Genomic DNA, 71,911 nt, shown 5'->3' on the forward strand with positions numbered 1-71,911 from the left:
TAATGCTCCTTGTATTTACAGAGGGATTTTATCTTTCACAGGTCATCCTAACATTTTATTTGATACTTTATATTGTATTATCAGAGCAGGATTTAAGTACTTTCAGTGTCCTTTGAGCTTATAAGAGACTCAAAGTTTCACTGCATCATAAACCATGAGAGCAGAGAATTCCCACCCCAGTTTGTGGAGGAGAGGCACTGGTGCAGGAATTTTTGTGGTTCGAGTGGATGATGTGCCAGGCTGGTTTTTTTTACTTCCCACACGCAGATTGTACTGCTACACACTGAATTATACACATTTATTTTCTTCCATCCAGAGCCTTGAAACAGGGTCACACTTTAACACACAAACTTCATTGGACATTGGATACAAACAAGTCCTAATGTAGATTTTGCCAAAGAATGTGAAAACCATTTAATGAAAATATTATACATCATGAAATAATTAAGGTTTATGCTCTCATAAGAATTATTTTTGGGCTGCATCCAACCTTAAATATTAATGTGTAGGTTATATAACGTGCAGAAATTAATAACACTTTACTGGATATACATTGTTACCATGGTTTCTGGACATTTGAATTTTTAAATTTAGTTTAAAAAACCCTGCACAACCCAAAACATTAATAACAGGGATTAAAACTTTTCCATCCATTTAATATACATTATACATGAGGACACTTCTATTTCCCAATATGCACTTTTTCAAACTCAGTAAATTACTGTGTTCACATTTTCATTAGCTGTAGTCATGGAGTTGCATGACTCTTAAAATCAGTTTTTGCTTCATTTTCCATTATTTTTTCAGGAAGCCTGTCTTCTTAGAGACTTCTTCCTCTTTAAACATTTATGTCATGGGACCTCAGGTTGTCAGGAACACTGATTGATTCATCAGTGTTGAGTATCCTGCATTGTTTCACACAGATTTCAAATCCCAGCTTCACACCACTGTTGCTCTCATCCTGTATCTTAGAGCACAATGCACTGATGCTGATAAATTACTTATTAGCTACAAAAAAAAAAAAGAAATCCTTTATTGCATACCTAATAAAATAATAAACAAATGCTCTCTCAGGTTGCTACGGTGTTTCCAAAGCTCTGAAATATTTAAATCTTCTCCCCTTTAACCCATTTGTTGGATCACAGTGCCTGACACCCCTCCATGCTTACCTAAAGCATGAACCAGTGTCTGAGCTCTAGAATTACTCACCACTAAAAAACCTCAGGGTTCTGCTAGTGGACATTCTGATTTATCTTCTTAGTAAAACCCCCAAATTTTGAAGTCCAAATCAATCAAATTGCCCCTGGATGCTGATGTCTGGGATTGGCACTCTCGTTCCCTCTTTGTGTTTGTGAGAGATCACACATCTTTCGGATCTCTGTCTTTTTTTCTGCAGTATTTCTGCAGGGATTTTGCCCTCAGTTACAGTAATCTATTTCAGGGAGGTGGGTAAATGTTCATCTGCAGGAATACTCAAAGAAAGGACCATAAAGAAATGTGAGGGCCAGGGCTCCTCAGTGATTGTGCTACAGCAGTCATGGACACCTGTGGCAAGGATCAAATTAGAAAGAAATGGCACAAAGTGGCACCATAGAAATGAAGTTTAATATGTGAATTAAATATTTCTACACTTCATCATCTTTTTGGGCCCTTAGAGAAATATGTAAGGGGAAGGAAAATATTTTCCAAAAAAAAAATCACAACAGACCACTTGAGAAATTTCTCCTTTGATGAAACTTGGTCAAAACGAAATAAGGCTGCAGGCAGCCATTTGAGTCTCTTCATAGTTCACCCCACAACCTTTGGGAATTTACATTTACATGTTCAGCAGGTTCAGTGGAACTGGATTAGACCATGCTCACTTGGAGGGAAGTTTCTGGATAATTTTAAACTTTTCAGTTGAAAGCATTTGGAAAGGGAGACAAGTGTTTGAGTCTTTGATTAAAGCCATCTGGTTTTGCAGAAAGCTGATAGAGTTCTAGAAGCTAAATATTCCATACTCTGAAATTCACATATTGGTTTTATTTTTGTGTTAAATTTAGCGGAACTCAGATGTCCCAGAAATAGAATCTCCTTCATCAATACTTTTTATTTAATCTTTTTCTGAAAACACAACATGAAATAAAAAGGTCTCTACTGGGATTATTAAGTTAGACTATGATTAAACGAATCTTGACTTTAGATACATCCACTTTGCAAAGAAAAAATAAAAAAAAAAACAAAGTGTGAGGCAAAACTGTGCAAGTCTCTTGCTCTGTGCAAAACCCCTAAAAAGAGAGAATAGCATCAGTTTTTAGTCAGCCCCCTTTCAACCAGGGACTCTTAACCAGCAGAAAACTCAAGGAGCTTTAAATGCAGGGAGTAGAAATGACACCACCAAGGCAAGAGCAGCACAATTTGTAATGTAAATAGAACCCTGTCCCATAGCATGTGTGGATTGGTTACACACCCCAATCTCAACCTGGAGTTTGTATAATGGAATGCACAGCACACAGAACGTGGTGGTTCACCACTGGACCCCAGGAGCTCCTGCAGCTCTAACTTAAGGCCATGGAAATCAAAGAGGTCCCAGAAGCTTTCACAGGAATATCCCTGCAATAATTGCTATGTAAAGGAGAAAACTAAAAGGGAGGCTGTACACGTCTCTACTTTGGTCCCACTTTCTCTTGTTCAAACTCACAGAAAAATCATTTGCAGTCATGAGCCAGAAGCTATGTAAAATCATAGTTCTCATTATTTATTTAATCAGTAATTTATTAAAATGTGTTTTTATGATCACCCAGAAATTTATTCTCTATATGTCTTAGTGAGGACTATTGAAGCTATCTGGAATGAAGTCTCTCCCACTGGGTATCACATCTTGGACATTTGATAGTCCCAGAGGTTTTGGTGCATTTAATGGCTTTACTGACTCTGCAGTTAAACACCTGTAAGCTTGGTATTTCTTTTTTCTATAGCAGCCAAAAGTGCATTATTGTATTTACAGAAGAGTGAGAGAACAAAGTGCCTTGATGTATTTTGCATCCTTGCTTGGCAATGGTTTAATTTAACAATAAGATGTGAAAGAGGACATGCAGTTAACCACCCCAAAAAAAGAAGTTTACATCTCTGAACATCTTTAGTTCACATCCCTTTGCTGTGCATCAGTCTCTGTGTTGGTGAGCAGCTGTGGATCAGAAGTGGAATCAGTTCATCCAGTGCACACTCTGCTTTCCCTCTGACATCTCACATTTCTATTCCTTTCAGCTCTTCCAATGATCCTTATCATTGTTCACAAACCTTTTCCTCATCTCCTCCCTGTCCCTCTGATGAATCTTCAGAATTCACCTGGCTCATGCACCGTGATTTTCACCTTATCTGACCCTGAAAATCACTCAGATTCTTAATTTTTTTCAGCCAATTTGGTGATACAGCCCTCATTTCCTCTTTTGCTTCCCTTTTTCTGGTATCTATCCTTATCTTCAACTACCTTAAAGCATCTATTTCCTTTCAGCACTTCATTTATAGCTTGGTTTTCTGATGTCAGGAAAATAGATGGAAAACTGTCAAGAATAATTTCTGTTTCTATTGTGCAATAAAAGTTCCAAAGGACCCTTCTCACAAAGCCCCAATCCAACAAAGCAAGAAAATAAGCCAAATCTTCCAAAAACCTGAGCAGCAGCACATTGTCCAAGGACACAGAGTGAAAACACACCATTAGCAAAAAATAACTAAAATTAATGAAGCTAGTGGCTGCTCAGGGTCTTACAAAATTGATCTCCAGAGGTGCAGATCACGTAGTCCTCAAATAATGACAAAGAAAAGGGAATAAAAAAGCTCTTCTCCAAACTGTTATTTTTCAGTTTTAGGAGTAGGAGAGATCTCTTGGGACAAGACAGTTTCAAGAAATAAGTTCCAATGTTATGGTGACCTGAAAGTGGCAGTGAGTGATGTACTGTGCTTGAAGAGCAGGTTTCTTCAGAAGAGAGTTGGAAAAGGCACAGCTGCAGGTTGTTTCTTGAGCTCCCACTTGGACAAATTCAATTGTGATTAGAATGAAAAGAGGGAAAAAGAGGATTAGCACTATTGCATTTTCTGTGACAAAGTGACACTGCGGCAGTGTAAGAGAGTGTGGCTGGCATTGCATTCTTGCCATCTCTGGCCATCTAGTGGCATCTTTTTCTCCACAAAACATAACAAATAAACAATTATTACTATTATTTCAAAGAGAAACAAACACCCCAACAGCCCATGTATGTTAAATAACGAGTCTGGAAGTATGGAATTCTTGTTATCTTATTAATGCTGTGGCACAGAAAACTGTTTTAGAAGCTTCACAGAATCACACAATCAGGTTGGAAAAGACCTTTGAGATTATCGAGTCCAACATCAATGCTTGGCAGCCTGGTGTGCTCCAGTGCAAATGTCCAGTGCTCCTGCACAGGGATGTGTCATCCCAGGTGGCTTTGCCTGGTGTGAGGGACAGCTTGGGGACAGATGGAGGACGGGTAGGTGCGTTGTGGTGTGAGATGTGCTGCTGCATCCCTGCTATTGAGGGTACCAAAGAGGTCTGTCACTGCCGTGTTTCACTGTTGAAGACGCATTTTGGAGGAGAAATTACTGTGGTGAAAAAAATGCTCTGGCTATAGCAGCAGGTCCTGCAGAATCCAAGCACCTGGAAATGGGACAGCGAGGTGTCCCAGGTTGCAGCCTGACAAGAAGCATAAGCATCCCTGGAGCTGGACTCTCACATCCCACGGGTCCTTTCCCCTTCCAGCCATGGATGTACAACCAACACGGCAGCACCGTGTCCCTGGCCATGGGTGGCAGCTCTGGGGGGTCCCTTCCGTGTCCCTTGTGTGTCCAGTCCCGGGCCCCTCAGTGCAAGCCACGGAGCTGCTGAGACGGTCCAGCAGGGCCACAAAGATGATGAGGGGTCCGGAGCATCTCTCTGATGAGGAGAGACTGGGGGAATGTTTGCAACAGAGAAGACTGAGAGTGGATCTCATCGATGCACACAAATTATCTCTAAGGTGTGTCAGAGGATGGTGCCAGACTCTTCAGTGGTGCCCAGCGACAAGACGAACAGCAACGGCCACAAACTAAAACACAAGTTCCACCTCAACATGAGGAGAACTTCCTCACACGGAGGGCGGCAGAGCTCTGGAACAGGTGCCCGGGGAGGGTGTGGAGTCTCCCTGTCTGGAGACATTCCAAACCCACCTGGACGCGTTCCTGTGCCACCTGCCCCGGGTGACCCTGCCTTGGATGATCTCCAGAGGTCCCTTCCAACTCGAACGATTCCGAGATCCGGAAGGGCCACGTCCGGCCGGGGCAGGGCCGGAGCAGGGCCGGGGCAGGGCCGGGGCAGGGCCGGGGCAGGGCCGGGGCAGGGCAGGGCAGGGCAGGGCGGCGGAACTGCCGTTCCCGGGCCGCGGGGCCCCGGCCGAGCTGCGAGCGGCGGCGGCGCTGAGGCGGCGCTTCCTGCGGGGCGGTGCCGGCAGGGCCGCGGCGCTCGGCAGCGGCTGCCGGGGCTGGGGCCGCCCCGCCGGGCTGCGCTCTGGGCTCCTTTGCCTACCGGCCTCGCTATGCAGCGTTTCACCGTCAACATCAAGCTGCCGGCGCGGACCCTGACGGGCGCCCTCAGCGCGCCCAACCGGGGCGCGGCGGATTGGTGAGGGCCGGGCCGCGGGCGGGCGCGGGGTCCCGGGTCCCCCCGATGCTCCTTGGCCGCAGCCGCGGGTCGGGCTTGGCTCTGCCCCGGCGTTGCCTCCGCCTGCGAGGCCACGCTGGTGCCGGGGCGTCCAGGGAGCCCCCGTGCAGCGTCGGGAATCGGGGGCTGGGATATCGATGGATCCATCGCCTGGAGCGGCCGGCACAGCGCAGGCACGGAGCCCGTGGAGCTGCTGCTGTCCAGCTCTGGGCAGGGACAAAGCCGTGCCCAGGGACGAGAGTGGCCCAGTCCCTCCCGGCAGTGACACTTGGGTTCACATTGAAGCAGATTAGGTCGAGATTAGGTATCAGGAAGAAATTCTTCCCTGTGAGGGTGCTGAGGCCCTGGCACAGGGTGCCCAGAGGAGCTGTGGCTGCCCCATCCCTGGCAGTGCCCAAGGCCGGGTTGGACGGGGCTTGGAGCAGCCTGGGACAGTGGGAGGTGTCCCTGCCCATGGGAGGGGGTGGCACTGGATGAGCTTTAAGGTCCCTCCCAACCCAAACCATTCTGTGATACTGTTGTCATCTTATCCTGAAGTCAGACAGGCCTCAGCAGATTTTCCCTGTTACTGTAATAATTGTTAACATGCTCCTTTTTTGTCCGTAAATAAGTAAATAAATAGTTTAAAAATACGCAATTAATTATATAATTGCAGATATATTTCTTACCTGTGTTCGTACGTGTAAAATTTGGAAATGCTCTTCATGAATTCCTATGTGATGTTTTAAACTTAGAGAGGAAGACTTTTAGAGATGGACACAAAGAGGTGCTTTGTGGTGGCTTAGGCTTTCAGCATACAGTGCAATATTATTTTATAATGCTTTTATGTTACTAAATAGTATTTATCGTCTGATAAACATCAATTATGGTTTCTAGTAGCATGCATTCATCTTACCAAAAAAACTCCTCATTCCTGATGCGAAGAGCTTTTGTTCCATTTTAGTTGTTGATGATGCTCTGTGCTCTTCCAGGGGCTGGCAAGGTTTGATTGCATATGGATGCCATTCCCTCGTGCTGGTAGTGGATGCCAATTCTGCTCAGACTTTGCAGGTTTTGGAAAGACACAAAGCCAGTGTTGTCAAGGTGAGATGTGTCTGCTTTAAGGTATATTGGTTCTGGTGCAGATGTTATCGTTCTAAATCACTGTAAATACTTGACATGATGTTCCATGTGATTTTCACATGAAATGTGATGTAAAATACCCATATTTTAGGTGATCTCTTTTGCAGCTAAGTCAAACCGTATGTGCTGAAATTCGAGCTGAGGTTAATGGTATGTCTTTCTAGAAAACGTAGATATAGAATATAAAATATAGACTATCTAGAAACATTTGTTAGTGTTACAGAACATAGATACATTTCTAGGAGAGCTGATAGCATGAGAGGATTTCAAATGAACATTACAAAATACCAAATGGAGCTCTTCACTGCTGCCCTTTCTCATCCTCCCTGTTGTGGGAAGTGCACCATTTGTCTAGAAAGCTACTTTTGAGCTTTTTAAAATTTTTTTACCTATGGAAAAGGAACAATAGCAGACAAAGCTGAACATTTATTTTAGTGATATAAAATGGTTAAAATTTTAGTTTAAGCGTAGGCTGCCTGTGCTTTCCTTTGAAGGTCCTTGACTTGAAATTGCAGAGCTTGACTTTGGGTGGAGTGTGGAACAGAATGTATTTCTTTGATTCATCATTTCTTTGATTGTGGACAATGACAGATTCACTTAAGGTTTAGAGGATTGTTTGCCTGGCAGATGTGTTTGATGGTCCCTGGCACAAGTGCTGTATTTATTAGAAGGCAGTCAGTAATTTATGAAGAATAATAGAGTCATAGGGGGATTTTGGTGGGATGTTTTTATAGCAGAAGAAAAAGGTTCATTGTGCATTCTGCTTTAACATTTTCACTTAGCTTAGATAACAAATTGTAGCAAAATTTGATATTATTCCATGCAGTGATAGCATTTTAATGAGTTTTGGTTACATTTGCTAGCTTTGAGAAGTTACATTATTTCAATAGGAAAAGAAGTGCTGAAGTCCAATAATTTATAAGATAATTTTTCAAAGTCACTACCTGAAGCTTTATGAACAGAAGTAGACTGTAAGACAATGGCTAATTTATGAGGTGAAAGAATGTAAAGAAATTCCCTTCTACTTTAAGAAATAGGCGTTATATAAGAAATGATTATGAGCCCATGATGATTGCAGATACCTTTACATCTCTAAGAAATTTTCTTCAATTCCTAAATTGGTTTTTTTAATGAGTTTATAAAAGCTAAGAGCATAAATAAGCTGGAGTGGCTGTGTAAGTCTGACTTAAACTCCTTGTAGTAGAGGCTCACCCCAGCAAACTCAGTCCATGGGGATCTTCTCCCAAAAAACCTGTGCTTCAGTTCTGAAAAATTCCAAAGTACTCTACATCTGTTATGAAGAAAACAAAGAAAAAAGCAATTGTTTCATGATTCTTTTGCAGTCCATTTTGCTATTTTCCTTTAAATACATTGTGTCTTTTGGCTGTCATAACTGTGTTTGGGATAGATAATAGCTTAACTGGAAATTGATCCATGTTAGTTGTCCATCTGTCCAAAAGGTGTTTGTGGGAGGATGATGACTTTGTATGACATGGATTGTATCCGATTTTACCTGTACAAAGAGTACTGAAAGCATGCTTTTACAGAAGAAAATCTAATTATGAGAGAAGTTTTTTCATCTATCACAAGAATGAGAGGATTGAAGTTATGTTTGTGTCCTTTTTGATGCATTAGTAAACAGTGATAATAAGGCCTTATAAATGAGGTGGTATGGATTGTGGAAATTAAAGAAAGTCACCTCTGGTTCCTGTTTCTGATGCTGCTGTATTTTGAAGTCAGGGTAGACAGTGACTAATACTGTTAGAAAATAATTTCTCTTATCAGAAGGTCAAGTCCTGTGTGGGGACCTTGTTGGAGCAGTGTGGCTGCAGAGAGGAAAGAGGTTCATGGTGTGGAAGCATCACATGGGCTCTTCTGGTCAGGGCTGGTCATGTAAAGGTCTCCTTTTTGTTCTGAACTTGGTGACAACTCCTCCTTTGAGAAAGGATGTTTTCCAGACTTGGAATTTGCTTTGAAGTAGTATATATTTAACTGAGAAATAAGTAGCTTTGTAGGTTTTTACAATTACAGTTATACATGCAGATATCCTCAGGGGTAGTTCTTTCTTGAACAGCGGGGAAGCAGGAATTGCAAAAATGAAATTTATAGGTAGAGGAGAGTCTCTCAAGAATTCTTTGTGACTCTGGTAGAAACATATTTTGAATTTATAGCTAGAGCTAGAGATTGTGTGCTATGCACGTGTCACATTTGTGTATTTGATTCAGCTGGTTTGTGAGATACATCCTGCTCACACCTCTGAGAGGGGCAGCACAAAGGTGCCTGCAGGGCTCTGAATGCTGCTGTAAATCTGTTTCATGGAGCAAAGTTAGTGGTGCCTAATGATAATCCTATCTCAGTTTTTAAATGTCATGTTTTCAGGATCTACAGAAAGTCTTGTGTTTGCCTCACCTTTTCTGTGTCAGGCAGTGACAGCACATGGGTAGCTGGCTAGGGTGGAATTTTTGTAGCAGGTGAATTCCCATTAGCTTAGCAATAATGTTTCTTTATTCTGTCAGTGTCTGCAGTCTCTTCTGGGGCAGAAGTTCGCCTTAAAAGCAGATAGCAAAACAGCTCCATGTGGGACTGATAAGGTAGAAGTCAATGTTATCCATCCCCTTGTTATCCGGGAGGAGTTGTAGACTGAGTGTTTCAGATTTCAAGACACTGATTTCTCGTAAGTGTTACCAATTTACAAGCCTGTGCAGTTTGAAATCCCAAAGTGGAAAGTGGTACCTGGAAATCAGTGGTGGCAACGTGCTGAAAATAACCAAAAAGTTATCAAATGTCAGCAATACCTTATTTTGTTATTTAGTTAGGAGCCAACACGTAGATGAAAGACTAACCTTCCTTCCTCACCAGTACCACAATATGTTGGCTAGATTCAGAAAATTACACGTTTTAGGATGTGTATAAAAATGGAATGATAATTTTTCAGCTTTCATTTGTTTGGAAGTCAGTGGGTTTAGGTTTGTGGGGGCCCACAGAATCTTAAACACTGCCATTTAGTTTCCTCTAAATATTTGAGTAAATTCTTTACATACATGGTGTGTATGTTTGGATTGTTGTAGTTACCTTCAGGAACGAGAACTGTTGATTTATGTAATTTGAGAATATCAGCCATGCAGTCATGCAGCACAGTGGTGACCTACCTTAAATTTACACAAGTGATGGTAGCTTAAAGGTATGTTACAGGTGCTGTTGGCTTTAACTATTACCATGCTTTTTTATTGAGTTCATTATTTATCTATCTGAAGAACATGAAGTGTGGTGTCTGTGTTATATATTTGTCTCCTTTAACCAATTCCCATCTGTATTTTCAGGTTAAATGGGCTAAGGAAAATTACCACCACAATATTGGCTCTCCATATTCCTTACGTTTGGCTTCTGCTGATGCCACAGGAAAAATAATTGTGTGGGATGTGGCAACAGGAACTGCTCGCTGTGAAATACAGGAACATTCAAAGCCCATTCAAGGTAATGATAGTGCCTGATGTTTATATAGGACTTATTTTATGGAGCATTGTGTACAAATCCATCACCTGCCTATTATAAACTGTGCTCAGTTCTGACAGGGAGTTTTCCTGTTGGGATTACCAGCCTTCTGTATGTTTGCTTGTTCATTTTATGAGTAAATGTAAGATTTACTGTCCCCCAGAGGAATGCTGTGAGATTTAATTCATTATGGTGATGTTTTCCAAGATCTTGTGCAAAAAGGTAGAATCTATTTTTATGAATGTTATTGACTGAAATAATAACATTTATTATGTCAAATACATCTTTGTGCCTTTCAGTTGGGGTTGGGGTTTTTTGAGCATTTCAGCTATTTTAAAAATTTATGATGATGCTTATGTCATACCTGGTGGGTTTTTTAACCTATTATATGAAAGTCCTCTTATGAAATTAGGGTGGGTTTTTTTGTTATTTTTCTGTTTTATAAATCCTGTGAAAGAAAATGCAATATTTTAAGTCTGATACTGGGCCACTGAAAATTTCTTTATTGGCCACACTTCCTTTTGTAAGCTTTTTTACTTTGTTCTTGCATTATAAATTGGGTTTTATTTGCTCCTGACACCAATTCACTGAACGTTTAAAGGAGTTCTGACCATGACAATTGAAGATTTCTACAGTTTCTCAGGCCAAATGAAGTCTTACATTTTCTGTGAAATTAGGGAAAGCTCTTACCAGCTCTGAATGAGCTGAATTGGTAAAACAGAATAACAGCTGAGGAAGGAAGAGGGGTTTTTTTTTTGACATCTTAATACCTATGAACTGTAGAAATCTGTGAGCTGGTGAGGTCATGTAGTGACTGGTAGGAGGTGCCCTGGGGAGCCTTCATCCACTGCCTGCCTGTCTCCAGCACTGCCCTGTCAGCATGTACAGAGCTCTGTACAGCTCCTTGCAAGGAGCTGAGGGGTCTCTCTGTTCTTACTGACAGAAAACTTAGTCTTCAATGTCCATTTATCCTGAATATTTAAATGATGCCCAGCTGGGATGATTGTACCCCTTTCAGTTGATCCTGTTCTTTAAGCACTGTACTTGCATTTTTGAGTGTCACACTCAGTTTCATTTTACTCTTGAGCTTAAGACTGATTAAAAGGATTTAGAATGGAGAAGACATTTATTTCCAGGTCCAATACTGATACCATCCCAAATAATAAATTTGTTCCCTGTTTCCTTTGACAGACATGCAGTGGCTATGGAATCAAGATGCTTCCAGAGATTTACTGCTTGCAGTTCACCCACCTAACTATATTGTACTGTGGAATGCAGACACAGGCACCAAACTTTGGAAGAAGAGTTATGCTGAAAATATCCTGTCTTTTTCATTTGACCCCTTTGATCCCTCACATTTAGCTTGTAAGTTAATATGTATAAAACAGTGGGGTCTAGATATGTGTGACCAGGAAAATCGTTAAACTAGAATGTAAATGTTGAAATTAAAAGTAATGGATTAGAGACAATAATGTCAGAAATGCCAATAAGAAGTCTGAAAGCAAAGACAGGGAACCTTTGGCCAGTGTGGAATCTTATTTCAGAGGATGCTGTTGTGTGGGAAGGGGAAAAGCAGGCGTGAGTGGAGAAGTTAGAGATCTGAAAAGAAATGTTTGAGACTTTACGAAAGGGAGTGTGAAGTGTGTAGAGAGGGAGCTGGAGAAAGCCAAGTATAGAGAGCCCTGTGAAATGTAAAAGGATGGGTGCTGAGGGAGAAGCCAGTGAGATAAGTAGACCAAGAATAAACGTTATTTTCAACAGAAAGGATTTTAGAGGACTCAGTGTGAGATCAGTACCAGAAGCAATTCGGATGTCAAGGGGGATGTAGTACAGATTTATTAATTTTAGCAGAAAGAAACTGAGAGAAATAAGAAAGTCACCATTTTATTCTTGAGTTTAGCGTCACCACTTCTGATCTGTAATGAGACTGTGCAGTTGCCAGCCTTTGTAGTCTGGGGATTTTTTTTTCTGCCATACCATTCAACCTTCTATAAACACTTTAGCTGAGCTTTATGCTGCAACATAAATAATGTGAATTAATGATTATTTGAGCCATGCTCTGCATAAGAACAAAATATGGTGATACAGTCTATGTGTATTCTGCCTTCTATTTGCATTGTGAATCTTAAAAACAGTTGATGAGAGAGAACAACTCTTTCTGGCAGTAACACAGTAGTTTTTAATATAAACTTAATTTTGAAAAGTTGAGTTTTGTGGCTATTAATTGATTGTAATGGACCATCTGCTGCTCTTTCAGTTGTAAAGTGCTGGTTGTCTAGAATTGCAAGTTTTCTATCTGATACAGTATTACCGAAGTTATTAGCATTTCTCCTCATCAAAATGCCATTAAAATGGAATGCCACAATCAAATTTCAGACTGAATTGTGCTATTTTTCTTTCTTGGTCCAGTGCTCACTAGTGAAGGAATTGTGTTCATCTCTGACTTCTCCCCTTCCAAAGCTCCTGCCAGCTCAGGGAAGAAAGTTTACATCTCTAGTCCCCATTCCAGTCCTTCTCACAACAAGCTGGCTGCTGCTACAGGGGCCAAAAAGGCCCTTGATAAAGTAAAAATCCTAATCAGTAATGAAAAACCAAGGTAGGTTGCAAATACTTCTTCTCAGATAATGCTTTGTATACCTGTATATTTTATCAATGTACTTAGGTTAAAGCCTGTAAGGTAATAAGCACAACAGTGTACAAATTGGAGTAAGCACTGTGTCTGAGGGTAATTTCCCATGAATGCCAGTAAATGTCAGGGCAGCCAGCACTGTTCCCAAGTGAATTGCTTTGGATTTGAGATGTGCAAGAATTACACTTGTTCCATTTGAATGAAGTGCAATTTTTAAAATTACTCTATAATCTTATTTAGACAAAAGTCAACAGAATGTGTTTTTGGAAGTCGGTGATGCTCTGACAGATAAATGGAAATCTGCAATTGCCTTGTTATCAAAATAGAGGTTACTTGAAAAAATGCAATTGCAGGAAAAACGAAACTGTTAATTTTATTTTGAACTTGCTCTGTTTGTTGACACCAGCTGATAAAAGTTCATGTCTGATTTTCCAGTGCTGAATCTGTAACACTCAACGACTGTCTTCAGTTGTCATATTTGCCTTCCAAAAGAAACTACATGCTCTTACTGTATCCCAGGGAAATTCTGATCCTTGACTTGGAAGTGAATCAGACAGTGGGTGTGATTGCAATTGAAAGGACAGGGGTGCCTTTCATACAGGTAAGGAAGATTTGATTGGGTTTTATCCTTGTAACAGCAAACAATTCAATCAAAACCTTTCAATTTTTCAATTTAATTGACTTCCTTAGTCACAAACCCTGTAGCTGAAGAAATTAATGGAAGTGTTGCCTTAATGGTAGCATTTTTAATGGTTTGCTTAAACATCAGGAGTTGTAGGTTCCCTTGCAAGTGTCCTTTGCAAAGGGTAGGATTTTGAGTATGCAATCTAACAGACATCTCTTTGCCCAGGTAATTCCTTGTTTTCAGAGGGATGGGTTATTTTGCCTACATGAAAATGGTTGTATCACATTAAGGGTTCGCAGATCCAACTGCAGCATCACTGCAACTCCAAATGAGGAGCCAGGTGAGTTTTGTGTCAAAAATGTCCAGAAATGAATTTTGATGCATTTTAATTAATAATTTAACACCAGTAATGACCATCATGCCCCACGCAGGATGATGAATTACAGCCATTCTAGCGTTTTGTCTCTTATATATTGAGTTTAAATTGAAATTTATGCTACATTTTCCCTAAACAGTTTTTGACTTCTCTGATATTATGTGCAAAATAGTTTCTATTAATATCCTGAAAATACTTCTATCACTACATAATACTTGAGTTATTAAGTAGCTTAACAGTACCATATACAAGAATGTTTTAAGTAAAATATGATTATGGCCTTCTTTTTATCTTTAAGAAAAAACATTTTTCAGACAAACACAAGATTTTGGAAGTCATTTGGTCAATTGGAAAAATTTATTTTAGAGCTAAGATATGGGCTTAAATTTAGATTAAATCTGAATTATTAAACTTTTGTCTCATGAAATGTTACTAAGAATGATCTTTTAAATCTAATGGTGGAGACTGGAAAAAAGGGAAAACAGTGATTTTTGTTTGTTTATTTTGGTTTGGGCAGTTTGCTAATTTCTAGTGAGCTACTGTACTGACTTCCAGGTTTACCAATGAACCTGGAGTTTCAGATTGTGGAGAGCAGGTGCATATTAATCCCAGCTATGAAACAGTTATTTTTTTAGGTTTTACAAGATTCATATGGAATAATATAGTACAAAGACAGAGTTACATTTTGGAGAGCTTTCCAGAGCCGTTTTGTGTACAGCAAGATCAAGAGTGTGTAGTTTTTGATTGCTTTTCCTAATGGTTGCACAGGAAGCACATGGATTTCAATCTAAGAGCTCAGTTGTTCTTCAAATTTACCTTTGTTGATTGATCTCATTACATATTTTTCACCCAAATTTTTTGTCCTCTGGGGGATGTTGATGTTACAGATCCAGACCCAGTTCAGGAGCTGGTTTATGATTTAAGAAGTCAGTGTGATGCCATCAGGGTGACCAAAACAGTTCGACCCTTCAGCATGGTGTGCTGCCCAGTGAATGAGAATTCTGCAGCGCTCATAGTCAGTGATGGCAGGGTGATGATCTGGGAATTAAAATCCAGCATTTCTGGCAGAAATGTGCGGAACAGGTAATGGGATTTCCTTTTCTTACCAAAGCTGCTTTTTTTTACAAGTGGTGTTCAGTATTTCATTGTATTTTAAAGTCAACAGTAATCCTTCTGTGTGTGGAAGTGTTTCAAGTACTGTACATGTGTGTGGGTGAAGGAAGAGGAGCAAACTATGTCACCCAGATAGATCAGTTCCCTTTCTTTGAGGAAGTGCAGGAACTATATTTACTCTTTTCACTTTAAAAGGCAGTTCCATCCTGACTGTCTGGACTAAGAAAACAAAAGATAGAATGACTGTTCACATTATTTTGGGGGAGCATTTTCCTCTCATTTGGCTTTCTTCAGACCATATAATTTTCCTTAGGAATGGATCCCTCACTTTCTGTCATATGTAAGGACCAAAATGAGTCTGTAAAGAACTATGCTTTTAGTAGGGGAATGGCTTTCTGCTGGATTTGTGTGAATTTGACACTGAGCAATATGAAGCTGCACAGCAGGTGACTGGAATAGGGTGGTATAAACAATGTTTTGATACACAGAGCCTTTAAAATTTTACATTTTGAGCAGTCTCTCAAAATACTGTGTGAAGTAATACAGTGCTTTGAACATTCATTGTATTAAGGTTGTTCTGCTGCAATAACCCTTTAAAGTACCATGAAATAAAACAAATAACTTACTGCCATAAAAGAAACAGAATTATTTTAAATGTCAGTAGTACCAGATTTCCAACATAGATCCTTTTGTTCCTCATCAGAGATTTAGTGGTTTTATTCTTGCTGTTCTCAAAAATACTGCTAGATGTATTCCTTGTGCTGCATATCCAGGAAAGCCACTTAGAATCCATATGTTCTTGGGTTTTACTTCTTCTATTCTTAAGAGTCATTTCTAAAACATTGATCTTTGTCGTGATTATATAACCAGGAAAAATGTAATACTGTAAGAGCCAAGTAGGTCTCTGCTCTTTGCTCATGACACAGAGCTGCCCCAGCCCAGCAGGACATGGCTGCCAAGGCTGCAGGGGCTGTTTGAGTCCCTTGGGGATGGAGATTGTCCTTGTATGAGGAACTTGTTTCCGTTTTTTTTGCAGCAGTTCAAGTGCATCACCTCTGTACTCCCCAGTCTCCTTCTGTGGAATCCCTGTAGGAGCATTCCAAAATAAACTTCCAGACCTCTCATTAGACAACATGATTGGTAAGAATTTCTTTCATTGATACTACTGCTACTAATTTCTTATGGTTTTGAATCATTGTACATCTTACTTTTCTTAAGAACTTAAGAATTATTTTCTAATGGTAAGTCTGAAATAAAAAGAATTCCTGTTTGCTAAAGAAATTATCAAATGAATGCTCTTGAGGATTTTATGTTGAGGACCAGTGTTCCAAGTTCATTTTCTTCGAGGAAAAATAGTGTTTTAAAATGGAATCTGGCCAAAACACTTTGATTTTTTGATCCTAATCGTAGAAGCTGATGTATCTGACACATGCCATCTTTGTGAAATCTAGATGGCAACCATTTTTCCAAAAAGTTTCATCATACAAAGCTCAAGAGGAACAAATGTGCCTTCTGCATTTGTAGCTTTTTATTATATAAATTCCTGTCTGAAAACTTTCCATAACATCTCCAATTATAATTTCTTACTAACAAGAGCTTTCATTTTTAAGCAGGGCAAGGTGCAAGCGCTGGAGAAGAGTTAAGGAATTCATTTCTGCAGGAAGTGCACCTCAAATTCCTGCTGACAGGACTTCTGTCAGGGCTGCCTCTGCCTCCGTTTGCCATCCGCATGTGCCCGCCCCTCACAACCAAAAACATCAAACAGTATGAGCCCATCCTTGCTGTTGGTGAGTGCCTTGAAAACAATATATTCAGTATTAAATGCAAATATAGTTGCTAATAAAAATCTATTTGTTGATCCTGTGTAACTTATTGCAGTATTGGTTTGCTTCTTTGATAGTCTTTGGGTTCTTTTTTCCTGCCTTGGGTTTAAGCAATGCTACCTGAAAGATGCTGTATATAGTAAGTTTGTATTTATCCTGTCGTTTACTGTGATATTGGTCTGTTGATACACTCAGCATTTTACATGTTGCTTTCACTTCATTCTGAATGTCAGGAAATACTGACTTCTGCAGCCCTGCATTCCTGGAATAAGTAAATGAACTTTACAGAGAATTTATTTTTGCTCTGATGTGAGTTTCTAAAATTACACTCGCAGCACGCTATTTTTCCTGGATGAATCTATTCTGTCTTACCACAAATGTACTTAAAGTCATCTAGATATTAAAAGAGTTGCCAGTGAACACCTGATTTATTAACTCGAAGTTCTCCCTATTTAAACCTAATTTTTTTTGGCATCCTCTTTCAGAGTTGTGCTCTAAACCGTAGGCAGTCTATCATGATGTGATGTAATGCTGCTAAAATGTAACCTGTGGTTTTCCATGAGCTGTAACTGTTAAAACAGGTGAAATAAAAAGATTAGGGAGCAAATAGGTTCCCTATTTGCAAAGCGATTTGCAGCAAAGTCTTTGCAAATTTAACATACCTGAATGGCTCTTTAGGTATCCATTGTTGTATTTCATAAAGTTGATATGAATATAAAGTGTCTAATGGAAAATTGTAAGTTTCAGTATTTCAGAAGGTTTTTGATGTAATTGAAGCTCATAGCTACTAAGTTACTGATTTCTAATTTGAAAGAAGTCATTATTTCAGGGATGAGAAAGCAGAATTACTTCAATGATTCCATAAAATCTACCCAGGATTCTCCCCTGGCATTATTGGTGGATAACAGCTAAAACATTTCCTTGAGGCATTTACTCATCTCCAGTAATCAAAGCAAAAAGAAGCATTCCTTTCTTCTGCAGCTGGATGGGTGTGTTGTAGAAATGCAAGAAGAACAATCAGATTTTCTACAGCCTCTACAAAAAGGTTTGGAAAAATATCTTGATCCAGGTGGATATCAGTGGCTGCAGAGGGTTAAATATTTGGGATTTAAGTGCTAGACATTAAAATAGTTTTTCTAAAATTGTAAAATATAATAGTTACAGGTATCTAAAAATAAGATAGAGAGACAGAAATAGCTGTAAATGCTGAATTTGCACTAAAGTATGGAAGAAAAAAATAAAATATGTGCCTATATTTCTTTAATCAATTTTTATAGGTACCAGCAATGGCTCTGTCCTGGTGTTCCACCTTACAAGTGGACTCCTCCACAAAGAGTTAAGCATCCATTCCTGTGAAGTCAAGTAAGATTTTAATTTTAATTCCTGCTATAATCCTTTTAGGAAACAAATGCTGAAACACCTGAGTGATGTTACCCAGCTGTGTGGGTGTCTTGCCTTGCTGTTAATGAAATCAGGAAAATTGCCCATTGAGTGCTCTACGCTGACAGTGCCTTTGCTGTGTATGAGCTGTAACACCCTGACAAAACTGTAATGAAAATTACATTGAAAGAAATACTGGAATTGCATCTGTGCCTGCTGATCTGGGATGCATATCAACTACTCCCAGTCTCTTCAATGCACTGCAGGACAAAGAAGTCTTCTTAGGACAAGAAACTTTATTTCAGTGTCTTATTTATAACTATTGGGATTGAGTCCTTTGAAATAATTCAAGTTTGTGTGTCAGGGCTTAATTATTTTCTCCCCTTGAGGATGAAATTGCTGTTGAGACAGTTCTAGTCCTAAGTGAAGTAAAGATAATTTTACATTGACAGGTTGTTAGGAACATAGGAACCCGTATTTATCCATCCTAAGAAAGAGCAGAGTAAGTGTTAAAGCTTTTGTGCTGTGTGCCTGTGTGTACACACCAGCAGAACTTTTTCCATAACTGATGGCACAGATATTCAAGGTGTTGCTTGCTGGATACATATTTCCAGACAGACTGGTGCATAAAAATAAAATATTTATTTCTAGTACTAATATTAGTAAAAATTTGTATCAGAATTGTGTCATGAAGCCTTCATCTGGTTAAGGTCTGCATTTTACTGTGCATTCTGCAAAAAGTTAAGGAAAGTACAGGTTACTGAGACTAGGCAGCTCTGAGAGTTCATTGTGGAAACCTGCTTGGAATCTACCACCACAATTAACTTTATGTTTGTTGTGTGATTACTTGACACTGTAAGAATAGAATTCCCCTTTCTCTTCTAAACCATTTGAATCTCTTGGTTTCATACTGTTATCTACACATGAAACTATTTTCATTTTACTTTCTGTTATGCAGCAGAAGAGGAGACTCCTTTTTTATTAAAGTGATTATAGAACTCAAAATGAGTTCTACACTACTCACATTTCAAAAAAAAAAAAAAAGATGGAGAGAGAGGAGGAAATAAATACACTAGAAAAAAAAGCTTTGTGCATTTTTAGTATTGTTAGTTTGGGCTTTTCACTTTGTAAAGAGTTTGCAGCTTTTGAGAAACTTTAAGAATACATTACCTTTCTGGCAAATGTCCGCAACAAGTCTTTGTAGAATTCATTTTTTCTGAATTTTATTTAGCCAGAAGCTGTTACCAGGGTAAGTCTTTTAAATATTTGTTAGAGTTTCCTCAGTTGTCAGAATGACTTTCTACATAATTTGTAAAAGTTCAAGGGAATGCTTCAAGCAATTTAGATTAAGGCATGGGGATTCTTTTCTTTTTTTTTAATTGATTTTAATGGAGTGCAAAAGTTTTTCTTTCACTGGGAATTCTTACTTTGCGTCTAAAATGCAGATAGACTGAATAATGCCAGTGTTTCCATTTTATCTGAAAGAACACCTTCAGGGACCATCATTATTTTAGTATGTAATTGAGAATACCCTGAAATTGTAACTCAAGGCCAGCAGAGTTTTCAGTGCTCTGTATTTAGGAAGAGAATGTAATAAAAATAAGGCAATTGTCCTTTACAAATCAAATGTTCTAAGTTAATGGCCACTGAGTGGTTTGGGTGTTAACAATTACGATTTCTTTTTTTTTTTGAGATTAAAGTGTTCTACATGTCTAGTCACATGCTGATTTTTTTGTTTCTTTGAGTTTTTGTTTAAACTTTGAAATTTCATTCTGACTAGAAGGCGGAAGAATTGCGTTTCTGTCCATCCTTTTAAGATGGTTCATACTTGTGGGTAACCTTGAATATTTCTTTTATTTATGATTATTACTTAGCTTTCACTATTTGTTTAGAATTATGTAAGTAAATACTTTGCTGTTGAGTTTAATTTTATTTTTATAAGAAGATTGAGGCAAGCAGCAGCAGGAAGTCTTCAAAGCACACAGAGGGAAAATCAATCAGGCCACTGCCAGGAGTGTAAGTGGTGGGGGGAAATCAAGAAGGGAGCTATGGCCTGTGCTGCCTGGCAGAAACTGGGAGCAGGAGGTCAGGATTCCTTCAAGATAGAGAGAAATACAAATCATTCTTATTACTAAGAGAAACTGGAAGAACCATGAGCTAACCAAGTCTGATACCTGTGGACAACAGGCAATACAGGAGGTAATAAAACATCTTCAGTGCGGAGTCGAATATATTTGAGACATGCAAATAAAATGCCTGCAGTGCAGCTTTACATTCAGTGGCACATTTGCAGCTCTCAGGGCTACTTTTGCTTATTCTGATAGCTAAATAGCTGTGACTGGAGCAGCGCTGCTCATTCTTTTTCACTGAAGCTCAGCAAGTTCAAGGCTGCAACAGCTTTTCTTTTTAAAATTAAAATCTCACTGACTGTAACAAGAATGTCTATGGCCTGCAGGCACGACTTGAAAATTACTACATTGCATCCAAATTTTAGCAGTTGATTTGCGGCTGCTTTAGCATTTGAATTTCAGCTGACTGCTCTTTGGGAAACTGCTTTGCAAACATTCATCATCTCCTTAAAAAAACTTTCCCTGAATAGAGAAATTAGAATGAAAGATATCTACCAGTACATTGATAGCACATATGGTTTTATCTCCCATTTTGCCTTTTTCTTATAATCCTTAAATTTAAGTAGCAGCTGCCATGTCATAAAGTCACAACAATCTATTCCCAACTAGAAATGTAATTTGTGTTTTTATCCACTTCAGTGCACTTTGTAATTTGTTTGCATTGGAAACATTAATCAAAGCAACTGAGTCTCACTCCTGAAGTAACTGAGACAAGTTGAATGTATAGAATCCCTAAATGTTACATTTTAAAAGAGTCGATTCAGTCTGAGAAGTGGTTGGCAGCTGAATGTAACCCTTAATTCTGGTAGGCAAAGATGACTTCTATGAGGAAATTTTGGCTATTTCAGTAGGGAAGCCATTGCTTGTTTTTGTCATTAAAATTCAAACCACTGTCTTCAGATTCTCAGTTTCTATGTATGACAGTGACAAAAATTCTGTTGTTTCAGGTGCAAGCTGTTAGCTGAGCTAAGGTTTCCTTTTGATTACGAGTGTCTTGGGTTTCTGTAGATTTTTATTGGTATTGACAGATGGCCAGGTAGCAGCAGAGAAAAAGGACTTGCCCTGTTAAATCTGAGCTAATGAAAGAAGTGTAGAAAATGCGTCAGGTCTTTGAAGGAGAATGGTGAACAATACCAGCACTAACAATGCATTAAGGGTGGACTTTTTCTAAAAAACATAGCTGAGTAACAGATAAATGGAAATGGTGTCAGAATTCACATTTCTTCCGTTTCAGAAACGTCCCTGGATTTTTGACCCTTTGGAGACTTGCAATGTCACCCATTACTGCAGTTGCAGATTTCTATTCAATCATGCCTGTGATGTTTCAATTAATAATTGAATATTTCTCATTTTGATTGAAATTAATGGTTGAACTTTCATAGGTCCTACTGGGAAAAAGACGGCGCCCTAAATTTTTAACTTTCCTTGAGGACTTAGGAATGAATCTTCCCATGTTTTTAAAGCTTGAACTAAAATAATAAATATGACTGTAAATTGTATGTGCAAAATATTATGGAAGTGCTTTTTAGTTTCACCATCTCCACTGCATTTAGGAAACTTCTGCTTAATACAGTGTGAGTTGGATTTACTGACAGTAAATCATAAATACTGTTCCTTATCTTTCTCATACTTCACATGTATTCTCGCAAAGCACACAGTTGATGTAACAGAATACTTGTCCTGGGAGCAGCTCTTAAGCAATCTGTGTTTGAAGGATTTGAGGAAACCTTAAATCCTTTTATCTGTGTTAGAATGAAGTTGAGCACACGTGTGTATTAGAGCTCAATTTTCTTTAGATAAGCTCCTTGATTTATCTCACAGATAAAGCACTCAGCAATTTTTGCAGGCACCAAGTGTGTGTGGGAAAAAATGGGACTGGAGAAGGGTCTTGTTTTGGAACAGTCCCACCCGGTGCCACTTTCTGTCCCTTTTGCCCTGTGGTATATTTCAGGAATTGGCTGAGAATCCATCTGTGCTGCCAATCTGTTCTGAGCCCTGGAACTTAACATCCTTGCAGCACTGCAACAAGATTTGTTTGGGAGCTGCTTTGGTGTGATCAAAAAGAACAAAACCAAAAAACCGCCACGTTTTTGGTTCTTTTGTGAAATCTCTTTGGGGCCTTTTTGTATCATCTTTTATTCTCCTCTCTATGGACTGGAAGATTGAAGTCTGCCCACATTGCCCCTCACATGAATATTTTCCTGTGTGCTGGGAAATTGGAGTTGTTTGATAGTAACCACTGATTTGATCAGAGCAGGGCTTTTAGTCCGCTCCAGTGCTGAGGATCTGTAAAGGCCTTTTTGCAAAAGTTAACAATGTTCCTACCTGAATTTTTTATTTAACCAAAGAAGAACCAATACAGTCTGAAAAGAAAGCTGCTCTTAAATTTCAGTAACTTTATATTCACATCATAGTTGTTAATGTGTGGCTCCTTTTTATGCTTAAATATGATGTTTCCAGAAAGTCTAAAAAATTACATCTGTGCTGGTTTTTTAGAAGAATATACATGAAAAAAAAAAAAACTTCAGACTTCTAGCAATTCAAATATTTTGGCTGATATGCTCCTTGTATTTCCTTCTGATCACAGGGGAATTGAGTGGATAAGCTTGACTGGCTTCATTTCCTTTGCCACATCAACACCCAACAATCTGGGACTGGTCAGGAATGAGCTGCAGCTGGTGGACCTTCCAACAGGTTTGTGTTTACTGAGAAATCTGCTCCAGGAGCTGACAGATTTGCTGGGGAGTGACAAATTCTGACTTTTTTTTTTTTTAATTGCTTCTGTTGTCATGGCAAAATAAAATAATAAAGAGGAGCTTTAATTGTTCCCACTCTTCTCTGTGAAGCCACAAGATGTCTTTTGTCTGGTGCTCTGCAGACAGAATTGAACCAACACCTTTGCAAAAACATTTTGGACTTACTGAAAGAATAATAAGTGTCAGCAGGGGCTCTAGAAGCAGCCTCACAGGGTATTAGTGGTGGATTTTGTTCACAAACTTCATTTCTTTCCATATTTCCTACTGTGTTTTGTCACAGTCTGCACCCACTGTTTCGTGTGCACCTGAAATAGTGTTGAACCTTTTATTGTGGTTTGTTTCAGCAACAGGCCAGGCACATAGTCAGGATTCGAGTGTGAATGAGTGTAATATGGATTTTAAGCAATAAAAGCTGATACTTTCATAAAGAATTGGAAAGGTTAAAAAATAAGTAACTGTTTAAAAGATACTGTTGGTAGCAAAATTAACAGGTTACGTGTGTTTTTTCAACATTTTGGCCTTATATAGGAGGGGAAATATAATTGTAATGAACTCAATATTTGCACAATACAAGGAGATAGAACTGGGGAGATTAGACAGCCCAGAACAGGAAGCACTTCAATAATTTTAAATCACTTTTGATTGTGAAAACCTGGAGCCGTTTAATTTCTAATTGAAGAGTCTGAATCTCGGAACACACGACTAATTCTGAATTGTTTTATGTAAAGTGATTTTTTTTTTAATTGAGGTTTTTAAGTTTATGAAAAAACATCAATTGTTGTCTTTCCAGGGTGCTGCACAGAGAGGTTATTCTTGTAGCATGATACCATTTTTTCATAGAATGCCTTTTGTTCATCTGTTTAAAATCAGAACAGAAAAGATACGTGCATTGGGAAATTAATCTCATGTAAAATGGGAATCTGGTTTTTCACTCAGCTTGTGAATCAGCATAAAACATTTCTAGACAGAAGTCATAAAAGGTTCAGTATTTCTGCAGGCAACCAAGTTTTGAGTAAATGTGAATATCTGAGACTTTAGCATTTGGTTTGGTTAAAAATGGTACTTTTCCTCTTTTAAAGCTTTCAAGGAAGGCACAGCAATTTGACTGTTTGAGTTTTGCTTCTTCCCTCACTTAGGAGCCCAACTTTCTATTTTAGGCCTAGGAAAACTGTGCTGATTCAGATTTACTTAGACAAAATTCACATATACATTTCTGAATAAAAATATGAAGGACAATTCCTAAGATGTTGAAAACAGAGGTGAAAGATTTCCTGTAGCCTCTGACGTGAGAGCTCTAACTAATGTTCTTGATAACTAGATTTATTCATGTAATTGGCTTAAGTAATTTAGCTGTGAGCTACAAGAGGAGCTAAAGTTTATGGCTTGAATTTTCCTTGAAAGCTAAGGAGACTGGAACTTGCATAGAAGATGCTGTTTGTAGGTTGTTATTTATTTTAGTGATATCTAGAGCACCTATAATTCTGCAACACTTCCTTCTAGTGGATGAAAATTTTGTTGGGGATAAGATTATAAATTCTTAGGATTTACTCTTTTAGCTGGAAAGAAGGGGAGTTGTTCTGGTAAGTGTAGAATGTAGCTCACCATGAAATACTATCAGACTTAGGTTATGGCAGAGTTAATTTCTCTTATCAAACTTGAAATCTATTAATGAATTTCCTCCTTGGGGAACAGAGAGAATCTCTCACTGGTTTTGAGTGGAAAATAACAACTCTTTGAACTCTCTCTCTATATTTATGTTATTCTGATGCATCCATTTGAGTTGCTGTTCTCTGGAAGTGAGTCAGGTGTTAGACTTGACTTTAGAGTTTACATTATATTTAATGTAAACTTTAAATGCAGTGAAATTAAATGTGGTAAAACTTTGACAATGACAAGAGTAATGTTAGAGATGACAGGTGATTTGGTTCTCTTCTGGTTTGTAAACTGGTTCTGTTTACAAACAGAATAGTTTATAAACTATTTCTGTACTTCTGTTTAGTTTGTTGACTGTGTCTGTTCTCCCTCCTGGTTTTGTGCTCCAGGCAGGAGCATTGCATTCCGTGGGGAGCGAGGCAACGACGAGCCAGCCATTGAAATGATAAAGGTGTCTCATTTGAAGTAAGTACATCAGCCTTGGGAAGTTTATAAATTTTACTGTGTTGCACGAAAATCCTCATGATAATACGCACATTCCAAGAAAAAAAGCACTTCAGAGTGTATAGAAAAATATCCAACAGCATCAAGAGGGAAGTGCTTCAGAATATTAATTCCAAGTGCAAAAGCTGTGTATGTTTCTGTGGTTGACTTTGTCACTTCAGGATCCAATCATATTGCAAGATCAGTAATTAATATTTTATTTCTTGCAGGACTTGTGTTTACTGAACAGACATTTTGATAATATTAAGGCTAATAAAAGTGCTGAGCTGATTTTTTCCACTTTGATTCTGTTATGAGTTAATTCTCTTTTCCATAACTTAAGCCTTATTTAAAACTAGGAAGTTAGACATTAAAGAGTGGATGATTATTCACATTTATTTAGCTTTTGTGTAAGTATTTCTTGCCTTTATAATAACTGTCTGCTGGAAAAACCAGGTTGTTTGAAAAGTCAGCTGATAAATGACCAAATTGTTTCCTTTCAAGTTCTCATTATTTTGAGCTCAGGCCTGTGACAGGAGCCCCTGGTCTTCATAGTAGCAAAAAGAATAATCATGGTAGTCTGGAAAATTACTTCACTTTCTTGTATAAATGAAATTAAAGTGGTGTTGAATTTAACAGGGCATTGTCTCTAAATCTTAAAAGCTTTTTCTTTACAATGGAGGAAAAAAATTAATGTCCTCTAGCTTGCACAGGAATATTTTTGTATGTAGGAGTTCCAGAGAATTTGGAAGAGTTCAACCATATAATGTTCTTAATAATGCATTAAAAATTAAGAACAGCCATGGGCTTAGGTGAAGAGTCTGGAGAGTTTTGAGTGAGACAAGAAAGGAGGTTCACTTGCAGAGAGATGAATGCAGTGCCTGAGAGGACAAATTGCTGCACAGCCTCTCTGTTTTCAACTTGAATGTGAAAAGTGGTAGATTAAAGGTGTTTACACTCATCCAGCTCCACAGATGAACAGTCTGAAGACATGACTGGCAAGTGGTTTAGTGTGAGATGATTTTATGCTCATTTATCCCTGGATTAGGAAGTGGCATGCATGTGCAAGAGAGAAAAAAAGTCTGTCCAGCCTGCAGTCTTGGTGTGTCTGTGGTGTTTGGTGCAGTCATTGACTCAGGCTGAACAGGATGAGATCAGAGGTGCTGCTGCTCTCTCTGAATTACTCCCCTTGTCTCCTTCACAGTAATTGTGCAGAACCACCTGTCAGAAATTTATAATTCTGTTAGATTTGAAGAGAACTCTTTTTCAGACATTCTTTTGCTCCTCAGTAACTCGAGGGAATCACGAACTTCAGAGGGGGATTTAATTTGCTCTGCTTCCTCTTAGTTTTGGAAGTCTCCAGAGTGCTGGTGTGAACAACATGTGTGAAGGAAAATGCTCAAATGACTCTTGCTGGACCAAATTCTCCTTTGTTTCAGGCAGTATCTAGCTGTGGTATTTAAAGACAAACCACTGGAGATCTGGGATGTCAGAACATGCACTCTGCTCAGAGAAATGTCTAAAAACTTCCCTACAGCCACTGCTTTGGTAAGGAGTAAATTCTGTTACTCTTTAATAAATGTAGTACATTGAGGTGGTATAAAAATCTTTAAACAATATTGTAGCAAATGTTACTGTAGCTGTAGCATATATGGAGAAGCACTTTAACATTTCATCTGTCACCAGATGGAAGCAGGAAAAAAGGAGGTTCTGGTGAAGAAATCTGCTCTGCCCCTTGGGTGATGGAGGGAGGTATTACAGAGAGCAATCTTCTTGAAAATCATTATAAAGCCCCAGTAAATTCAGGGAATAAACCTTTGTCTTTTCCATTTTTCCTGGGCTCTTTTTCACAGGAGTGGTCACCTTCCCATAACTTAAAAAGCCTGAGGAAGAAGCAGTTGGCAGCCAGGGAGGCCATGGCCCGGCAGACAGTGGCATCAGACACTGAAGTCAGCAGTGTGGAATCCTCTGTGATCAGGTACCCCTCCTTCTGATGGAATCCTGTGCTACAGCAATTGTTGTTTTTCCACCATGTGCCGCTGTTCTATGGAACAGAATATTCTGGAACTGATGCTTGAGTACCTAGCAAGCAAAGCAACTCGATGGGCCTCCCTTTTGTTTTCATGTGTGGGACTCTGATGTACCTGTTTCTCTCAGGTGTATCTGTAGCAGTGCATTGGTTAGCTGGTTCTTTAAGTAAAACTGTTATTTGCCCTTGGACATTTCCACAAGAGTGCAAGTAATAAATAGTTAACTGTTAAATAAAGTGTTTAGAAGGATATGTGCTTTTTTTGTGCTGTCTCTGTGCATTAGGTAGAATTTGTCTTGCAATTCTGATTTCAAGAAAGAAATAATTGTGTCTCATGTTCTTTTTAAAGCTTGTTGCAGGAAGCTGAAAGTAAATCAGAGCTGAGCCAGAACATCTCTGCCAGAGAGCACTTTGTGTTTACAGGTGCTGATGGGCAGGTTTATCATCTCACAGTAGAGGGAAACTCAGTAAAAGACAGTGCAAGAATTCCTCCAGATGTGAGTTCCAATTTTTCTATGTCATTGATGCTTTAATTTTCTGCTTAGCTTTGATTGCCAGAAAAAAATCAGGGATAAGCTTTGTAGCAGCAAGTGGTCACTAATGCAGTACTTTGAAATCTGAAATATGAATTCCAGCTTCAAAACCCATAGCAATTCTGGTTTCACAATCTTATAAATATTTTTTTCTGTTTTAACTGAGTAGAGTTTGGTCTATCATGTCTTTTTTTTTTTTTTTTAATTATTGTTGAAATATTTATACATATATTTGGATCTATTAATCTCAAGTTTTTTTCTGCTTCTTAAATATTTTCAGGGAAGTATGGGTAGCATTACTTGTATTGCCTGGAAAGGGGATATCCTGGTTCTTGGAGATGTTGATGGAAACTTGAACTTCTGGGATTTGAAAGCTAGAGTGTCCAGGTATGAAGGCAGATTAAGTCTGTCAAACATGAGATTGTAAGTGTTGGAATGTGGAATGTTTTCATCCTTCCTCATTTTTGTTCTTCACTGTAGGGAAAAATGCAAGCATTTGGAAATAAAAGTTCAGAAAATGTCTACTGTGTCGCAGTTCTCTACATTTAATCCCTTGTGTTTTCAGAAGAATTAACATTTAATCAGGCTTTTAAAACCAGCTAGATATCTTTTTTACATTAAATCTGCAGTGGCTTCTGGTAAAACATTAAATCTTGTAGTGTTTATTCCAAGCATTTCATCATTTTAGTTTTAATTATCTGGGCATCCATTTGAGTGTGCATGTATAGAAAGATTGTTCTCTTCCTCAGTCTGCAATACCAGGACCTGCAAAGTTCATGGAAAAGATTCAATCTCCTACAGTATTGGCTATAGAATGATGGATGCTGCTCTTGTCTTTCCTTAGGGGGATTCCTACACACCGGAGCTGGGTGAAGAAAATACGGTTTGCCCCGGGGAAAGGAAATCAAAAACTTCTTGCAATGTACAACGATGGGGCAGAAATTTGGGATTCAAAAGAGGTAAGTGACTGTGGGTTTGATAGGCACTTCTCCTCAAAGCACACACATCACCTCTGAAAATCAGGGTGAGGGATTCAGTTTTACTGAGTCTTGGTTTCTTACTGACAGTTGTGAGATAAAGTCATATGGCTTTTCTCCGAAGGCTTTTACTCCCTATAAAGCACCTTTAAGCTGCCATCAGTGAGAAGTGGCTTTCACTCTTGAAGCTGACAATGTGTCTGAGATACTCTTTGTCATCCTCTTGTAATGGTTTTGAGCCAGACCTTGAAAATTTAAGGAGTCCCCAATCTGTGGACACGAGGTTGCTTTTACTGCAGGTTTCTTCTGTGTATGGTCAAGAGTAGCTTTAATTTGTTAGGGAATACCAGAAAAGCAGACACTTGTTCATTAACATGGCCTAGCTTCTCTTCTTACTCAGGAACTCTGTAGTTATTTTCACAAACCTTCTGGGGTTTGCTTTGTAGGTCTTTCAGGGGATTATAGTACCGTAGGGAAGGAAAAATAATTGTACTGTTTTAACTTAGCCCCTGGAATAAGTTCAGGGTATCAGGGTATGAAACATTTAAATTTTTTTCCCCATTCACTTTGTAATGAGCACCAACTTTAAACTCAGACACTTAATTAGTGCAATATGAAACTCCACTGATAATAAGAATTGGACAGCAGATACAAACAACTACTGTGACTTCCATAAGCAGAGTTGGATATTACCCAGTGAGTCTCTCCTTGAAGCACATTTGAATAGTTTTGATGCCACAAGATACTCCTGTAGCTGTTCCCTCCTTTTTTTTTTCTAGGATAAAGGAGTTTCCTACATGAAAGCATTTAAAATTAAATTCACATTTTCAGTTGAAAGTCTTTCAGAATATCTGTAGTAATATTTTATAGTCTCAGTTCTATTATACATCTAATCCTGTCCTGTTAAAAAAGATAACAAAAAGGCAGCTGTACACTGTGCTCAAAAGGATCTTTTCTCAGCTCTAAATTGGGAAATAGTATTGTTTCAGGGCAACCAAGTGACCTACTGCAAGGTTTCCGAATTCCCTACTCTCCAGAAAAGACCATTATTGAAATGATTTATGGCTAACTTCACCTTTCATTGTGAATTTTGTGCTGTGCCTCCTGGCTGCATGACACAGCCTTACATTGGGTGATGGAGAGGCTGCTAAAAATAAAAAATAACTGAACTTTTCCAGGTACAAATGGTGAGCAGTTTAAGAAGTGGGAGAAACGTGAATTTCCGGATCTTGGATGTGGACTGGTGCACGTCAGACAAAGTGGTGCTGGCATCAGATGATGGATGCATCCGAGTGCTGGACTTATCCATGAAGCCTTCATGTTTCAGGATGGATGAACAGGATTTAATAGGTATGGCTGTGTCTTTTTTGCTGTCCACTGCTTGATGCTTCTGCTCTCCTGGTTGGAAGGTGGAGCTCAGCACTTCTGTTAGAACAGGGAATTGTCACGTGGACATTTTGATGCCTTTCTACTGCTTTTCATAGATACAGGATTTTTTTTATGCTTAAGTCATATGGATGAATTTTTTAATACAAGTTTTATCTCCTAAATTACATATACTTTTTAATATCTTAATTGAAATATAAATGAACAAAATAAGAGCATTCTGTAGAGATATCTAGCAAGTTGACTTAAAAAGCATTGGCACATCAATTAGGTATCAGTACCTGCATCACTGATATTCATTACATGATACTGAAACATTTGTTGATGTGTGGAAATGCATGTTCTGAGTTTCTCAGGTGTTTGTAGTCTGATTCATTGCTTTTCAAACTGACCTTTAAAATAGCAATATTAGTGCTGTTTGCCTTCTTAGCTGTATGTTTAAGAAGGGAATTTAAATATTTAACTAGTTAACTAAGCTGCATTTTTCTGTATTTATTATTACTGGTGTTCAGATAACTGCTCTTGTTGTCTTTTGAGTCAGTCCTACCTTTACTCATATGATTTCCTTAAAACATTTCCTTAAAACACAGTAGATTCTAAAACACATGTAATAAACTGATGTGGGGAGCTGTGCTGTGGGTTTATTTGAGGAAATGTAATTTATCACAGCCATTTTTGCTATCAAATGAATGTTCTGCAATAATAAGTTATAAAGATGAATGTTGTAAACCCAAGCACACTGAAATTAAAACTGTGCCAGCTGTAAGGCTGCCTGTGATTTAGCTGTCCTTCTGCCTCTGCACTGTGGTAATGTTTTAATTACCAAATCACATTTACAAGAGTCCTGCATCACTCACTGCATATGAAATGCAGGGAATTGTGAATATTTAATAATGGAGCTGGTTTTGGTACTTATTTTACTCCTAAGTCACTGGGTAGCATTTACTGCCTGTCACCCACACCTTGTACTGAGTACAGACTTAGTGACTTTTACATTTGTGTGACAGCACTTAATGTATCATTTTTATCTCATTAAACTTCCCACCATCCTTTCCAGATGATGGGGTTTAATCCTTGTGTTATACTGTAGGAACTATGGGGACAAAGCAAAACTAATCATGCTTTATGATACATTTGGGTACAGCTTTACTTACTTTGCACCATGCCCGTGCAGTAGCAATAATCATTGTACACAGCTCTGCCTAATGCCAGTGTAATGCATTCCAGGAGAGTCTATGGCTAAATTCACTATGGAATATCTTGAAATTCTCATTTGAGCATGGTTGATAATCCTGTACCCTCTATGAAATGTTTTTGCTTGAGTGTAGAGATAAGCTTTTATGTCTAGCAGCCTGTGCTGGGTGTGTGGAAAGACTTATTTATGATTTTCCTGGTGCTTGCAAACAAGCTGGGGCATTTTCTGGTGGAACATTTTCTGGTGTACATTTTCCGGAGGTATATTTTCTGTGGTACATTTTCTGGTGTTTTCTGCTGCTATGTTGTCTGTGGTGCATTTTCTGATTCCTGAACACAGCATTATTGCACTTGAGCCTCTCGACAATGAATCTTCTCCTTTTGTTTCAGAACCTGTCTGGTGTCCCTACCTGCTTGTTCCAAGAGCTTCATTAGCTTTAAAAGCATTCCTGCTGCATCAACCATGGGATGAGAAATACTCTCTAGATATCATGGACATGTAAGAAGAAATATAGATCTATATATAACATATTGTTATTTTTTAAAGCCTACATCTTTTATTAGTCTTTCTGTGCAAATAACTGTTAGATGCCTAAGTTTCCCCACTCTTGGGGACAGGCAAAAATATAATTAGTTCACTATTTATTACTAAAAGTAATAAATAGATAAGGCTCTAAGGTCAGGTATTTCTTCTGGCTTTCAGTAGCACTTGGCTATTAAAAACTGCAGCCTGCTTTAAGTACTGGCAGTATTTTTATGTCATTATATTATTTCTGAGAAAAACTGTGTGTTCTCTTTGTTCTAGAAGTTAATGCAGCAGTCAGGATTGTTCCTAAAGTGTAACTGGAAGTGATATTCTGATATTCTGATAGAGCTGTCTGTACTCTTGGAGAGCCACGTTCACATCATCATAGGAGCACGCTTCTGTGTCCTGTATTGTGCTCGTGGTCACATAAGAATGCTCCAGGCATTGCCATTTTCACTAATTTTAAGGTTAATGAAGAGAAGAAAAATGGGAAAAGAAAGATTGGCACTGACTGTGAAGTTGAGTGCAAGCAAACCCAATCTTTCCCTGCTGTTTTGGAATTGGTAACTGGATAAAGAATCCTGCAGGAATGGCTTGCCAAAAGAATGTGAGAGGTTGTTTCCATTCATGTGCTTGTGTTTTTCTCCTACAAGTAGTGCTCTTCCATTTCAGATAATTCTGTCTTTTTAGTAATGTAGAAAACCTCTATTTTTTCTTTTTTTTTTTTAAATCCAGTGATTATCCAGAGAATGAAAATATTAAAAACCTTCTTCAAGAGCAGCTGAATTCATTGTCCAAGTAAGAATTTTCGTATTATTATTTGTGTAAGCTATGGAATTCTGAGAAGGCAAAAAATCTGAAGTCTGTGGCAATTCACAATTAATGAAGAAAGAATGCTTTTTGCCTCTCTAAAGATAAGCTTGAGTAATGACAGTTTTTATTTTAAAAAAATGTTAATTTTTATGTAATTTTAAAGTTGGTGCTTTAAAGGTACTGATAGTGTCAGCACATGATTTACAACTGACCTGTGAGCATTTGGAATGCTTTAAGCAGTACTTCTCATGGATTTAGGGTTCTTTATGGTGATCCAGACTGCACTGGACACTGCTGCTTAAATACTCCAAGGTTTGTTGGGATATTTGAACTCTGAGGAAGAAAAGACGATTCTAAAAATCCTTTGTTCAAGATATAATTCCAGAGCAGTGTTGATGCACATTTCTCTGCTTACACAGAAAACAAATTTTGGAATTCCATTTAAACTATGAAAATTACAGTTTTTTCCATTTTCCTTTTGTCCTTTCATGTAGTAGGACAGAAAAGGTAACAGCATATTTTTATCCAGTTTGAATCACCTGTGAAAATCTAAATTCATGCATGTGCATCCCTTCTGCTATGATACTACATAGCTGCAAGATTACTTGTAATTGAATTAATATTGTAATTGGTAGAATTACTGCAGACTAATTGACAGCTTTGCATACACCCTGGTGGTGATTCCCTATATTGCAAGGATAAAGAGTTCTGATGGACTCACTGCATTGGGTCCTGGAGATCAGTTATATTTCAAATTATATATAATTCCTATTGTAATTGTCTTCATAGATGCATTTTCTCATTTCAGAAAAGAGATTGTGTATTTCAGGGTTTGATTTTTTCAGTTTGTATGTGGTGCATCCTATTTGTGTTCAAAACCAACTAAACAAAAAAACCTGCACAGCATTTTACAGATTCTTTAACACTTTCTCTTTTGCAGTGACATAAAGAAACTTCTGCTTGATCCAGATTTTACTCTCCTGCAGAGATGTCTCCTGGTTGCCAGGTAGTAGAGATCCAGATAAATACAGGAAATGTTTCCTAGGAAAATCTCGATGCTATTAATGCATAGGAATGAGCTGAAGTTTAGGTACTCACCCAATTGTCCTTTAACTCAGGGCAGTCCCTAAACTACTTTGTTACCCATCTATCAGAGTGGTTTTAGGACCAAAATGGAAATGTTACCTCACTGAAACACAGTTTTATTTGATTTCTGGATATAGGGAACTTCTCTCAGTCTTGGTGGCACTTTCATAACTGCAATTCTGGCAGCCACGTTACATTTAGTTGGTCATGCCCCAAAATGTCATTTAGAACTTCACAATAGTTCTGTACAAACAGAGGAAGGCCTGGGATTTATTTCAAGTGTATTTGTTCTGTGTGGTTCCTCTGCCTAAACTGAGCTAATTTTAGTCTGTCTGTATTCAGAGACACTTTTCAAACTTAGTAACTTGTGGTTGAAAGAGGAGATCGGTGGCTAAATGTGAAATAATAATAATAAATATCAATTTCCACATATTTTTATGCTGAACATTCCTGGCATTTAATTGCTGTTGTAACTTACCTTGCTGAATGTCATTCCTTAATCTTCTCTAGAATTTTGTCCCACTGATCATACAAAGTACTTGTGATGTGCACAAGAATGCACAGTCCTTGAGAAAATGAAATATATCATATTTTTCTGTGGCATATGAAAGAATACAAACCTATTTCACATCTTGCTTTGTATCTTCTCAGACTGTATGGGGATGAATCTGAACTGCATTTCTGGACTATTGCTGCCCACTATTTGCACAGTTTATGCCAGGAAAAGCCTGCAAAAGCAGACACAGCTGTCCTTCAGGAACAGTTGGTTAATCCTCTGGATATATGCTATGACATACTGTGTGAAAATTCTTACTTCCAGGTATGTCAAAGAGTTCAAAACCAAATTTAATAAGAATGTCATCAGCACAATAAACACTCACTTTCCTGTACATATTTCACTTTTATTAGTAATGTACCAGTCTGGATTAAAACATTCCTGGTGCTTAAAAATAGAGGGTGTTCCAAAAACTGGCAAGATATTTACATATCTTTTAAATGCCTGGTTTTATTTCTTATGGTAGGCTCACATTTAAAATATTTTTCCTTCTTTGTCCAGAAATTTCAGCTAGAAAGGGTAAATCTCCAGGAAGTGAAGAGATCAACATATGATCATACCAGGAAATGTGCTGATCAACTTCTTCTCTTGGGCCAGGTTTGTGGGTAATATTTGAATTTTTTATTCTCCTTCCCTGTCTGTTTTGTGTACTTAGCCTATTCAAGTAAAGCTTTTCCTAACTATATTTGTTATTTCCTACTTGTATTAACCCAGTGCAGAGTTTTTGCATTCTTAGTATGTTAAATTCACAATGGGTTTTCAATGCTATCCTTATTACAAGTGCCTTATTGAAATAGAAACTTAGTCATTACTAGACTGGGAGATATTTTTTCAGCCCATTTTAGAATAACTTTCATTGTTATTTGTTCCATGTGTTAAAAAGGGTAAAAACAGAAAAGCTTTTAAGCAAAATTAATGTGTTATGGTCAAAGCTGTATTTTTTTCTCTTGCCAGACCGACAGAGCAGTGCAACTACTGCTAGAAACCAGTTCAGAGAATGCAAATTATTACTGTGATTCACTCAAAGCTTGCTTGGTCACAACTGTCACCTCATCGGGGCCATCTCAAAGCACCATTAAACTGGTAGCAACCAACATGATAGCCAATGGGAAGCTTGCAGGTAAAATATCTTTCTCTTTGCTTATAAAATAGTAGTTCTCATCATTTTTAAGGATGCCTGTGGAGTGAATCCTGCTGTAATAGATCTTACAGGTTGCATGTCTGTAGGAGATGCTACCCAGAGTAGTTAACACAAAAATGATCAGTAACTGAGTTATAAAATCCAGCTTGTCTTGATTCATTTTCACTGGAAAAGTTATTTCTGGAGTAAATCTTGTAGCAGTTGTTTGCACAAAAAGAGGCTGAGCACATAATATGTATTTTCCACTTTTCTAATTAAAGAATTAACTAAAATTTGGTGTCCTATAACAAGAGATGAAATATAGACTTTGTTTCCTTTTCAGCTTAGAACTTGCTTCAAAATACATGTTTTCTTACAAGTACAGGTTAATTTTGCTTAATGCAAGAGCTGTTCACCATATGCTGAAATACTCAGACATGCACAGAAAGTTAAAAGTCTGTACTTGCCTGGAAAAAATACTTCCCACTCTGTAGACTGTTAATAATTACTCTGTGGACAACATTAAATTAAAATAAAGGATTACCTATGAAATCTAGTTATTTGATTTACAAAGATGATTATCTCTTTATGATGAGAAGTCCTGTGAACCCCTACATTTTTGTTTAGAACAAAGACAAATGAGAGCTTTGTGTGGCTTCTGTAGCCTGGGACGAAGCTCCAATAACTGGCACCCAGTCTCAACATCTTCATATGCTGAGGATACGGAGATCCTTTTCCACACTTAGATAACAACTCTTTTTTTCCCTGAACTTCCTGAGTGGAGTGCATTTTTCTGTTCCAGAGGGGGTGCAGCTGCTATGTCTGATTGACAAGGCTGCAGATGCCTGTCGCTACCTGCAGACCTACGGCGAGTGGAACCGTGCAGCGTGGCTGGCCAAGGTGTGCAGTTCCTCACTTCCCAGGCTGGTAACACCCACCACCTGCTTAGCATCTGTGCTTAGGAAGGCTGAGGAGGGTGCTGAAGTTCCCTAAATGACTGAAACATCAATTGGAAATACCATTTAGCTACAAGAAGCCAGTCCATTCAATCAGCACTGACAGGTTCTTCAGCCTTCTGACCACACAGGTCTGTCCTTGTTGTCCACATGGCAGGACTGGGGCCCAAAATGGCTTGGAATACTCAATTTCCTACTTTTTAAGCAGTGGTTTAGGAAGGTCCAAATAGCTGTAGCAGTACCAAGTTGGTAATAAACTACAAAAATCCACTCTTGGATGGAGATAAGTAACTGGGCAGTGACTTTGTGCTGAGCTCTATGTAGTGTGTGAGCTGATTTTAAAATTAGCACCACCCACGTAAATTTGCATCACCTTCTGTTTTGGTATGCAGATATAATTACAGCAAAACTACCCAGACACAGCATTAATCCTCTACATTATAAATGGGCAGGAGTCAATAAGGATTTTTCAGCATCTCTTGAGTAAAATTTCTCTTATGTTGCCTGAAGAAAGCCTGGAAAAAGTTGTACTTAGATTTTCTAAATGAGTGAATCCTCCTTTTAAGAAAAATAAAGATGTTTGGTCCTGAAGTCTTCAGTAAAGGCTGAAGATTTCTAACTTTTTGATTTAAAAAAACTTTAGAACAACTAGGGGTAAAAGTAATGTTAATCCCATTTAAAAATGGAGTGCCCCAAGTGGAGTATCGTTATACCCAGATATTTCTGATTTTCCTTTGTCGTGTTAAGGAATATGTGTACTTTTTATTAAAAACTGATGGTTTCTGATGCTTTTGCTTCTGTCCAGAGTGTTGCCCTGAGGAGAATGAAGCAGAAGCAGAATGCTGTCTGTATGTGGAGCTGGCAACTCACCCCAGGCTCTGCTGTCTCCCGCAGGTCCGTCTGAGCTCGGAGGAGTGCGCGGATGTGCTCCGGCGTTGGGTCGATCACCTCTGCTCCCCGCAGGTCAACCAGAAATCCAAGGCCATTCTTGTCCTCTTGTCTCTTGGCTGCTTCACCAAAGTTGCAGAGATGTTGCACAGGTAAAGGTGAAACAGCACAGTCTGTGTTTGCTCTGGGCCAAAATTGTTTCTGACATCTGTTTCTATTTTAGCATGTTCTTCTTTAATTAATTTGAACCTGTTGGCTGCAACTGGTGTTTCACTTTACTGCAGGCTCTAAAAGATTGCCAGCACCCATGGACCAAGCAGTAATGATTTATAGTATCTATGACTTTTTCTGAGTAACTTGAGCCCTGATCTTTCAAAAAAAATTTATAGCAAGTGTCAGTTCTTGAGTGCAAGAAAGGAGATGTAAAATGTTTTAGAAAGCCTCTGTGCAAGTGCTGGCATGATATCCTAGAATATGTTTCTGGTTTGTATCCTAACAAATGAGTCTCTTTTCTTTTTTTTTTTCCCATTTAACAGTATGAGGTACTTTGATAGAGCAGCTTTATTTGTAGAAGCTTGTCTGAAGTACGGGGCATTTGAAGTCAATGATGATACAAATATCCTTTTTCTGAAATCCTCTTGCTCACCAAAATCTTCACATCTGATCTGGTGTTCTGGAAAGCTGAGCAGTTGCACAAACTTTTGTATTATATGTAATAAATAATCATGCATATGTAAAAAATACCCGATTTATGGAGTCATCACTGATGTCAACTTGTATGTAAAAAAAGCCACTAAGAAGTCATGTAGGTAACTCCAGGTCTAATTAACAAAACAATCTTTGTGATATTAAAATTTCTGTTGCAAGTTATGCCATTGTATGATGATAGCTACTTAAGCATATCTGCAGTGTATCAGGTTTAGTTTACAGCACTCTGCATGTTGCTTTACAAATATTAATATGCATTCAAAAGTAGCATTTAAAGCAACTTTTTTCTTCTTATTTGTGCTGAAAAAGAATGGATTTGCACAATTGGTTGCAATGGTCAGGATTCTGAGTTTTTTTCCATTTTGCTATTAATTTGTGTTTTCCTTAATGCTTCATTTACATAAATTGATCCATGCTGTGTATGCAGATTATGCCAGAAGCTTGAAGCTCCTGGGCTTCAAGGAGGGAGCTGTTCTCTTTGCCTCAAAAGCAGGAGAAACTGGGAAGGAACTTCTGACTGAACTCAAACAGCCGAAGGAGGAGGTGACACAGGAGTGAGAATTCCATGTTTATGAGGTTGTCTGTCAAACTGGGATGCCACTGGGTGAAAATACATTCTTCTCTTGAATCACTGTAATAGCTGATCTGTGTGATTTGAGCAAATGCTGTTAAATGTGTTCGAAGTCAGGATTAAGAACTGTGGTGTTGCTTTTTGTTAAATTTGTCTTCACTTTCACAGGAGGGGAAAGAAGCTTATGATAAAGTGATACAATAATATTTCTACTTTTTCAACTGTAGCAGAAATCAAATTTAAAAATGTGCTGAAAGGCTTCCATACCTGTGTGAAAGTCTGGTCCATTTACTTCTAAAAATCAAATCTTAATGGAACTTCAATACTGTTGTATTTATATGTATAAATAATTGAGTCTATACTATAAAAATAGAAATGTATTTAAAAATAAATAGAGATCTCAAAGCACACAGTTCTTTCCTGGAACATCATGGTTTTTCAGTCCAATTTCTTGTTTAAAATGACTGTTAATTGAAATCAGTTCGCTGTATTGTCATTTCCATACCTGACTGCGATGGAATCTTGGACAGGTTCTCTTACAAATGTTGCTCTCCTAACATTCCAGAAATCCATGGAATGTCACTTTTTTCAGTTAAGGGATTGTTATATTCCATTTTATTTTAGAATGTGCGCTCCTTGCACACCCTAGGGACTAAATTCTGTCTGTCAAAGGATAGGGGAAGGTTGTACCTCCAGAGCAGAAAGGTGGGCTCCTGCAGCAGGGCCAGGACACTGCCGGTGCTGTCCCCAGTCGCTGATTTGTTATTCAGTGTAGATGAAAAAATAGATGAAAAAAGCATTTTGCAAAGCCAGAACAACGGCTTTTTCATGAGATACATCTCCTGCTAACATATCTTATGGTACACATACACAAGGATGCCACCAAACCCCTCTTTTCTCATTTTTGTGCCAGTATTTCAGTATTTAAGGACTTGTTTGCATTGTTGTTTCTAATGTCAGATGTGTCTTTTCTATGTATTCCTGATGAGAAATGTTAGAGCTGAGGAGGGGGTGCTGGTGGTACATTGCCCTTGCAAACTGAAGACTGTGGCATTTAGGCTACAGACCTTAATTCTTCTTCTCAGCTTGTTGGAGCTACTGAAGTTGAGTTTGTTGTATAGAAAAGAATCCTGTACAATGTCTCTAATTTGAATGTAATTTGTGTCTTGTCTACTTACAGTAACAGTGCATTGGATTCTGCTTTTGTTCAAAGATTTGGGTGGGTATGCATTGAGAACTCCCATCAGCTTTGGGACATCACCAGTTCCAGAAAACTTTTGGTTCAAATCTGAAGTAGCATTTCTGATAAAGTTGGAAAGGGTAGACTTTCCAAATCTTTTTGTATACAAACTGAGAAAGGGAGTTCCATCATTCTAAACAGAAAAAGAAGAGTTATAACTGCAGTGTATTGTATTTGTTCTTGCCACATCTTACATAAATAACCATCAAATACCTTTTGTTCAGTGTATTGTGAACTGTGCTTATGAAGTTGCTTTAGCTTGGGAAGATGAGTATGCAAGGAAATTTGCCTTAAGTATTAAGTGAGCAAGAGAATTAATCAAAATTAACTGTCATTAGCAGTGGCCTGAATTCTGGCTCACACTGACTACTACAACTCTCCTCAATCCCTACTCTTGCTTTTGTAGCAGCACTTGTGGACAAGGCTCCCATGGACTTATTGTGGGCACACCAGTCTTGTTCTTTGACCAGTCATGAAGTTTTGTGTCAGTGGGTCTCTGAAATAAATCTACTTCACTATACACTTGGATTTATAACTCTGATGTTTTTAAAAAAACCAAACATATTGCAAAGGCCTTTTAATACTGAATGTTTCTATAAACTTTTAAGTGTGCAGGTTGCAGAATACTTTGCAGCATTCCCAACTGGAACCTTTATGAGGAAAACAAGAGTGTAATAGTGATTGAAAAGTTTATTTAGATAATATTGCAATCTCATTACAATATTAAAAATATTTTTAAAATCTCTGTGTGTCTTGATTTAATACAAAGCCATCATCGCTTGCCCTGGAATTTAATGCTGGTTGTGCAACTGTTGTCCTTTTGCCTTCTGGCCAGGAACAATGCTCAGGGCTGGGTTTACTAGAGGAAGTGATTATCCTTTGTACATGTGAGTCACATTTTCTGTATTAATTCTAATGAAACATTGTGTTGGAGCAGCGTTAATTCCCAGGGTTTAGCAGCAAACATAAATTTGTACAGGTTAAATTAGAGCAGGACATGGTCTGCACATCCTGAGTTTTGAAAGCACGGAAATAAGTGACGGAAGAAACCCCAGTCCCTTTCTGTGCTCAGAACCTACAAAGTGAACTGAATGAATTTTTAAAAGAAATAGGATTTTAACTCCCTTAAACCCCTTTGAGAATTCCTTCCTCAAAGCACTGTGAATACTGCAAGTAGCCACCGAGGTTTATAGTGTGTGCTTTCTCAGTTTTGCATTTTGAAGTTTCTGTGAGCAGTGAAGCCATAACTCTGGAACCTGTGTGTGACCATCCTTGGCCGTGAGGAAATGGTGGGAATTGTGTTTGCAGGTCAATATACAAAGATTCTTTATGCATTTGTCTTTGAACACCAGCTTTGTATTAACTGTGATGTTTGATTAGCAGAGCATTCAGTAACTGCTTAAAGATTCATTTGCAAAAGGCCAGGACCTTTAGAAATGAGGAGGTTTTGGGGCATTTAGGTTGTCTAGATGAGGAACTTCTGGTTGGAGACAATCTTGCAGCATAGCTAGTGCTGGTTACCCCTCTCATTGTTTTATATGAATAATTTTGAGCTTCCATGACCGACAAAAATAAAAAAATGAATAAGATTGAGTCTGCAGGGATTCATAAATTGTCTTCAGTTCAGTGAAGCATCCGAAATTTGTACATCTCTGGAGCTCAGTCAGTCCCATGGGCGTTTTCTCTCCGCATCTGTGTGCTCACATTCCATTGGTGTTTGTACAACCTGAGGGAAGCTTATGGTAAATATTGTCATGGGACTCTCTTGGCAGTGCTGAATTTTAAAAATGGGCTTATTTCTTCTTAATTCCTGATGTGATTCTTTAAAAAAGTCCAAATTATTTCAGTTTTATGATAATGGATTAACTTATCCTGTCAATGGAAAGTCTAGAAAATGGTCTTTCAGCTTAGATTTAGTAATGGCAGGCCCTAATTAGAGTTTTAATTGGATCATGATGTGCTTCACAATAAAGGCAGCCTGTAAAGTAAACATAGACCAACAGTGTCTAAAATTGCCTAGCTTGGGTCAGTTTCTGAAGTATTTCTCCAAAAATTTAGTTTAATTGTGTGTGGATGTATATATATACACACATAGACATAGAATTGATTTGGGGGGAATAATTAGGGAAAATGACAACATGAAATACTTGATTGCAGTGTAAAAATGATTAGTGCTATATTGCAAGTTATTTATAATTTGCTTCCATTAAAATGCAGTCTGCCAATTTAGAGACCCTGCAGCCAGAGAGAGGCATTTATTACACATCAAGAAACCTGGCTCAGAGTGTTGATGTTGAGTGTCTGAGCAAATAATCAGAGATCATTTTTTGGTGCAGATGACTCTGGAGACAGAAAATGAGGACAATCACAGATTCTTTAATGGGAAGTGAATTTGGCATGGATGAGCACTTGCTGCCCAAAATTGTATTCTAAAAGCTCAACTAAAAATTTAATTGCTGGTGAGAAGCAGAATAATAATAATAATAGCTTGGAAAAGGGTAGGGTTTTGGGTTGGGTTTTTAAAATGTTTATTTATTTACTTACTTATTTCTCAGAATAATTCATCACAACTTTGATATTTATGTGAACCATTCATTAATGAGTTCAGGGTAAAAAATCTTATACCCATAGATCCAAGAGTGGCATAAAATTCTTAATGAGATTGGTACTGACCCACTGATATTTTTGAGTTGGGAATTCTAATATTAGGGTTCAGTTTCTATCTAAACACTGAAGATAAGGAAGGGGAAAGATAAGGTTTGGGATAGATAAGGATGGGGAAAGAGTGTTTAAAAAAGCTTCTGTAGGAATGGGAGAATGGCAAAACAAAACCAGGAGGTGGATGCCGGTGGTGAGGTGTTTGTAGGTACTCAGGGCAAAAGATTTTGCTTAAAAGTGACATCTTTAATGTAGGAGTATTCACAGAGGGGTTCAGCAGAGCTGTGTTCTCACCTCCCTAAAGGTTGGAGGACTAAAAGATTAAATTGCAAGGTCAATATCTGTTTATTTCTCCAGATAATTCAAATTCTTTCCCAACTTCACACCCCCTTGCACAAGTTGGTGGCATTGCTTTGTGTAGCTGGGATCTCACACTTACCCCACAGGAAAAGGGCATTTTGTCCACTCCTGTTGATTCGAGGGGACAAGAAACAACTTAAAAACCTGAAAAGAAATTCTTTAGCAGCAGACTGGTGGATTTGGACTCCCTCAAGTTCTTTTCTGTGGAAGCACTGTACAAAGTTTCTTTGCAGATCTGAATCCTGCCTTCCCTAAGGATGGGCAGAGGCTGGCAGTGGATGCACTCAGACTTTGCTGTCCACGTGCAAAGTGCTCTCCTTTGCTCCCTCTCAAAAGACAACATCCACCTTTTGAAACAGGCCTGGTTTCTGACAAGCATGCATTATGTGTAGTGAATTAAGCCCTCCTACCAAAGCACATCCTGACAACTGAACTGACAGTTTAACTGATTCCCTGCAAATTTTAACAGTGAACAGCGGCTGGAGTTGCATAAATACAGCCTGTTCTAAAGAGCTGATCGTCAGAAGGCTCCCAGCCTCCTGTAACAGAGAACTCTGCCTTGCTCTCTCTTGTTCCTCTGTCTCCTCAGCCCACCTGAACAAATGAAGTTGGAATGAGTTGGGTGTGGAATGACCAATTAAAAGGGGAAATGCTGGAGAGGGTGAATTTAACCTCCAGGTGGAAGTCATAGGCCACACTTTGGGGGATGAGCTGGTACCTCATCCATCTGATTCCGTCTGCTCTGGCAGAGTAAAAGCAGAAAGCATCAAATGTAGCTGAAATAGGGCATCTCGATTTTATTTTTTTGCTTTATAAATTCTAGAATCTCTTTGTGTTTAACTTTTTGTTGGTGTGGGGTGTTTTTTTGTTTTGAGATTTAAATGGTTTTCTGGCTTGGACATAACAATTGTGGAAGAGAAGGAAAAGTGTGGATCCTCAGAGGAGGGAAGCAGCATCTTCAAAATGCAGTCACAGAAGGTCACTGGTAAGTTTATTTCAGTCTTGCAACTCTTCAAGCAATTACAGTGAGGTGATACCAGGCTTATTTCCATGCTATCCATTGAAATTGTTGGTCCCCTTTCATAGGTTAAACTTCCCCCTCCAGCCCCTTATTTTCTCTTCCTTCCCTGCAAATGCAGCAGCAAAAGGAGAAGCTGTGGCTGATGGGAGCAGCTCACAAGCAGATGCTGCAGGGAAAGCCAAAGCTCCTGTCCGACCAAATTCAGCAGCTGGTGAAGGCAAGGCTGTTAAATACTTCTCCAGTGTGACTTTTTGGAGCCAGCTTAAAGGTTTTCTTTCTGGAAATCCGATCCTCAAGTTGAAAATACTTTTTTTCCCCCATGTCATTGTCACGGCTACTTCATTTAGCAAAGAGTGGCCGCAGGTCAGGGAGGTTCCCCGTGACAAGCTCTGTTTCAGTGGCTGCTTTCCAGAGGTTTATTGAGTGATAGTGTTATACACTGGGCAAAAGAGATGCCGGCAGGTGGTTTGAAAAAAGTGCAGTGTTACTACTTTTCACCCAGGTGTAGCAGGAGATAATAGAGTTACAGTAGACTTGTCTGGCTTTTATTTCACTTACTGTAACTAATAAAAAGCTACAGGCAACAAATGTCAGTTGCTAAAAGGTCATCTTTGTGCTTTTTTTTGTGTGGCCATTTTTTCAAACTGGTTTCATATTTATGGCCCTACTGAGTAGATTTTTTTTTTTTTCCTCTGCTTTTGGACTCCACCCACAGGCTCATGAATAATAGTGTATTTTGGTGACCCTTTGGAAATACTTTTTTCCAGCACTGTTTGTGAACTTTTATATGCCCACCTCTTTTACACCTCTTTGGTTTCTGTCTCCAGTAATGCTTTATATAAGAGGCAAGTTCATCTGGTGTTTTATGGAGCGTGCAGGACCAGCTACTTTCGAAAGTTTTGAGCTTCTCCAGAGCTCTGCATCTCTTGTCTGGATTTATTGTGTAATTCTTTTGTGTTGCTTCAGCTCCAGCATTTGCTTGTGCTAGGAAAAACCAGCCAGGTTGCTGCTGCAGATGTCATTTGTTCAAGGCCAATTTTGGTCTTATCTTCTTAGCTCCTAAATGACCTTTTTCCTCAGAGGTTTGGTAACCACCCGCTTTTCTTTTGCAGAAGAAAAGTGCCTTGGGGACAAGAGGGTGTTGATTACAGCAATGGACCTAACGTTTGAAAGGCAGCTGGGGATCTTTGGAGGTGGGAAATCTGATCATAATAATAACAATAATAACAGCTAGTTGTCCTCTTTAACAGAATTCTGTTTGCCCGAAAAACTCCTTGTGAAGAAGCTATTCCAACTGAATTACTGGGGGATAAGGACATCCTAGGCCCTGGTGTGCAGCCTATAAAGTTGCAGTTTAGCTACTCCTTGTTGTCCGGGAATTCCATTCCTTGTCCTGCCAGAGGAAGGATTTTTGTAACCAGACAATTATGCCCGTTGAGTGTCATGTGAACACAAGATCATCTTTTAGGAATATTTGGATCTTTCCTCCTAATCAACTTCTGAAATGTTCTTGGCCCCTGTTGACAGAACGCAGAAGCAGAGAGGTTTTTCTTGGCCTCTCAGGAGAGCCAGGCAGGGCTCTTCTGGTTGAAGAGGTTCAGTGGCTGTTGATGCTGCTCTGGATGGGTATCCTTTACTGTGCTCCTGGTTTGGGGCTGCAGGCTGAGCTGGGCTCTTAGCTCGTGGTTGTGGCTGGAGAGAGGAGCCTGGGCAGAACCCCCGTGCTTGGGAGGGTTCCAGCCTCAAGTTGAAGCCACTTGCTGGAGGAAGGATTCTCTGAGCATCCCCATCTCCTCTGAGCTGAGTACACCCCAGCACTGCTCTGCAATTTCTCCTGGACGAGCTGAGAGAAGCCAGGTCTCCCCAAAATAAATAGCATTGATTGGTCTGTTCCCCTGTGGCTGACAGGAACATCCCCCAAATACCTTTTCTGTTGTGCCCTTAATTCTTGGAATGCTCCATCATCTCTTTGCAGCTCTTTGGGAATATCCAATGTCTGCCCACATCCACTTCCCCAACTCCTCTCCACACATCCTCACTCACATTGTGCTGGTGTGGCAGAGTCATGAGAGAGCTGTGGACCTGGCTGGAAAATAATGGGGTTTGTTTGAAGGTCTTAGTGGGTTTTTCAGATCCACATTTTGCAGTTGCCTGGGCTGGTTCAGCAGGAGCTGACTCAGGCCCAGGGAGGTGAACACAGATGTGAGGGTTTGGAGCTCACAGGCTCCAGGTGACCTGTGCACACGTGAAACCCTGGATTTGAGACTTCTGGGGAGAAAGAAAGCTGGAAGGGGCTTGGGGTTCATTTTGAATTACAAAATTTGACTTGCAGCATCTGTGTTTGAAGTTACCAGAGCAATCACTTGCACTGCAGGTGGTGTAATCAGATGTTCATGGTGGGTACCAGCTGTAGCTGGAAATCATTAAAAGGAAAATGACAATCCCAAAACACACACCAAAAAAATAACCCCAACAACAAAACCCAAACCAAAAATTGCCAACAAACAGAAAAAAAACCCCACCAAACCAAAAAAATCCCCAACCCCCCCCCCCAAAAAAAAACCCAAATAAACAAACAAAAAAAACCAACCAACCAACCAAAAAAACCAACACAAAATGCCCCCCAAATATCTGAGTCTTTTTTATCCTACCATGTTCTATTTCAATCATTTCTTGCAGCTAGAATTGTAGCTGGTACCTACAGTAATGGCGATAGTGGATCTCAATCTCTGGTTGTTTGCATACAATCCCTCGTAGAACAGATTTGGAGTACTTGTTTGCTTGTTTCTTAATTCCTGACAGCATAAAAATTTCATTTCCACAACCTGAAGATTGATTTTTCAGATTATCAGCATTGATTTTTTTGCTTTTTCTATGCTGCCCAACTAAATAGGAGCTGGCACATGCAAAATCCTGTACAAACCACCTCATGCCTCCTACATTTGGGACAAGAAGGCAGGCATGGCCATTCAAGCTGTAACAAAATGGAGAAATTTTCTTTCTCCTTTCCTTCTAGAAAAATAGTTCTTAAATCCTTATCAAGCCAAGGAGCCTTTTCTTTCTTTCTTTCTTCCAATTCTACTCTGTGGTTTGCCTCAGCATTTGCTTTCTTTTTCCACTGCAAAGCTAAGCCTGGCTTTGATTAAAGGGCAGCTGAAAGGCAGATTAATGCATCTCAAGGAAAAGCAGCCTTGCTCATAGGGAAAGAGAGCAGGGAGGGAGTTTGTCAGGGATCACCTGGATGAGATGTTTCCTGGTAGCAGCTTTTTCCCCCAGTAGGAGTAAGCCAATGTAGAGGGAGTTTATTCTTATTTTATGTCACAACTGTCTCATCAAAAACCAAGGCACATTCTTTGAACTGAACTGAAATCATCTGTTGATCCTTTCTGACTGCCATTTGCAAGGCACATTTTCCTCTTTCCCATTCCAACACCTTTTCATGTTTGATGAACTTTTAAAATGTTTGTGTTTCTGTATAAGTTCCGCACTTTGTGGTAATATCTTAAATTAATTCAGGGACATAAGTCCCAGGAAGAGTGGCTGAGGGAACTGGGAAAGGGGCTCAGGCTGGAGCAAAGGAGGCTCAGGGGGGACCTTGTGGCTCTGCACAAGTCCCTGACAGGAGGGGGCAGCCGGGGGGGTCGGGCTCTGCTCGCAGGGAACAGGAGAGGGAACAGCCTCAAGTTACACCAGGGGACATTCTGGATGGATATTAGGAAAAATTTTTTCACCGAGAGAGTGGTTAAGCACTGGAATCAGCTCCTCAGTGAACTGGTGGTGTTACCATCTGTGGAAGTGCTCAAAAAACAAGTGGATGTGGCACTTGGGGACAATCTGGATTAGTGCCATGGTGGTATTAAGTCAAAGGCTGGACTTGTTGATCTTGGATGTCTTTTCCAACATTAATGATTATATTATGATTTAATTTATTACCATTGTTCTTCTTATTTTTATTATAATTATTACCACTACTAGTGTTATCATCATTTTAGCATTATTGTAATTATCATTATTTTGCCCCTTGCTGTATTGAAAAAGCTATCATGAGCACCTTCCCTTTTCAGCTTCCGTTTTCCCTACTCCTAAAATTCCTTCTCCATCCCGTCGGGGTTTAAACACCTCCCCATTAGCAGCTTTAATATGGAGTTATTTCACTGAAATCCTGGAGTTTCCGGCTGCTGCAGGAGAGGGCAGCAGAGATCAGCGAATGGGGAGGGTTGGGCACCGCACACTGAAATCACCTCAGCCAAGGGGACCGGGTTTTTCTTTCCTTATTTCAGTCCCGAAGGAGCGGCAGCTCCCAGGCACCACCAGGCAGGAATGATCTCAGATATGGATTTCAGCATCAGCTGTAAATAGCTGCAGGAAAGGAAAGAGAGTGTCCAGCTTTCTTATAAAAGTAGGAGCTCAGGTCACCATTAAACACCAGGCCACACCTCACTTGTAATGTGTTCTGATTTGGCAAGTAGGAAATGCTTGAAAATGCATTAATAAATGGGATTTTAAACTTCATTTTGCATCTAATGCCCTAAAGGTGGGGGTTGCTTTAGAACTTGGTTGTGGTCAAGTCTGGTTCAGTTTATTTCTGTGCTGAAGGATTGCCTCTTAATTATTTACAGTAAAGGGGAGATTTGCTTCCTAGAAAGTGCTGAGAGCAGATCTAATGCACACACAGAAGTTGCAAAGTGTGTCCTGTGTTGGAGCAGCAGAAGGAAAATTCTTTCTGCATTAACCTGGGGATCAGAGGATGCTTGTGCCAATAATCTGCACTAAAGTGCTGGCAGCACTCCTGGGTACCAGCAGAGATCACAGCACCTTCTCCTTTGTGGGAAGAAGAAAGAAGCAGTGAAAAGTTATGACAGGAAAAGTTCTTTCTGGTGGGTTTCAAAGGTATAACCCTCAGCACCTGCTGGTGTGGGTGCCTCCAGTGAGCAGCAAGGTGTTGTCTGTGAATTTTATGTGATTTTAGTATGAGTAAACTAAAATCTACTGGGAACACAACTGGGCAGAGGCACCAGTGTGGTTTGGACAACAAATATGCTGGAGTAATCTTTTATTATTGTTATTAAGTCTTTTAACTCTTGCATGGGACACTAAACTCTCCCATCAGCTTCACAGCATCCCCTCTGAGGGGATACCCAACTGAGGGATTTCTCTTTCAATGGGCACTTGCCATGGTGCTTAAAGCCCTACTCGAGATAATTCTGAGTCCAGAGCAGTTTTAGCTCAGCTTAGGAAGCAAACTCTGCATTTGCAGCTGGAAAACAAACACAGAAGTGGGTTTGATTTTTTGGTAGAAGCACCTAACATCTGTAACTAGTGACGAGAGTCCGTGGTGGTGCCAGTTCTCGAGGCCCAGCTCTGCAAAGGGCATGGTTTTGTTCAAACCCTGTGTGTGTCCCTGTGGAGGACAGGCACAGGGAGGTTTCCTCTTGTGCTTGCACCAAAGCATCTTCCCTGCTGCATCCAGTTCTTTATGGTCAGAAATGGCAGGAAAACAAGGAGAACAAAGAATCTGATACTGACAGGACCTTCACCTTTACCCTGACAGCTCCTCCAAGGAGTGAGGCCCTGGCACAGGTTGCCCAAAAGTGCCCCCACATCCCACGGGTTTGGGGGCTGCTTTGTCTCAGCCCTTGGGCTGATTCTCCCAAGAGTTTGGGGTGAGATGCTCTGAGTTGTGAGTGTTGCTGACTCCCTCACTTGCAGGTTTAGCCCAAAGCCAGCTCACACTGACAGCACTTGCACCACAGGAGAGGGATAAATTGCTCACATAAATAAAGATGATGCAAACACTGGCACTGCCAGGGGAGCTCCCTCCCAATAGCAATTCTGGGTTCACTGATGCAGTCTTTGCTTAGCTCTCCTCTTGTAAGAGAAACTAATTTCCCTCTGCCAATATCAAAGTTGGGCCACTGCTGGCCAGGCTGCTTCAGTCCCCCTGGTCTGTGCTTACAGCTCTGGCTCTGTCTGGGGGTTGTCATTTCTTCTCAGGAATATCTACTCTAAAAGAGTCCATTTAATTTTCTTTTTTAAATTTATATTTCTCGTGGCTTCTTGCTCCCTTGGTGAGAACTTCTAAAGGTGCCTTTTGGCAGATTTATTCCCAGGTAAGTAAAAATGCCACAGTTCATCCCTGACTGCTGGAAAGACCAGGAGGCCCATGGAAACAATCAGCCCAATTTTTGGCCTTCCTAAAGTAAGAATATTTTTAAGAGTAACTAAGTGTAATTTTTAGAGGACTTCCCCTTTGTATATCAAATATTTATGTGACTTCTGAAGTACAAGATAACACTTGATGAGGCAAAAGGGAAAAATACCCAAATTGTTTTGTTTCAAATTTTCATTTGTTATAGAGATGTTTAACGATACAACTGTTAGAAATATTTAAAAACACATCAACAAAATAAGTTGCTGATGAGTATATATATCCCTTTGCCATATAGAATGCTCAGGAAAAAACCTGTCAAAGCCATTTTTATCTGAACTTATAGAGGAATAACAAAGCAGTAAGAAAGAACCAAGGACTGGAGTATTTTCCCAGGACAGCTCTTGGCACAACACACAGGACTAATGGACTTTTGGGGGGCTTGTAACAATATTTCTGGAGAGGAAAAGAGACTTTGGAATCTTTGCAGGGGTATTTGTTTGTCAGTCTAAAGCTTCTTAGCCAGTACACCGAGGGTGAGAGGGGAATTGAAGGTATCAGCCAGCCTTGTCTCTATTAAAAGCTGGTGTCATTTCCCAGGAATACAAACCAAACCCAACGATTATGGAGCAGGGACTGAGCACTGCTGTGCTCCAAGAGTCGCTGCCATCCTTGGGGAAGAGCCAAAACGAGCACGACTGGAGCAAAGGACAGGAACAACCTTAATTTTGTGCATCTCAGAAATGTTTGTAACTGGGAAGAGCCGAGGAACCCCAGCAGGAGATTTTCAGATTGCAGCACACCATGCACCGTGAGCAAGGAATTGCATGATGTCAGTTTTGACCACCTTGTGCTGCTGACATTTGTCCCTCCTGATTTTCAAGGCCCAGTCTGTTGCTGTCAATTTTTTTTATACCCTTTCTTTTTTATAGGAGGAGCTGGCTTTCCGCCGGCAGATCTTCCCCATCCTTTTCCTCCTTCAGTCTCTTGTAGATGATAACATGTTTTCACAGAGGAATGACTCAACACTGAAAGGCTCAATTCCCTCCAAAACCTTCCCTCCTTTTCTCATCTCTGTAGGATTTCATCCTTGCCAGCTCCTCTCTCAAGTTCCAAGCTGCTTACGTATGTAACTTTTGAAGAGAGTTCTCTTGTCAGTGTCAGGGTTTTATGGCAGTAATTATCTCAGAATGAATACTTTGTTGGGATTAAAGCTTTCAGTTAATGTCCTTTTGGGCTTTATTTTGTTTTGTTGGGCTTTTCTTAAAGTTTCAGTGTGCAAATCATAGGCTGCTGTTTAATTTCACCTTCTAAACTTATAATTATTTAAAGTTTTGCCCTTTTTTCTTTGACTAAAAATGTTACAGGTTCCCTGTGGGAGTCCAGTTCAGGATTCAGTAATAAAACTGAGTGAAGAGTTAATTGCTTGGGCTCTGTCCCATCCTATTGTCTGCCCTCTGGCTTAACAGCTAAAATACTTAAAATGACATAGCTGGGGGGAACTGTGGCATTCACATGAGGTGAATAATCTCCAAGAGAGCTTTTCAAATTCTCTGTGATGCATCTTCAGGATGTAACTGAGCAGGGCTTTTCTGAAGCCAATTGTACATCAGCTGAGGGTCTGCCCAAAGATTCCTTGTGAACCACGCCTTCCCTAAATTCATTCAAGTTATTCAAAGAGAATCAAATGACAGTGGATGTAAAAAAATTAAGAAAAAAAAATCAGCAAAGTGAGGTCATATTTGCTTTGAAACTTTTTAGAAAAGGGTTGGATTCTTTTCTGCAACGTTGGCAGGCTCTGATTCAGCTCTGGCAGTAATTATTCAGAGGAAAGAGGGATTCTGTATGAGAGAAAGAGAGAAAATACACATAATTCCCAGGGAGTCTTGACAGTCTGTGCAATTATACTGATTTCTGACATCTCTGGACAGTGGGAGAGGATAAAAATGAAGTTTATGTTTGATACACATGAATTCCTGAGGCAGAAAAGCCAGCTTGTCTCCGAAGGTGCCACAGGATCCCACGTCTGCCCCTCTGTTTCTGGTCAGGCAGGAGGTCGGCTCTTAGGCGCCCTCCCCAGATTTAGAGTCTCATTTAAAAGTACAACTTCTGCTAAAAACCCGTGTGCTGCCTTTCCAGAGGGAGCTGGCCCGGCTTCAGCTTGTAGCCATCCATCCTGAGGTGGAGCTGGGGATGTTTCTGTTCGCCACAGCCGGGTGGGAGCAGCTCTGACCCCTGGGTGGGGTGATCCCAACAGCATCTTCCATGGCCAGGGGCACCCAGCTCCCAGATTTCTGCTCCCATGTGGTGTGGGTGCAGTGGATGTACCCCTGCCCCAAAGCTCCCCCTGCAATCCCCCCTGGTTACACAGTTTAATCAATGCCCACTGTGCTGGTCCTGATCCTTCCAGTGTTGTCAGGCTCAACTTTGGTTAAAAAAGTACACAAAATTCACCAAAATTTTGTGGCATATAAGCAGCAAAATGATTTTCCAGTAAAAACTTTCAGGTAGATGGGTCAGTGGGGCCTGGGGAGCTTTTTTGGTGCATATGGTTTTGAATCAGGGTCAGAATTTGCTGTTCAGGGATTAAAAATCCCTCTCAAGCCCTTGAGACTTCTGTTTAAATGCAGACAGTTAAATTCTGTTCATCTTCACTAATTCAGGCATGCACAAAAAAATGCACAACAAGTTAGTGACACTTATTTTAATATTGATTAAGTGCAAAGACTGCATTTAGTAAAACACCTTGTTCTGAACTGGATCTGGTTTCCTCTAGTGAGTTCCATTTTTCTCTGTTTTATGTGGAATTGTGCTCATAACAAAAAATGGCGTGTAGGACATACAATTGTAATGGATGATCTTTATAGAATTGAGTTTATTGGGTATTGTTGCTGCTGATAATTTTCCTCTGGCAGAGTTTTGAGCCCAAATTTAAAATCCAGCCTGGCCTTGGACACCTCCAGGGATGGGGCAGCCACAGCTTCTCTGGGCACCCTGTGCCTGGGCCTTGCCGCCCTCACAGGGAGGGATTTTTTCCTAATATCTCATCTAAACCTACTCCCTTTCAGTTTGAAGCCATTTCCCCTTGTTCTGTCACCACACGCTCTCGTAAAAAATCCCTCTCCAGCTTTCCTGTAGAGGTTTCCTTTAGCATCTGATTCCAAAACCAGATCTTACACCTGAAATTGTCATGTCTCCAATGAAACTCAGCAGATGAGGATGTCAGAGTCAAGTCAGCAGCCTGGAGGTCCCTGTGAGCCCCTGGCCACCAAGCTGATAAACAATCTCTGAACAATATTTGCTTTCCCACTGCGTCCACCACCCTTTGCTTCTCCAAGCTACTGCAGGATGAATTCCCATTGCCTTGTCACTCCCAGCTCAGAATCCCTCCCTGCTGCCTCCCACAGCCTCTCCGTGGCTGCTGACTCAGGTTGAAGCCCTGCTGTGCCTCTGCTGACTCAGAATCTCACGGGAGCCCTTTGCAATGCCTGGCTGTGCTCATGCAATAGGGCAACCAGATCCCCAGACCTCGAGCCAGCACGGGGCCAGCAGGTTAAGGCTGGGAGCACAAGGCATTAGCCAATAATACCTCTCTCATCATCCCCAGAAAAGCTTCCTCTGAAGTGGTTTATTCCCACTCCAAATTGGATGGAGCCAGAAAGGGAGTGCTAGCTCGGAGGCATACACGGTGTGCACTTAATAAAAAGAAGGTTTCAAGGGAGGAATGTGTGAGCTAATGCAGTCCCAGAGCAGCAGCAGCTCATGCTCTGACAGGTCCTGTGTGTTTTTGTGGCTGAGGCTGATTACCTGCCCCTGCTTGTCCATGCTGATTGTCTCCTGCCAAGTGAATGCTCAGCTCTGAGTGGTCAAGAGACTCAACACGTCAAGGAACAGCTCCCAGGCTGTCAGGGCCTAGATTTCCTCAGAGGTACAGGTGGTGAGGTAGCATTGTAATCACCTCTATTTAGCACAAGGTTAGTCGGTGTCCAAGCTCCCATTGCACAGTGCACACACAGCAGGAAAAAATAGAAAATAGAACAAAAAAGGACATATTTCAAATAACAACAGGCAAAACCATCAGAGCATGTTATAACGTCCTTACCTCTTGAATGGAAAGTTTTTAAGGGGAATTTTGGAATCTATACCAGAGAAGTTTTATTTTTAAAGGAACTGAGGTACACATATCCTGGGAGCAGCACAGATTGATTGTCCAAGGGCAGAAGGTTGAGTGGCTGGCATCTCATGGTCTCTTACACTCTAGTTTTATGTTCTGAAAAATATATTTTCACTGCCTGTATAAATGACAATCTCTAGTTTATCTTAAGAGATGCTGCCTTTTGAGTTTCAGTTGGCATCCAGGTATCCCAGTGTGCTCAGCCATGAACTCCTCCACACAGATCACACATCTGAACTATTAGAAACTCTTGTTAAGAGGGGGAAAAGTGTGCTCCTGAGCTATTGGAAAGTTCAGGCGGTGTAAAAAATTTCCTGCTTCAATGAGCATTTGAAACTCAAGTGTTTCATTACAATGCTCATTTGGAAGCTGGAGCTGGCAGCTCTCGCTTTGGGGGGGAAAGGATTGTGACAGTAATGAAATAACAGTTAAAAGTGTGAGATATCTGACAGTGTTCATGAAGTAATTCCCTCTCAAAGTGAACTTTTAGTTCAGTGTCAGCAGACCTCCTGAAGAAAATATTAAGGCACAAATGAAAGTATTCCTAGAGAAGGCTTGATTTGTGGGGCAGAAGGAGTACAAGGGAGAGAGAGAGAATGACTTCTGAGCACTCCAGGGCAATTCAGGCTGGAAGGGTCCCCAGGAGAGCTCTGGTCCAACCTTCTGCTGTGAGAGGGTCAGCTCTGGGACCACACCAGGTTGTGCAGGGCTTCCTGTGGTCTGGTCTTGGAAACCTCAAAGGATGGAGCCTCGCAGCCTCTTGGGGCAGCACTGACCTTAACGGGGAGAGATTTCTGTCAGGCACTTGACTCTAGATGTTGGAAATCACGAGAAAATGTGACCAGTGGTGGCCTTTGAGACAATTCTCTTTCTGTGAAGAGGCAGGAAGGTGCGACTTTGGTTTTTGGGGGGCAGCACTTTGTCACTTGCCCGCTCTGTTTTGGGAGAGTATTTATCCAGCCTGTCCCGATGGAGCTATTCCAACTGATATAAGAGATCTCTGGGAGGTAAAGTGAGTCAGAGTCTGTGGCTGAACCCTTGTAGGAGACAGCAGACAGGAATTCTGGCTGGTGTGGCCCCCACTGCCTGCCCAGCACTGGGCACAGCACAGGGCAGGTTTCCGACTTGTTTCCTATTTGTTGCAAAGATGCAGCAAAGGACAGAAACCACACTCAGGTTTCTGCTTTAATCACTGAAAATTGCTGAAGAGCAGCAAAATGATGGTCTGGAGGAGCAGCCTGAAGAGCCCCAGTGTTTGGCACAGAGCCTCAGGATGTCCCAGCACCACTCCTCACATATTCCAGTTTCAGCATCTGTTTAACCATGGCTGACCAAAGCCAAGAACTCCGAGTATTGGATAATCAGATCTCAAGTTGATACCTGTTAAAGCAGGTGTGTATTACGAGTGCTGGATGTCTGCAAGCAATTTCAGCTCTCTTGATAAGTCTGCAGGGTTTTCTTTTTTCTTTCTTTATTTATGCTTCTCTTCGAATATGCTTAACTGATTGTATACAAATACCAATGTTTGTTTGTCTCTGGGAATGTAGGAGGTAGGAATTTTGGGTTTATTTACTTGTTGATGCTGACCTCTTTGGGGGATTTAAAAGCCTTATGTAGGTATCCAAAAAATGATATTTGCAATTCCTACCAGTCATTAGGTCAGACCTCATGGATATTTAATAAATTCCCTGGGGAGAAGGTATTTTTAATATAAAGTGTCAGAATGTGATGGCTTATTTTCATGGGGTTTTTTTTTCTCTGCATAGTATATACTGATTTTGATGTTTACACAAAATTTCATACACTTTAACAGAGACTATTGAAATTTCTAAATATTTACCAGGATAATAGCTGCATTTATGATTGATTTTTATCTGTAAAGTTTGACCAGCTTGGAATGGAGACTGATGTTTTAAAACCTGTTTTTCATATCCAATGCTATTGTAAATGGAAATTTTTAATTTTAAAGCATTTAAGGGACTAACAGCAGGCTTTAAAGCTGTGTACTCAACTGAGTGGTCTTTACCTTCAAAACCCAGTTACTATGGATGAGACTCTCATATGACTGAAAGTTGCAAGACTGGGTCCAGAGTAAATACTTGGTTTAGTTTGAGAATATTCTGAGTTCTTTGAAATGTTATTCAAGATATCCTAAAGTATTTACTGGATATATTTTTTACTGGATATATAATTTACTGGAAATATTTGCTGTCCCCAACTTATTTTTCTTTCTCTATTGATAGCATTTGATGTATACTTGCTCTAGCTGGTAATAACCCGGTGTATAGCAGATATTTATCATTTCCTTTGAACACTTTCAGGTTAAGTTACCAGAGGTTAGAATATTCTCTAAAGAAATACAAAAATCAAACAAATAAACAAAAATCCCCCTTTTTATATTTCCATCATCATAAGGAGAAGGCTAAAATCTCGAGATAAAAGATAAAGATACTGAAATTTAGTCTGAGCTATGACATGGGTCCTGATATGTTTATGACTGCATTTCCACAAGTCATACAGAAGGCAAAAATCCGGGGGGAAATGTACATACTTAAAATGGCATTTCACTGGAAATTAGACACAGATCCTGACCAGGTGGCTCCATGGAGGCCTTGCCTCCTCCCAGGATGGCCCCTGTTCCGTGGCTGACTCATGACTACTGCACCAGCTGAGGGGTGAGCTGGTCTTTCTTGCCTCCACAGTTCCTGGTTCTCCCAGAATTGTGCAGATCACTCCAGGCTCTTGACTTTTCTCGTCCACCTCTCTTGCTGAAGGTGAATTTTGTGCAGCCAGGAACAGGAGCCTCACTCAGCTAAAGAGAAAGGGGGAGGCAGTTGGACTTGTGGCCAAGGAGTCTTTGGGGACACTTTTTGGTCCCATCACTGTTGTTTCTATCAGGCGAAGTTACAGAATCCCAGAATGGTTTGGATTTGAAGGGATCTTAAATCCCATCCAGTTCCACCCCTTGCCATGGGCAGGGACACCTTCCACTGTCCCAGGCTGCTCCAAGCCCTGTCCAGCCTGGCCTTGGGCACTGCCAGGGATCCAGGGGCAGCCACAGCTTCTCTGGGCACCCTGTGCCAGAGCCTGCCCACCCTCCCAGGGAACAATTCCTTCCCAATATCCCATCTAGCCTTGCCCTGTTTCAGTTAAAAGCCGTGTCCCCTTGTCCTGTCTCTCCACCCTTTGTCCAAAGTCCCTCTCCAGCTCTCCTGGAGCCCCTTTAGGCACTGGAAGGGCTCTAAGGTCTCCCCCAAAATGTGTTACCACAACCTCCTTGGTGCTTGTTTTCCTAAAAAAATGCTTAAGGAACTGATTCCCTACAAATCCACTTTAGGGCACATCACTGAACTGTTGACTTGTTTGACAATATTTAAATTTCTATCTAAAGGTTGAGAGTTCTTGAGAGAGCTGGTTAAGAACCAACACTGCAGTGCTGGGCCCATCCCTGGGTGCAAACTCATGAGCCCAGCCAGCATTTTTGTGTCTATGCCTGTGATTAATGGACTTGGGGTATTTCTGCTCTAAACTGGACCAAACCTGAGCTGACAAATATTTTACCAAAGCAAGGAGCAGCCTGGTGTGGGGGAGAAGGCACAGAATCAGACCCTTTACCTTCATCTACCTCCCAGCAGCCTCCAGAGATTTATTTTATTTTGACTGTGATGGTGAAAACAATTTCACTGCTTGTGCAGGTTGAGATCTTATCAGACAAACCTTAGTGAAAAGCACATTTTACATTCGAGCTGTGAATGCTTGAAAACAGAGGCTTGTAAGGGCATTGCTGACAATGTTTGGCATTGCAGCAGGGTTGATGCCAGCATGGTTGGTTAAAATGATCTTGTTTTAAGGGTAAGGATTTGTATTTGGTTTTACACAGTAATGCCTTGGGAAAAAAAAAAAGAGGGAAAACTTTACTTAGGATGAGTCATAAAAATGCTTTAAAAATGTTATTAAGATTTAAAGCATAATGCAGATCCTATAAATCTACTCTGCATTCTTTCACTAGGAATGACTGACTTTTATGAAAACTAGGGACTGTAAATCAAGAACGTAAATAAGGGGGGAAATTTTGATGTGTAAATATAGATTATACATTAGCTGAGCCCAGACTTGACTGCCTCCTGCTTCTAGGGGGGCCACACAAAGCAGGCATTTATTCTCCTGAGCAACACTTTCACCTTGTAAAAGCTGCTAGGCAAAAATATAGTTTATCATTCCTCTGGGGAGAAACTTTTTTCCTAGTGATTTGGGAAGGGGATTTGCTCGCTGTCTCGCTCAGCCCTGATTTTCTGCCTCCCTGCTCAATCATTTCTTGCTCAGGGCTGTGTGTGTGTTTTTTGAGGAGATGGCATTGCTTCTGAAAGCAGTCCTGGGGCTCTCTGAACACAGATGTTGAATAGAAGGTTAAACCCGACTGGAAGCATAAACCCAGCTAGAAGGATAAACTCCACACGTGGGTACACACCCCCCCTTTTTCAGTCAACACAGGTGGGGTTTGCTGGTTCTGGAGCTGTTTTAAGCAGCAGCTTCCACTCTAAACCATCTTTCAAGATGCCAGGAGCCTTCTACCACCTTATCACAAATACACTTGACCATTTGCATCCCTGGCCTCAGCTCAATCAGTTTTTGTGCCGTTTGCTGGTCTCCAGCCGTAACTCATCCGTCGGGATCCTGCACTGGGAACACTCCCCTGTGCCTGCAGCTCCTTATCAGGGCAGCCCTGGCACAGCAGCCAGGCTGACTTAACCTTATCTGCCTCAGGCTTCTATATTTAAACAAGGAGGGCTCTTTGTCGCTGAGCTAATACCAAGCATAGCTTGACTGGAAGCCTGGCTTTTAAAGAAAGGGCATCTATCACTTTTATGTGGCATTTCAAAGCAGAAGGCATTTAATAACACTGAGAGACAAAGGAGGGAGTCTGTCTTAATGTACAACCAGCCAGCTAATGATTAACTTCTCTTAATACTTAATAGGTTTATGTAGAAAAAAACCCCAGCCAGCCCAGTGCCATGGGGTGGCTCAGAGTTTGTGTGGAGGAGTTTGCTGTGCTGTCTAAAGTGATGTGAAACCTGTGTGCAGCAGGTGGGCAAGAGTATATCATACACTTCAAAAAACGCAAGCAAGTAATGCTCAGCAGCCTTTAAAACTGGAGGAGGAGGGTTGGGGTTGGGGTTAGGGCAGTAGGGAGCCTCCACCCTGCAGGAGAGAGCAGTGAGTGCAGACCATGGCTGAAAAGAAGGTGTAGGCTGAAAGACATTAGGTTTAGATTAGGTATCAGGAAGAAATTCGTCCCTGTGAGGGTGGAGAGGATCTGGAACAGGGTGCCCAGAGAAGCTGTGGCTGCCCCATCCCTGGAGGTGTCCCAGGTCAAGTTGGATGGGGCTTGGAGCAACCTGGGGTAGTGGAAGGTGTCCCTGCCCATGGTAGGGGGTGGGACTGGGTAAGCTTTAGGTCCCTTCCATCCCAAACCCAGCCTGTATTTGTGAGAAGGAGCTGCTGAATTTGTTCCCCCATCAGATTAGAAGAGCGAGAGAAACAAACTCCTCATCCTCACTCCTCCTCCAGTGGAAAAATGCCTTCATATGTCCAGTTTCCTTTTATGAGAGCATAGTGCAAATGAGGCCAAAAAAAGGCATGTTGACTTGCCAGTGTATTTCCAGAGAGTTGGAAGCCCCTAATCTAATTTCTCATGAGGATGGTTGTTACATGTCTTCTCAAAAATAATTATATGTATGTGAGTTGGTTGTGATAAAAAGGTCTCTTTTTTGTTGACTGTGAGCAGCTCTAACTTTGTATGTGCAGAATGAAAATCTGGAGCTGAGTGTCCCTGGATAGGGATCCCTGGGTGGTGATCTGAAGGGGAGTTTCCCTGGGCACCTTCTGAGATCTGTTTGCCTCTCCAGAGCGTTGCCTGGGTCACTCAAAGGGCACTTTGGACACACTTTTCATGGGTTTTCCTGGGAGGGAGTCCCAGCAAAGCGCAGCCCCTGAAGCTGCAGCTTCTCCTTACATTTTGGCCTGAACTCCTTCAGAGGTGTGTGAACTCCTGTGAACCCAGGCTGCACTCAGGACATGGGGCTCTGATTATTAAACACTTTTTCAGTGTCTGTAACAGCTTTCACCCAAGGACCTCAGGACACTCAAATGCACTCATGATTAACTGCTCACTCCACACTCTGTCCCTGTAGGAAACACCTGGGAAAGCCATGTCAGCTCTGAACACCCTTTCCCAACATGAGAACATGGTGGAGAGGGACCTGGACTGAAATCTCATTTAAAGGGCCTCAGACTGCTCAGCAGCTCTGCACTTTGAGTGGCTCCTGTCTATAGCATGATTTAAAACAAATACGGGTGACACGCCACAAAATACAGATGTCATGCCACGTAAATGCAACATAACAAATCTGCTTGATGATTACAGAGTGAGATGAAGGGCAGTCACAGGTTTAGGATGTTGGTGTACAATTTGAAGACCTGGTTTCCAGCATTTCCTTCTCCCATTACAGGATTTTGGAGGGGAAGGTTAAATCAGTTCTGTCTCCCTGTTTCATACCTATTTTTATTGCTTTATTAGACTTACTGTGCTTGAAACAAAGAAGGTTTCTCATGCAGAAACAAGCACTGAAGAGTGAGCTCTGCCCCAGTGTCAGGGTCACAGTGGCCAGGTAGGGTGGTGTGGATAACCCATGTTCAATTGCTTCCACTGAACTGAGAGCCAGCAGTGGGTACAGAGCCTGCCTGAGCTCCCTTGCCTTGCTCTGGGGACCTCTTGCAACACAGAGCAGTCTTTGCCAACACTTTCATACCAGTCTCTCCTCCACACAGGTGGTGTTTAAAGGGAATTTGGTTTATTTTCCTTTTCCCTTCATTGTTTTTTTCAGTTGCATCTGTCCCACAGCCCAAACTGCTGGTGAGTTTGTTGTCTGCGTAACTGGATTTTGTCTTTGCATAAATTTGAAAGCAACTGTCAACACCAATCCTTAAGCCTTCTACCTCCTTTCAGTCTTTCAGACACAGCTAAGCCTAAAACCACAGAGCTGCCCTGCCAGCTTTCCTGCATGGCTGGGGTTTTATAGCAATATCACCCCTAGGTGTGACTGACAATTCATAAAACCCCAGAAGCTGGGGGTGGAAAAGGCTCTTAGGTCAGCAGTTCCATTTCCCTGCCAGGGTGGGATGTGTCACAGGTGTTTCAGAAGTGCTGTGCCAGCGGTGGGTGTCATTAATCTCTGTATTTCTGAGCCTAAGACTGAACCCTGCTGGTTCTGAGCACCACCACCTAACAGCAGTGGGAGTCCAAACTGCCCAGTTCTTCCCAGAGCTGGGACATCATGGTTTGATCTCCTGTGACCATCCACGTGATCAGCATGGAGGTGAGCTGGGTTGCTAACACAGGGCAGGGTTTCCATTGTTGGTGAGATTTAGACACTCGCTGAGCCTGCTTGGTGTGATAACTCAATCTGGCCTTGCCTGTGTTTAAGTCAGGGAGGATTTTCATTCTGCTACAGGGTAGTTCATTCACAGTTAAGTGTGCTCTTCCCCTCCTTGACAGTTCAGTACTGTGCAAATCACTAGGGTCTTTTATTATGACATCTTTTGCAGAGGACTTTTCAAGCTATTCTTTACTAGGTAGATATAACATTTTTCTTCAACAGGTAGAATTAGGGTTACTAGAGTATTTTTTCCTTTTCTTTTTCCAGTAAAAAAAATTCTTTTACTGTTTGCTCTTAATGTGTCTGACACAAAGAAAAGAGAATTAAAGCAAATAGTAACTCAACTTTTACCACAATATGAAATCCTGTTTGCTCTCTGCACATCAACTGTTGACATTAACCAGCAGATATGCCACTTCCATGCCAGGGTTTTCATTCTTAGAACATGAGATCAGTCTGACTCTGTGAAAATAAACACTAAAGAAAACATGCTCATTAAAGTGCTCAGCTCATAAAGGCCCCATGCTCAGAAATTTGGGCAGCTGCTGCCACCCCACCAAGGATCCTTCAGCTCACAGCTCTCCAAGATGTATTTTAGCAGGTAACCAGCCTGGTCCCATTCCTGTCAGGAGCTACATGACTCCCGTTTCACCCCAGCACTGTGTTTGGAATGAGCCCTTTTCTCCATACTGCAAATGTCAGTTCCTTTACTATTTTTCAGTTGTTTCTGTGTCATGATAACCTGGCACTTCCTTGGCTTGTTTTGTTACAAAGCTGGAGATTTGTTTTTCTAGGGTTGTTTCCTTCTCTTTGTGTGCTTCCCCAAGCCCAGAAATGACCCCACAGTGAGGTCCAGCCTCCTCTGTGCCTACTCTTCCTCCACAGAGTCTTTTACAGAAGGTAAATGTGGCATGGGCTGTCCTTGCCTGGTGCTCAGAAGATATTGGTACATAAGAAGCATAACATAAAAAATATGAAGAAAAACGAGAGGGAAATCCTCTTCCCTAGGGTTACAATTAAAGCTGAATAGGGAGTTCTGAGTTGAAAGGTAGAGAAATTAATTTTGTTTCAGGTGGAGCTCTTTTTGGAGGGAAGTGTTGAAATGAGAGAGCTTTGGGGTTAAGAAAGTTGTTGTGCTCAAGTAAGTGGTAGCTGAGAAATTGCTTTAAATAATTTCAGTAAAACTAGTGAACAGGGAAATTAATTTCCTTTCAAAATGATGTGGCAGAAAGGCAAAGCCTTGGGTTACAGCTCAGACAAAAAGAAAAAGCAAATGCTTTCCATTAAATTCCTGGTGCCTGTCATACTTCTGCAGCTATCTTTGAGATTTACAGTGCAGATGCCCTGGTTTGAAGTGCCAGCTCACCTTGCCTGACCTCCCACATAACACAGGTCTGGGAGTCTGACCCTGTAATTTCTGCATCAGGCACCTCTCTCTGTCTGAGCTATAACATGTCCCTGAGATATCCATCTGCTCCTGACTGGAAGGCTGCAAGCAAAGGAAATCCATCACATCCTTAGGTAGCTGTGTTTAAATCACTGAGATAAGCCTGCACATCTAAGGCTTTACCTGAAGACAAGGCAGCAGCAAGAATTTGCTGAGGAGGCCAGAGCTCGTGGGAGGGTGAGAGGCTGCAGATCCTGCCAGTGTTTTCCTGAAGCTGGGAAAGGGGGAAAAGGCAAAGTGTTGCTCTAACTCCACTGCAACTTTGGTGTAACATCATTCTGCAGAGGACTCAGTGGGAAATGGATTCTTCAGGAAGTTAAAGGGCTTTGGAAGACCAGTGAGCTTGAGTTTATTAATTATTTGGTGTTCAAAGCTGACTTTATTTGGGTGATGAGGCAGTAATGCCGTAGAGAGAACAAATTAAAACCTCTCTGGGAAAAGAGAAAGGATTCTGCCTGTGAAAACAATTCTATTTGGTTTTGTACTATCTGTGTACAGGTCATCTTTTTTTGTCCCAACTGTTTGAAAAACTCATTTTGAAAGTATTTCACTTACTGTTTCAGCATTTGAGAGCCAAATCTATTGTCTATACCAAAGACTTCAATGAAATTTAAGCTCAATTATAAAAGAGCAAAGTTGTCTGAGGTGACATTACATGGAATAAATTTATTTCAAGCTAACAACTTCCAAATGATGCTACTCTCTAGTACTGATAAACATGAACCCACATGTCAGTTTTATTGTTCTTTATATCTATATAATTATATTCAGAGTTTCTCAGACCTGAACATGAATTTCATCTGGGCTGATTACAGTAGCATTAGAGGATATAGTTTCTCTGTTATTTAAGCAATATATTTTTTACAAAAGTTTGAGCATAGGTGCCAACTTATGAGCCATCCAAAGGCTCTGTATATTTTTATATAGATATTTTGATATATTTTAACATCTTGAAGAAGTTTCTTGTATTCCCCCCCTTATATACTATATCTTTACTGCAAACCTCTAATGTTCCTACATTTTTGCTTCTTTCCTTTTCCATCTCCCTCTTTCCTTAATACAGACCTCCAGTTCCTAGCTCAACATTTCTCTCTGCCCATCCAAAATTTCGTTAACAGGGATGCAAAACAAAGTAGAATGTGCTGGGTTTGTTTAAGGGCAATTATCTCAAATGCAGTTGACCTTTGCTTTGTGGGTGAAAGAACATTTTTAGAACTTCTAAATAAGGGGCTAGGGCAGTGTATCTTATCATTTAAACACCTACCATGCCTGGGGTAAAAAAAAATTAAAATATAAACAAGATAAAAGCTGCCTGAGTACCTGTGGTATGAAGACCAAGGTGTCCAGGGGGAAAGATGAATGAGAGAGATTGGAAAATAATGTTATTCATTAATCTCTCAAGACATTCTTTTTTTGGGGGGGGTAGAATTTATTAAGAGAAATTATTCAGGATATTATCTGAGGAGACACAAAATACTGAAGTACATAAGAACTTTACCTTTCAGATAAATAATATAATTAAGGAAATATATTTAATTAGCAGCCTAATTTCAGGAATATGGACTAAACTCATTAGTCTGTGGTAGCTGCCTTGACCAATCCATTATGACTGGAAGGATGTCTGCTTAGAGCTGCTCTTCTGAAACTTCTATTATTACCACTACAATACTGGAAATCATAAAAACCAGGGAATTTAGGGCTCCTATGCATAACACATCTGTGCATTAAGAGTCCTCATTCTGAGGTCTCAATGCTGCTTAGAATTAACCCAACTGGAAGCGAATACACAGAATTTCTGCACAGAATAGCAGGAACATGCTCTACAGAGCATTTGGCTACAAAGATTTTCACTTCAAGGCATCTATTGTACCAAAAATATAAAGACTTTCTTTCTTCTAGCAGGCAATCAGGAAAAAAATGTGCAGCTTGCTGTCCTGTGGAAACTGTAGAGAATTGCTGGAGGTCAGGAGCACCCTGGAACTCTTACAGTTACCGGTGCTGCTTCCTGTGCAAAACTTTTCTGTGAAAAAAGGACTTTTTAAGCTTCACAGTAGAGGTAGGATTTATTGCAGGAGACATTAAATGTTTAAAAGTTGGGATCCTCTGCCAAACTGATTGTCTAGTTGAGGCAAACAGGTAGCACGAGGTAGCAGCTCTTCCCACCCATTTGTAGCAGGTGTCTGATGGGTCTGGTGGGTTCTCCAGCCCTTGTTAATCTCCCTCCACGCATGAGCAGCAGAGGACCTACCATGTTGTCAGGCAGAGCCTTGGAAATATGAAGTAAAATGTTTATTTTCCAAAAGCAATTAGGTGTGAGTGAGGCCCTGTCTGTTTTGGGCTCCGCTTCTAAAGGAGTGGGCTAGAATTTGGCAAGTGCTGGCCTACCCAGTGAATGACGATATTGAAAAGTAAAAGCCCAGAGTTTGGAAAGCAGCATCCAAATAACTCACAGTGGCTTCTGAACCATATCTTGAAGAAAAAAACCAGCATTATGCTGTTACTATAATAACATTAACAGGGATTAAGTTAAAATTCATTTTAGTTAAAGTAGATTAGCACTGTCCAATATAATCCTCTGACTTCCAGAACACTTCAAAAGTCTAATTTAGCTATTAGATCACAATAAGAATTGAGAAGAAAATTATGTACAGCCTCCATCTACATTAGGCTGGAAGTATTTTGGGTTTGTTTTCCTATGCCCTGCTTTCATTGCTTCTTTTCACTGCTTCATGGGGTATCAGTAATTATTACAGAAGCAGAATGAAAATAAATCAAAGTTTTTCCAAAAGGTTATAGGAAGTATAGACTTGTAGCCTAGGAAACCTTACCAAATTCATGTCAACTATACAGCCTGTGACCACAGAAGTGTTTTAGGAAATTTTCTTTCATTTGCCTTAATTTTAGGTATCAGGAGGTGCTTAATAAGATGCCGTGTGTAATTCTGGGGTGACCTCCGCTTTACGGCTGCAATTAGCTGGAGACAGGCTGGGGTTTGTGCAGTTGTCTGCTGGGAGGCTGAGGGGATGCAGGTGGGGGAGCAGCCGGTGCCAACCATCACAGCAGAGCTCCTGGAAAGGGAGGTCAGGGTGAAAAATGTGACCACATCCCCGGGTCACCTTTCCCCGCTGCACCTCCTGCTCTGAGGGAAGCCTCACTGTTCAAAGCCTCACATTGTACCCATGGCCTTCCTAAACACCATAAAACACCCTCTGGTGCGGTGTGGGTGGGCAGTTAAAGCAAAGGCAAACAAGCAGCAGTGCCAGGCCGTGGTTTTTTAAGCTGTGGGCAAGATGTATTTCGAAAGGAGTGACCACAGCAATGTGGGAAACACCTGAAAGGGTTTGTTGCATGGGAGTCTCTGCAGTGGAACCCAACAGGAGTCCAAAGCCCACCTGCAAGTTCTCTGCAAAGCTGTTGCAACAACATCTGTAAGGCAGGAAGAAAATGCACTCATTTATTTATTGGTTGTGTTTTGTTTGTGCAAATGAGACAGGCACACACCAGTCACTGTAGTGTGAGTGCAAATCACCTCCCCATCATCACTGGGGGGCACAAGGACCGGGAAAAGGGCCAAAGGTGGTGGCTGTCCCCTCCAGAACAGCCCAGGATGGCACACCTGCACCCAGGGCTGTGACACAGTGCTGGCTGTTTACCTGGGGTGCTTTAAGACCTCTGTCTCAAGATTTACTCGCCAAGAACCCCGCAGGTACAGCTGTGATTCAAGCTGACAGCATATTTTTATCAAACACACCTTGTCTGGTTTCATTTGATTTCTTGAAAATATCACTTCAAGTGGGGAGGGGACAAACTTGCTCCGTAGGAACAAGTAACTTTACATAACAAGAATATAACCATTCCTAGGTGAAGGCCAGAAGGGAATATTTGACTTCCTATGTAATCCAGGGCAGACTGCATTATTCCACAGAAGGATATGTTTTAGAAAGACATCCGCTTTTGTTTAAGAATTTTAAGTGATGGGGAAACCATTCATGAGAAGTTCTTGCAGTGACTGACTGCTACCGAGGAAAAGTCATCACCCATTTTCCAGTTTGAATGTATGTGGCTTCAGCTCCCAGTCTTTCAGTCTGTCTTTGTTTAATAAGGGTTTTTTTTTAAAATCCTCTAGTATCAGTTTGGTGGTTTTTTGTACATTTCACTCTATATTAGGGTCAAAATAGTGGCAGGTCACCTTTGGAAGTTTAAATAGGTCTAGCTTCTACAGTTGTTCAGAATTTTCTAGAGGTCATATTATTCTTTCGTCTGTTTTGGCCTGTCTCCACTGCTTCAGTAACAGGAGTAACACATACATTTCTTCCAGATTAGGTCTTTTAATTTCTTATTCCCTCTACGTTTCTTTATAAACTTGCTGCTGGGTTGTAGCATGGTTGACACCTTCCCAGCTGATGAGCTGCCATGAGGAACAGCACACTTGGCGAGGCAGGGGAGCTTCTGCTGCAGCCCAAGGCTCCGGGAGAAATTAAAGGAAAACAGCCCCCTCTCCCTGGGTGTCCTAATCCTCATGAACACAGCCAAGAGCACAGTAAATTAGAATAAACAGCCTCACACTGAGGGAGCCCCGTGCCCACAAAGGGGGTTCAGTGCTAGGAGAAGGTTTGATTTTATTCATTTACATCTGTAACAGCTTAGGAAAATGCCACGGTTACGTATGATGCTGGTTGTTGATGTCACTGCATCCCTATAAAACCCATCCCAGCAGTGGTCTGGAGTCATGGCAGGAGTACAGCTTGGAGCTGTGGAGGTCTCAGACCACAGAGGGTGTTGGTTTTGTCTCAAGGCTTTCTCTGGACTCTGGCTGCAGGATCCAGCACATATTGGCGTCATATTTTACCAGGCCCCTCTCTCCCCCTGATCCAAGCAAACTGGAGGCTGTCTAGCCATGGTTGGTGTGGGAGTAATTCTAAGGGAAAAAACAACTGCAGAGAATCTGGGGTAGGCATGGTACTGGGTTATATATGCCTACAAACACACGGTGTAGTCAAGTCCCCCAACAACAAAAGTTTATGGGATATCCAAAGATACATCCCTGCCCTGAGCTGGCTGACGCTGATCTGAATCTTTATAGGCTTAAACACCTGGTGGGAAGAGTAGAAAATACCTGTAAGATCACTGAGTGTAATCATTCCCCCTGCAATCTCAAGGCTGCCACTGACCCATGTCCCCAAGTGCCACATCTACAGGGCTTTTAAATCCCTCCATGGATGGTGGCTCCACCACTGCCCTGGGCAGCTGTGCCAGGGCTGGACAACCCTTCCCATGAAGAGATTTTTCCTAATATCCAATCTAAATCTCCCCTGGCATAATCAAGAGACATTTTATCTGTTTCCTGTATCTACTTAGACTCAGATCTATTTGCTTTGGTCTTTAAATAACCCATTGCTATTCTTTAGGGGGCTTTCTCAGTCCTGTAGAAGTTGCAGGTAAATGGGGTTCTGGCTCTCACACTGTGAGTGAGACTTTTCAACATTCTCTTTAGAAGGTCTTTTCAGAGAGCATGACCCAGAAAATATCAGGCTTTACCTTTATTGAGCTCTCAGTGACAATCAGGAGCAAACCCATCCTTCCAGTGCTGAACTGGATAGGCTGGCTTGAATAATAATTCCAAGGTAATAATTAGGTTATCCCAGGATGCAATTTTTACAAGTTTGCTTTTCACAGAACACCAAACACATATCATTGAGCTTCTATTGTTTTTCCTCTGTTTTCTCAGAAAAAAATTTAAAATCTCCCTTTGTTTGAATAATATCAAAAATACAAAATTAAAAAGCCTAAAGAGATAGTCTAAAGCTGAGGAAACATTTACAAACGCTGGGATTTTGATGGGTTTAAAAAACAGATCAAATGTCTAATCATTTGAAGTTTTCTTTTGACTTGAGAAAATGGCTTTTGTAGATCTATATTGATATTTCATTGTAATATAGAAAAGGCAGGGTAAATGTCTGTCTCCCATTCTGGGCCATGGGTTCAGGCCACCTTTTATGATTTGCTCAAGTATTTTCAGAGCCCTATAGGAGTCAGAGAATCTTTCTTCTCAAAGTTGGCTCTCCCAGGTAGTCTTCCCCCTTCTGTTATGCTGCAGAAAGAAGAGGTGTGCAGAGCTGCAAGTCTGTGTCCTGTAAAACATGGAATTCTTGGAATTCTTAGTCCAAGGACTAATCTCTCAGCTGGCAGAGGCAAATTAAATGTCCCAGCAGCAATGGGACATTATTTTTGTCCTGCTGTTGCTCCTGGGATGATGTGACCATAGGCAGTGTTACAGCTGGTGCTGTACACCACAGCAAAGGCAAATCAGAAAAGAATAATAAGTCTAAAAGCATAAGAAAAAATAAATAAGGATATTAAACAATTCCTTTGTCTCTTTAGACTCTGCAAATTGTTTTCAAGCAGGGACATGATAAAGATCCACTCTGTCAGGGAGGAGAAAATGTTTCAGGAGACGTGCTCTGGGGAAATCTATTTAAGGAGCACTAAAGTTGTATTGACACAATCCTCAAAGTGTAGGGGCTGCTCTCGTGCTCTCTTGGTGTAGGAGACTGCAGAAAATGGCAGATTTGTGCTCATTATGCTACAGACAAGCAGAGAAGCTATTTAAAATGTTGTCTAAATTCTTTCAGTCTGACAGGTAAATGATTGCTCTGTTTGGATTAAAAGACCATTACTACAGGATGTCCCTGCAGGCTCAGGTTTTGTTCCTTTCCCCCTGGCAAGCTGCAGCATGATCCAAGTATGCAAGTGCCAAAAGCATCGTTCCCATCTTCCCTGGTGTCACACAGTCAAGTGCTGGAATGTCAAGCAAACAAAACACATCCCACTGCAGTCAAAAGCCTGTCATGCTGGCACTAGAACATGGACTTAAGAAAGAAAAGGTCATTTCTACCTTTCTGCACAGAAACTGGTGGGTTTGTTATGTTAAACTGATAATGTTTGTTATCAAGTGCACGAAAGGAACCTGATTAGTAATGAGAAATGGAATAATAAAAAAAAAAATACAGGAGATGACAGCAACACTGATGCAAAATATCCAACTAACAGTGGATTTTGAATCCTGCTGGTGGAGGCTTGTGCTGTGTCTGGGCTCACTGGAAGTCCTGCCTGGGGACCACTTGCCTCTTCCCCACCAGCAATTCTTCTCGTCTTTCAAGGATGGCAGGCCAAGAGCATCCCAGGGTGTGCTGAGCTGATGCCAGCAGTGTTTCTCCTTTGTGGATCAAATAGCAGGAATTGGAATGAGCCTTCCTCAAATTCTCTTTCAGGATCTCTTCCAGGCAAAACTTTGAGGTTTGCATAACTCTGAAATGTAATCTGACTTGACTTTGGCAATGAAAAAGAAGCCTCTTATTTGTGCCAAGAAAAGATATATTTCTTTTTAGTAGCATTTTTCATTTCTAATATGTCACTTCTGTCTTCCCTTTTTTTTCTCCTCTTGCTGTGACTTCCCCCTCTTTTAAGGATATTTTTACATATACTGTTCCAGGCATGTTGAGACAAGAGTAAGATATGTGCAACAGTTTATCAGAATGCATGAATTTGGTGTGGTCAAACAAAACATTTCAGTTACTGGTCTAAATGTGTTGTTGAAAACTGAAGGATCGTATGAATAAATGGAACAATCAATTTTGCTTTGTTTCTTGAAGTACTCCCAGAAGCTTCAGTGAGGACAACCCAAAAGAAAGAAAAACAAAATAATATCCTTTGCAATTAATAGGTAAAAATGTGGGTTTAATACAATGTAACACATTGCCAGAAGAGAAGCAATGCAGCTATCGTCATTTTTGATCAAGGCAAAGAATTTGTGTGATACTTTTCATTTTCTCACGTGACAAAGTTTAGTTTGGAGCCAACTACAGCCACAGAGATACCAAAATGTTGTACCTTATACCTTTACAACTTTGTGCTAGAAGGTTTAGTTCAGGACCTACAAGATGCTTTGGAAAGTTTTAAGAGGCAGTTGGTGTCTCAAAAATGGATATGTACTTATTTATTAGAAAGGAAAAAATATTTTTAAAAATATTTTTTAAAAGATGTTCACATGTCTTCTCAGTGACAGAGCTGTGGCCGCTCCTTGCAACAGCTCTTGGTGGGTCCTTTTGAAACCCTTGGCTGTAGAAAGCTCTGTAGTGAGAATCTCAAATTCCTGGTGCTCTGGTGTGTCTCAAAACATCACAGATATGCCCTGCCTTTAAGCAATCATTCTCCCCTCATTCATGCTTTAATCTTTTTGGGAGAGGAAAGAGAAAACAGTCTAGCTGCACTTTACATATTTAAACCCAGAAAAGTCAGAGGGGCCACACCAAGAGGGGAGCTGCTAAGAGGGGCTGGAAGGAGGTCAGGCTGGATCCCATCCATCACTGGCTACAGCTTTAACAGCCCCGAGGAAAATCACCGAGGCCCAGCATCAGCCAGGCCCAGCTTTCACTGCACCTCTGTCAGCTCGGGGGGGATGGATGGAGTACAGGTTGGAGTCCTTGATGCTCGATGTGGAAATGCCCCGTGGAGCTGAAGTTAATACTGAAGAGAGGAACAAGGGAACACAGTGTTGAACAAAAGGGGCAGCTTGATGTGATTTATTGGGAGGGCTGAATTTCTCACTACTATGCAATGGAGAAAAAGGGTTTTAAAGCACCAGAAGTTTTTAGGCTTCCTGTGGCCAGGGATGAGTGTTTGCAGTGAGATGGGCAGGCAGAGGATGCCCTTGTCTTACATTGCATAACCATTCTGCAGAGAAAAGCACCTCTTCTATTCTGTGTGCCTCTTCAGGTGCTTACACTCTAATCCTTCCCATAAATTAAGACA

General features: G+C 40.5%; 1 protein-coding gene across 2 annotated transcripts; it reads left to right on the forward strand.

The window, feature by feature from the left end:
- Positions 1 to 5,528: 5,528 nt before the first annotated feature.
- On the forward strand, positions 5,529 to 40,522 carry WDR11 (WD repeat domain 11). Of its 2 annotated transcripts, none has more exons than XM_082286524.1 (29): positions 5,529 to 5,653; positions 6,664 to 6,775; positions 10,135 to 10,288; positions 11,498 to 11,671; positions 12,716 to 12,902; positions 13,371 to 13,536; positions 13,786 to 13,900; positions 14,824 to 15,019; positions 16,086 to 16,189; positions 16,660 to 16,836; positions 18,150 to 18,234; positions 22,969 to 23,075; positions 25,180 to 25,255; positions 26,713 to 26,821; positions 27,127 to 27,251; positions 27,652 to 27,799; positions 28,116 to 28,222; positions 28,680 to 28,794; positions 29,991 to 30,162; positions 31,783 to 31,891; positions 32,654 to 32,716; positions 33,672 to 33,737; positions 34,469 to 34,637; positions 34,875 to 34,970; positions 35,328 to 35,493; positions 36,296 to 36,393; positions 37,344 to 37,489; positions 37,874 to 37,953; positions 38,446 to 40,522. In XM_082286524.1, the coding sequence occupies exons 1-29, from the start codon at positions 5,568 to 5,570 to the stop codon at positions 38,601 to 38,603; spliced, it is 3,666 nt and encodes a 1,221-aa protein (XP_082142650.1). In that variant the 5' UTR covers positions 5,529 to 5,567; the 3' UTR covers positions 38,604 to 40,522. The 2 variants fall into 2 exon arrangements, with proteins under 2 accessions (XP_082142650.1, XP_082142651.1); XM_082286525.1 differs by having other exon boundaries at positions 16,663 to 16,836.
- The last annotated feature ends 31,389 nt before the right edge of the window (positions 40,523 to 71,911 follow it).

The sequence above is a fragment of the Coloeus monedula genome, assembly GCF_965178545.1.
Source record: "Coloeus monedula genome assembly, chromosome: 8".
NCBI classification, from domain to species: Eukaryota; Metazoa; Chordata; class Aves; order Passeriformes; family Corvidae; genus Coloeus; species Coloeus monedula.

Bases quoted from the DNA above. Each gene is read 5' to 3' on its own strand.
- WDR11 (XM_082286524.1), top strand. From the start codon at position 5,568: ATGCAGCGTTTCACCGTCAACATCAAGCTGCCGGCGCGGACCCTGACG. The intron at 25,256-26,712 runs GTAAGTACATCA...CCTTTGTTTCAG, and splicing joins ATAAAGGTGTCTCATTTGAA to GCAGTATCTAGCTGTGGTAT. The intron at 34,971-35,327 runs GTTTGTGGGTAA...TTCTCTTGCCAG, and splicing joins AACTTCTTCTCTTGGGCCAG to ACCGACAGAGCAGTGCAACT.